This window comes from Cibotium barometz, chromosome 49 (assembly GCF_041138505.1).
Source record: "Cibotium barometz isolate CiBa-2024 chromosome 49, ASM4113850v1, whole genome shotgun sequence".
Classification (NCBI taxonomy): domain Eukaryota; kingdom Viridiplantae; phylum Streptophyta; class Polypodiopsida; order Cyatheales; family Cibotiaceae; genus Cibotium; species Cibotium barometz.
In genome coordinates, this window is record NC_141094.1 from 25,454,280 (window position 1) to 25,526,368 (window position 72,089).

The 72,089-nt window shown below is 44.5% G+C and overlaps 1 protein-coding gene across 1 annotated transcript; it reads right to left on the bottom strand.

Annotated features, from left to right (window-relative positions):
* Window positions 1-1,892: 1,892 nt before the first annotated feature.
* VIP3 (Transducin/WD40 repeat-like superfamily protein) lies at window positions 1,893-42,369 on the bottom strand. The gene is made up of 2 exons (XM_086786488.1): window positions 41,958-42,369; window positions 1,893-2,814 (listed from the first exon to the last, which is right to left on the bottom strand). Exons 1-2 carry the CDS (start codon window positions 42,294-42,296, stop codon window positions 2,188-2,190), a joined length of 966 nt encoding a protein of 321 aa, XP_086642614.1. The 5' UTR covers window positions 42,297-42,369; the 3' UTR covers window positions 1,893-2,187.
* Between the last annotated feature and the right edge of the window lie 29,720 nt (window positions 42,370-72,089).

Genomic DNA, 72,089 nt, shown 5'->3' on the forward strand with positions numbered 1-72,089 from the left:
TTGACTTAAAACACCTTGAAAATGTTGGTTGGCCTATATGACTAAAAAACACCTACATTATTAATACCAATTGGAGAGGCCTTAGAATGATGAGAAGAAATATTGAATCTCTTGTGAATGCTTTTGGCATGTTAAGGGGAAGCATTATATAATTAATCCTTCCACAAATCTCCTCAAGTCTCGACATCAAAGTTGAAACATTCACTCTTTAATATGGCCACAAAATGATAAGAATGTGCAAGCCTCAATACCATGTAAATAGCCCCTTAATACCAAACCTAGCTCCCAAAGTACTATGCTAGGTTTGGTAAACCACTTCGTAATATAGTCAAATTAGTCTCAAGCACTTTTCTTGCAAATTTATGTTCCTTTCTCTCTTACTGATCTTCCATCTAGTGTGAACATCTCCAATAATAACTACTACTCACCAAGCAAAATATCAATGAAACAACCTAGCATTGCCTACAATCAATCGTGCACTTGCTTTCAAATTTTTCTTGGCATAAACTACTCTGCTGCAAATCCCTTAATTAGTTTCACTTACAAGATACTTGTGAGTAAAAAAGAACCCCAAAAGTTAGTTTCTATATGACATGAATCTCGTAAAAAGTGTGGACAACATGAGAAGCCACCTTGATACCAATTGTAAAGTACCTCTTCACTCATAGAAACGTGATTGATTCTACTTAACACAAATTACCAAGAAAACACGATTCATAAACCTACATCTAAACAACATAGAAACAGGTTAACACAACAAATTTCATTTTAAATGTTTGAATAATGTCCGTAAGAAAATTTGAACCTCAAGCACAATGAAATGATAAACAGTTGAATAAATAATGATTGAAAATTTAAAAGTTTGAATTGCCTAACCTCCCAATTTACACTCCAACCATTTCATTTCTATGCTGCTAAAATGTTTTAGGTTACCTTAACCACACAATGTGATGGTGTCCAAGTTCACTTCAAGCAATCTTTGGAACCTTTAAAAGTTCAACAAAGCCTGTAATTTCAATTTCTTGAAAATTTCATCATCCTTATACATCCCAAATAGTGTTTCAACACCACAACTAGACCACTAAATGTGACTGCAAATGCCATGCAAGCAGAGCAACACATTTCAAAACTACCCACATCTTGAAGAAAAGCCATAGCAAAACGTGGCCTAGTTGAATGGCAAAGATCCATGCAAACTTACCCTTTCCTTCCTTAAACACTCAAGAAGGATTAATTTCAATTTTCACCATCTCTTTCACCTCTTGTTGTATGGGTTCCCATGCCAAGTTATGATAGGCCTATGTAGAACCAATCTTGATACCTAGTTTTGGACCACCCTGCATCCATGCAATAGCTAAGATGAGCCGTGTTCCTTCGCTTTGTTGCTCAGATTGATGTGTTTCTCCATCCTTGTAGCTCTTCGGTGGGAGCTAAGGACTTGTGCTTTCTCAAACATGTTCTCTCTAGCACTCTTTCCTTTTGTGTGAGTGCATTAAATTATCAGTGCATGTGAAACAATCATTTGATTACAAGACGATTGGCCCTTCTTTTAAGAGCTTAAACGCATTTGTAATAGTTAGCATCTTCCATATAATATCTTCTTTCCTTTGTCCCTTGTTCCCTAAAAGGCTAAAACATTGGGTTGAAAGGCCTTACTTATGAACCCACAACTTTAACTTGAAGGCTGTGTAAGGAGGATCCACATGATTTAAGATGTGTTGCATGTTAATGGCATTTCAAAGCTCTAAACAGTAGGCCACAACGTACATGCATTAGCAAGTTTTGGGGAAGCAATCAATATACTTTCCCAAACAATCAACTTCACAGCAGGATGCAATAGCCACGCCGGCAGACTACACTGCAATGAAGGGGGACGTGAGTTTGATCCCTGACACCTAATCATATAGTATATAACCAACCCAAAAAGAAAAATACATTCAGCCTCAACCATCATTGAGCATTACCTGTTAGATCTCGAGAATGTGTAACTGCCATCAAAATTCTGCCTATTAAAAACATCCACATTGGCATCCTGGTATGATTATGTTTTTACGTTCCGCTTGTGAGAGAAACATAGAAGGCATTTAAATCCAGCACAGAATTGATGTGTGTGATCAAGGACGGCGAATTCTGATCAGCCAACAAAAAAGTGGCAACTAACACCAAGCCGTCTCCTACCAAACAGCACTATGAATAATCATACAGATTAATGCTTTTGTCATCAGAGACACTGGCAAGCCTACCCGCTCTAACCCCCTCTCCCCCTGGAGGCCTAAATGCAACCCCCCAAACCTGATCCGTATGATCCGTAATAGTCTGGACAGAGGCCCTTGTGGATAACTCCCAAAGGCGGACCGTCCGATCACTCGAACCTGTGGCCAAGGCTAATCCATCCGGACTTACATCCACACTAAGAACCCAGCTGCCGTGTCCCGACATGGCACATATGAGGCTATTGTTCTTGGCATCATACATTCGGACATGCTTATCATCTGAGGCTGTGAAAAGAACCCACGGAGCCACAGGGGAAAAGACCAACGACCTTACCGGCATATTATGGCCCTCAAGAACATGCAGAAGCTTACCTCGAGCAACATCAAAAACTGCTACAGTCCCATCCATTGTACTGCAGGCTATGAGCTTCCCATCCACGCTCCATGCGACAGCAAGAACAAACTTTCCAGCGTTTTTCTCAGATCCTTTGACATTAGCATCACCCTTCAACACTGAGAGGCTGGCATCCATTTTCCATGTTGCAGTGTTCCAAAGCTTGACCGATGCACTTCCTCCACCTGCTACTGCAAGAATTGAACCCTGAAATTCAAAGAGCAGGATAAGAACTTGAGTAGTGGCAACTGAAGACAAATGCATAATCATTTACGTTCTCCTAGACACTCGATAAAATCGGAAGTTGTGGCAAGTAAGCTTGTCAATGCCATGTTCGAAATAAGAGCTGCATGCCCCTCTCCCTCTCCTAACCATGCAAACCTTCTTAGAGGCCTTGCCCATGTGATTGATGTGATCATGATTCATAATAAAAACACTACCCAGATGACCTGTTGCTAGGTCCTCTTGCTTGAAGAGTTCACAATCTTTGGCCTTGTCTGCACCTACCTTGGAGAGTATGAATTTCATTCCCTTGCTTGGAACTCACCCATGTCTGCAAAGTCGTTGCCACACATGACCTCTAACAGCCTCTTGGGCCACACACAGACATCCCAAGGCAGTGATAATTTCCGACCATTCACAAACCTGCTTGCTACCCGTCACAACCTGCCATGTAAGATATCCATTGACCCACTTCTCCTTAAACTCTCATGCAGTGAGCACATTAGCCCCCTAGTACTGGTAGTCCAAACACATGCAGTGAACTCTCGTGGGAAGAGGCTCTCTAGTGCTGGCCATCTGAACAAATGAACTGCTCAGCCCCTACAAGGAGCACAAAGGATGATTCAGCCTATGTTCTGGGCTGCCTGACCTGTTGGGCCGCCCCACAAATTAGACACCCACAGGTTGCATGTCTGTGGCCAGACAACTGTGCACTGTTTTGGCCCTGCATTCCATGGTTATCCAACCCAAGTGCTGCAGCCTTTACCTGGACAAATGACCCACTGTCCAGCCTGTTTGAGGGTTGCTTTTTCACCACCTCTCAAATCCTTGCGCATTCGCAGGAGGGATTTCTCCCTTTCTTGCTTTCCCACAAATCCATGCGGAGAAACCATGGCTTTCTTGCCACAACAGCCCGCATGAGGGTACTATCTTGTACATCATAGAGATCCTCGAACCACTAGTTTATTTTGGCGGGCATTGTTTGATAACAAGGACACGAAGCTGAATTTTATTTTTTTCTGGGGAAAAAGATCCTTCTATTAGTTACTCAAAAAACAGCCACAAAGGAATAGATACAAACTCGCCTCATGTACAGGGCGGGGATCAAGTAATCAAAAGAAGGGAAAGAGACGCTTCTCCTCCGGCTGGTCGCTTCTCCTCCGGCTGGTCGCTCTATGAGGAGACGGCTATCTCATGGGGGGGGGGGGGGGGGGGGGGGGGGGGACCAACCACACAGGTGGTATGTAATGCAAAGTGGGGTCCCCACCTCTATCAGTGAGAAAAGGGCCAGGCCACCACAACCTCAAAGAAAGCTTCCCACCGCTTCACATGCAATCAGATCCACCCTGCAGCTTCCCCCACTGACCGCAGAGGGCATGTATGATATCGAACCAAATGTTCCTAATAGACTCTGCCTAGCAGAGTGTGGGTACCCTCAAAGGCTTCGCTGCATCGAGCTCGCCATATGTACCACGCTGCAATGCTACTGCAAATCTCCCATCTCTGGCATGAGCTTGGTCGCAGTGGTTTGTAGGTGGAATTGTGACTAGTACTACTGAAATAGTTCTCTATCATCAGTAACAATTGGTTTATTCTAGCTCAAGAGATGGGGAAGGAGGCCCCTAATGCAATGGTGAGAGACGTAAAGGGCTAGCCCTCCACCATCTTCCTCGTAAGCTTTGACCACCTCGGCCTTTGTGGCCCAAGCGACAATGCCCCATGTAATGATCAGGGTCAAGGCCCTATCCATAGTAACGATGCGGAGGATCCACTGCCAAACCTGTTGAGCCTTCAAGCAATCTCAAAGACAATGTCGTTGAGACTCCTAAAGGTGGCCGCACCTCGAGCAAGCTACTAGCTGACCTCCAACTGCCAACCAAGTGCCGACCACCAAGCTCCTGTATGCCATTAGCCAAAGAAAGAGGGTGATCTTCCTAGGCCGAAAACTGTTCCCAAAGCCTCTTCCAAAAATCTAAGAGGAAACGGTGTGAGAGGCCCTGTGACTGCCAATGTGCTGCTGCTGCTACCGGGGTGCCATCAATCTATGGCATTTGGATCTTGCGGCCTAGCCGCGTTGAATAGGCAAAGAAGGGAGCATCCAGAGTCTCCTCTTGATCAGCGGGGTCATGCCAAGTCCACTTGCCCGGTTCCCACTGTAGGCGTGTGAGGAGGTCGGCACTCCCAAATCCATAGCTGCCAAAAATCTCTCCCTGGCCACCTTGGCCGGTGGTGGGTCTATGTGCCACTCCCGTGCTTGAAATCCAATCACCCTCATCCTCTGTAAGGTACAGCCATTGAAAATCCTCTAAGGGGAGCTCGGATCTCTCTAATCTGCCATAGGATCCAATAGAAAAAGTAAGCAGACCGCTACCCTCATCCGCTCCGTGGACTACCACAAGAATATCACGCCCGGTAAACACTCCTAGCCACACTGGGGGAGTCGGGTCTGGGATAGGGGTCAGCCACTCTTGAGGAATAGCTAAGTCGATGTCGATGCTGAGCTTGTCTCTACCCCGGATCCCTGTCAAGCCTCTCTCCTACGCCTCTGGGGGTTAACAGCCTGTGTGCAATCCAATCAACAAGGGACCTGGCAAGTCCTATGCTCAACATGCCCCATGATACATGAGGTCGGCCCCCCAACATGTGGCCACTGGGGTAAACAGGTTAGGGGGTTCCAAACCAATGGCTGCTGAAACCACTTCTCTGCATGAGCAATAGACAGCTTGGTCTAAGGATTTATGAATTCACAAAATTTATCTTGGAAGTATGGATTAGCTTTATGTGCACATGTCTAGCACTCTTTCCATATGGATATTGTGGTTTATATTATCAAGCTTACAAGCAAGCTATATGGAGATATATATCAAGATATCTTAAGGATATGGTGAGGAGATATTTCTTTTGGCTTCATGAACAACCTGGCAAAGAAAAGCTAAGTATACTTTGAGTTTGCTAAGTTGGTGCTTTTGCTATTTATTATGAATTGTTTTTGATGCTCACTAATCCTTGAATAGCCATGCAAGGAGAAAGGTGGTGGTGTTTGCCTTGAGATGGTTTCAGGGAAACATTGTTTATGGCTCCCTTTATTTGGGATGCATTGGACTTATGGAACTCATGGTTCACATACCCTGTATAGTGTTCTCTTGTCCTACGTGCTCTCTTGAAGATTGTTTCTACCATGTGTGAGTGAAACAATAGAGAGCAGATGGAAGGGAACATGGACACTTGAGAGGGTAGTGTGAGTTGGTGGCCGAAATGCCTACAAACTATTGAGGCCGAAACGCCTATAAATTATGTGTAGCAGAAATGCTTATGGAACACCAAGCTATCTCTACCTGCGAGTGATTGTTTTTCCTAATGACTTGAGCCCACCTCTCATCCAAGGTGTATGGTCAGAGTACCGACACAGAGTGCAAGTGGTAGAGTGGACATGATACCTGGTTGGCAGGGGACTTTTGTCTATGACTCTACGCCAAGGGTCATGTGGATTGGCACCTGTTTGTGTGCCTTGAGCTTATTTGTTACTGGATTATATGGTGGCATCGATCTTATGGATTATATCTATGGTTTCTCATTTGGCCAAAATGCCTATAAACTAGGAGAACCAAGGTATACCTGTGATATTGGAATCACTATCTCCCCATACGGAAGCCAAGAGGTTCAGTGTTCATCTCACCATACATGTGGATTCGTGTTGCAATTGTGAGAGCAATTCGATGAACACTCCACCATACACGTGGATTCATGTTGGGATTGTGGAGTGAGTGCTTCATTGTTTCCACACCAAGCTCGTTGATAGGAGTTGAGATTGTGTGAGAGAACATGCAGACCGTTGGAATTGGGAGAAAGGATTGCCATAACTATGGAGAATCAACTTTTCTGTCACCATGGTTTGTGCTCTGTAGTGGCACCAGTTTGTGTGCATAGCACATATTTCTGTGCGAGGCACTAGTTTCTTGTGCATGGTGTGAGGTGAAAAAAAGAAAAAAGACCCTGCCTCTATAGCCCTTCACCTCCCAAACTTGGAAAAAACTAACACAACGGAGGCACCACCAGCCACCGGCTAGAACACTTCTCACACTTCACCACCCACCCACGCCATAAAGACAGCTCAAAACCAACACAGACAACTGATCATTCAGCAAACACACAGCACCATCCACATTTCAACAAACTCAGCAAATACACCAAAAACCAGGACTCTGGCCAGGATTTACTGCCAAGGGAATTCACCCTTGCGTCTGACAACCAAGCCTCTGTCTCCCGGTCTCTGTTTCACTTCAGAGGGCGCCCCACCAGCAACCCTCAACTTCCTCTGCAGCCCGTCGATTCTTTTTTTCTTTTTTTCTTTTTTTTTGGAAAAACGATCCTTCTATTAGTTAATGAGAAGACGCCATAAGGCTACAAAACTCACCTCACAAGGAGGGATAATATATACAATGAACACCGGAGCTCCACCCCCGTGGCTGGCCGCTCTCTGGGGGGGGCTACCTAGCAGTACATGCGGGAGGTGAGAAGAGCCAAACTGGAGGCCTGTAGTGCCAAGTGACATCCTCACCCCTCGCGGTGAGGAAAGGGCCAGGCTGCCAAGTGCGGAGGAACGCCTTGCGCGGCGATCTCTCATGCGATCCGAGTCGCCCTGAAGTTTCCCCGAGTGTCCTCTCAAGGTGTGAATGATGTCCACCCAGAGAGCCTGTATGAACTCCGCCGGTGGAATCGCCTGGCGGTCTATGGCCTCCCTGCATCGGGCTCTCCATATGTGCCAAGCCGTCATGCTGCTGATCATCTCCCATCTGTGCCCGTCCCCCTCCTGGGAGACTGCCGAAGAGAAGTCTGGCGTCGGAACCACCGCCATTGCCCTGTCAGAGACCTGGATGGTCACACTGCCAGGGACGTCCTCGTATCCAAGGGGCGGGCCGCTGTCCGTGGCCCAAGCCACCGCACCCCACGTCACCATCATCTCACCTGGCGAGCCTGCAAAAACCATCCTGAGAGCGCGCTGCCAGACCTGCTGTGCCTGTGGGCAATCCCATAAGCAGTGCCGCTGCGACTCCTGTGCATGGCCGCACCGAGAGCAGGACGCTGGGTGTCTGCCAAAAGCTAGCCAAGCCCCCACAGCTAGTCCTCTATGCACTGTAAGCCAAGGAAAAAGCGTCACCTTCCGGGGCCGGAAGCTGTCCCAAAGGCGCTGCCAGAAGTCCCTAAGGAAGGCAGGGGAGAGCCCCTGTCGCCGCCAATGCTCGGCCGCCGCCGGGGTGCCCTCTATCCTGTGCCTCTGGATCCGCCGCCCCAGCCTCGCTGTGTACTGAAAAAAGGGGGTGCCTGGGCTGGTAGGGGCCGAATAGGGATCTCGCCAAAGCCACTCGCCTGGATCCCACTGAAGGCGAATAAGAGGCCTGCTGTCCCAAGCCCATAATCTCCAAGAATAGTCCTCCCCTATCGAGGCCGGTGAGGGGTCTACATGCCGCTGTCTCTGATGAAAGCCGACCACCCGCACCCTCTGAAAGATACAACCCTGGAACTCATCCAAATCTAGTCGGGTCCTCTGAAGCTGGCCTCCCTCTCCCACCTCGAAGGTGAGTGGGGCGACTCTCTCTGCTGAGCCGCAGACCGCTAGAAGGATCTCATGCCGAGTAAAGACGCCCATCCACTGTGGAGGTGGAGGGTCCTGTACTGGAGTCCACCACTCCCGGGGGATGGCCGCCTCAATGTCCTGCCTCATCAACTCTCTGCCCCTCATCCCGCTGAGTCTCCTCTCCTGAACCTCTAGAGGCAGCTGCTGAAAACATATCCAGTCGTCTAAGGACTGGGCTGGGCCGGAGCTCAACGGGCCCCACGACACATGAGATCGCGATCCAACCATATGACCACTAGGAAGTCGGATCAAGGGGTTCCAGATCAATGGCTACTTCAGGCGCTCCTCATCGGTGCCCGGGGGAGTCTCGAAGAGTGACGGCCTCAGATGCTCCCAGGCCCTCAGAAGGCTAGCTGCAAAACGCTCCTCGAAACCAAGGCCCACTCCTCTGGATCGCTGCTCTGTAAAGATCCACCTGATGCTGGGGGTCCAGGGGCCGCTAAGAGAAGGAGTGCGGCTGAGAATCCTGGAAACAAGAAACTCCTTCCACGGCTCAGCGCCTGGTAGGAGGCCACGAACCACCAACTTGCCAAGCAAAGCTCGGCTCAGACAAATAGGATCAACTATGCCCAGGCCGCCTCTCTCCCTCGGCTGAGTGATCACAGCCCATGCCACCTTGGCCCTGGCGGGCCGCCCGTCGCCACCGGACAAAAGAAAGTTCCTGATGAGCCTCTGCACCTGGCCAATGCACGCCCGAGAGAAGGCCCAGCAAGAAGTGATGTACCACATGGTAGCAAGCAGAACCTGGTTGGCCACAACCACTCGGCCAGCCAGAGATAAGCGAGCGGTACTCCAATACAGAAGCTTCTTCCGAATGCTCAGAAGAAGGGGGGCTATCTGCTGCTCCGGAGATATGTCAATGCCCACATAGCATCCCAAATAGCGCACTGTAGTGCCGGGGGCCAGCCACTGAAACCCATCAACTAGCCTCCAAGTCGGGGGGGGCACAGAACTGACCCACAACCCACACGACTTGTGCCAGTTGATCAAAGCGCCCGAAGCTCTGCAAAACCTGTCCATGGCTGAGGCGAAGCAGCGGAGGTTCTCCTCCCCTCCCTGAAGATAGACGGGAGTGTCATCCGCAAACTCCGAGTCTAGGAGCTCCTCCGAGGTGCGGATGGGGAGCTGGAGGCCCCGCAAACCTGTGTCCTGTGCCGTCAAGAAAGTGCTCATGGCCTCTGCCACGAAAAGAAAAAGAAAGGGCGCCAAGGGGCACCCCTGCCGCACCGAGCGCGAGAGCTGGAACCTCTCTCCGCGCACGCCCTGTATCAGCACCTGGCTATGAGCCGATGCGTAGAGTGCAGAGACCCCACGGATCCACTGAGGGGGGGAGCCCATCCTCTCCATAGTGCCTTCCAAGAAGGCCCAGTCCACCCGATCATATGCCTTCTCGAAGTCGAGAAGGAGCACTGCCAGATCCTCCTGCCGAAATCTAGCCAAAGCCGTAGCCTCCCAGAAAGAGAAGATGTTATCCAGGATGCTCCTATCCTCGATGAAGCCTGTCTGCGTGGAGTGGATGATGTCCGGAAGGTGAGGCTGAAGCCGCCTGCTGATCGCCTTAGCTAGGACCTTGTAGGCCGTGCCTAACAAGGTGATCGGTCTCCACTGTCTAATCTCCAGTCTGTCTCCTCCCTCTTTGGGGATCAAGTGAATCAACCCCTCTGCCATGCTGTCCGGCATGTCTCCCGACTCCATGATCTCCTGGAATGCCAATCTGAAACCCCTATGCAAGAGACCCCAGTACCTCTGGAAGAAAGCCACTGAGAGACCATCCTCTCCTGGGCATTTGCCCCGAGGAAGTGCCTAAAGAGCCGCCTCCACTTCCGCATCCGAGAAGGGGGAGAGAAGGGAGTGCTGCAAATGGGCCGGCACAACCGGTCTCGTGAAGCTCCAGACTGCCTCCCGAGCCTCTCACACCCTGTCATCTGCTGGCTCAGCAGAGAGCAGATCCCTGTAAAAATCTGTGGCGATCGCCCGAACCCTGGGGGGATCCACCACTACCTGGCCATCAGCCTGCCGAAGACGCCTGAGGCCCTCTCGTCTGAAGCGAGGCCCTGTCACCTCAAAGAAATCCCGAGTCACTCTGTCTCCAACCATCCCGTCGATTCTTTGTCCAGCTGCTACCTGCCAAGTGTCGTAGGCGAGTCCCACCTGTCTCCAGCCTACACATCAGCACCTCTCTGCAGCCAACACAAACAAAAACCGACCACTGCTTCTTTGCTGTCACGATCAGCACCCTTGCACTGTCTCTCCCGTCACCACGGGCCACTTCTCTCTCTTCCCTACTGTCCAAAGGCGGCCTCCACTGTCTTTTTTCTCTAGTGACGACCAGCCACCACTTACACTCAGCAGCTGCCAGTCGCTGCGCCAACCATACACAAGCAAAAAAAAAAGCAACTCACTTTGGTCGCTACCACCGGCGACCCCCTCTCCTCGCGTCTGTCTCTCGAGCGCCTCCGCAAGGTGGCTACCTTCTTATGCGACTATTTGCAGACTTACCAGAGCACCTTTCACCACGACGAGGCGATCACCCGCGAGCCCTGCTCCAGCGGCCACCTCTTTCACACGTCCCCCTGTCTGCAGAATCACCCTCATCTTCGCCTCTCTCTTCGCCAGCCTCTGCAGTATCACCAGAGAGCGACCCCTCGTACCCTTGGCGGCCACTTCCTTCGCCACCTCTCCTCGCCTCTGGTATCTGCAGCGCTTCTCTGTTGGCTCTCCCCACAAGAGAGGTCTTCCTTCACAAGGCCGCTTCTTTCTTTTTCACCCCCTGACTCCCTTTATCCTGCTAGGCGGCACCCCATTTTTTCCGTTTGCTCCACGCTCGCCAACCTTCTAGAGGTGGCACGCTGGCAGCCCAATAAAACCTCCATGTGGCTATGCCTTTTTTTTGCCACGTTAATATTATATTTCTTTTATCCTTTAAAGCCTCAATAATGGTCACCATCGCTGTACACCACCATGTGCTTCAGATTCACGTGCGGCGTCCACGACCTTCCAAAACACGACAAGAGCTGTCCACAGCCTTCCATCAGCAGCATCATAATTTACCAAAACACGACTATTGCAGTCGGTGCCATGCATTTGGCAACCACCCTCACACCATACTATTGCAATAAAAAAACTTCCAAACTCAAGCACCTGCTCCCAAAAAAAACAACACACATGTACCAGCTCACTGCAAAACCATTCGCTCTGTACATTTGCCAGGGCATTCAGGGCAAAGTTTATTCACACACCATGCATTCCATATGTACACAAGCCCCAAACATCTTTCAGATTTTTGCCTGACATACTTTGCCAACCCCCCAGCCTGCTAGAGCATTCATGCTCAGCAGAAAACAAGAACTTGCATTCATATTCCTGGATCAAACGGCCAAAGTTGTATCATAGCATACCACATCCACCCACCTGGGTCAAAGAGCATCCTTTTAAATTCACCATGCCAGCATAAAGGCTCTTGAAAGAACAAGGACTGATCAATACACTGCCACCATTTGAGAAGAGAAGCACCCTCAACATCTGCATGCAAACCATGTCCAAAACGCATAGACCACCATCCAACTTTAACATCCAAGAGTACCTGTTTTGACCATATATCCATCTTTTTCATTGAAAGCTTCTCCTTTATCATCACACCATTCTCACCCATAGCAGCTAAGAGCCCCTTTGTAACATCCTCATCACCCATCCTGTCCTCTTTGTCCAAAACTTTGGTCGATTCCTGCTTCAAAGCATCGCATAAGTGATAACCCAAGCTTCAACGCAGGAAGCAAACCACTTACAAACAATCCTTTCTTCACAAACATCGGGGGAGCCTCACTCCGCAAAGAAAAACACCATCGATCCCACAACCCTGTGAACACATGCAAAAAATCATCCATGTTTTGTCCTTGTCCCTTTCGCAAATCATTGAGTTCCTGCCATAGCACACTCGAGTCTTCAACTCGCTGGAACCGCTCCAAAAGAGCCTCTGTCAACCTGTCTAATGTCAAAACACTAGGTGGTACAGCCTTAGCTTCCTTTGCTTCAAAACCTTTGAGTCAATCTCTAGCATCACTCTTCAAAAAGATCCTCAAAAGTTTCAACACCTGCTCTTCATTATCAACAAGGTTGCTAATGCACGCAATGTCATGGCCCTGTGAAAATGGAGCAGGACAAGTGTGGGCATGGTGGTTGCAGGGTCAGAATATTTTATGATTCACATGGGGGATGCCCGGACAGTGTTTAAAGATGTGTGGACAACCCTAGGTGTGAAGGGGGAACATTAAAACATTAACTTTTAATGTTTATAAAAGTTGCCCCTAGGCCTTAGTGGCCCTAGGGAACTTATTAAGTTGGGGCCCTAGGGATTAACTTGGGAAGGAGGTTTTCTCTCTCTTCACTCTCTCTCCTCCCTTTTTGGGGAGTCGTGTAGCAAAAGTGGAGCTTCTCTCATGCGCTTGTGATTCCTAGCGTGGAAAAGCTGAAGGAGGAGGAGGCGACTGCTGTACAACAGTTTGGCTGCTGTTTTTCAGAGTGGATCCAGCCGTACAGCACTGTACGGCCAGAGCAGGACACTCTCTCTCTCTCTCTCTCTCTCCTCTGTTGCTGGCGGCGCACAGAGCTGCTGCTGGTGGCTGCGCAGAAGCTCTGTTCAGGCTGTGTATTGTGTTTTCCAGCAAGTACACACTGTACGGCTGCCGTACAGTGTACGGGCAGCCAGGTACAGAAGGTACAGTTGCTGCAGAAGAGTTCACAGGTGCTGGACAGACTTGTGCAGGCTGATTCAGGCTGGTACAGAAGTTGACAGCAGGCTGTTTTTGCAAGTACAACGCCTGGCACGCATCCCGAGGCGGTACAATCAAGTACAGTGCTGATTTTCAGATCTGTACTTCCAAGGACAGCATAGGAGTGAGCATCAGGAGGAAGATACAGGCAAGTGCAAGCACACGTGTGAAGCAGGATTGTGGGTTCAAGTGCCTGCAGGCACAGATTGGTGCTGTTGCTTCCTCCAGAGTTGTTTCACGAGCTGAACTTGGTAAGCCTTGACTCTGTTCATCCATCTCTCTTTCTATTGCTTGATGTCTGCTACAGGTATGTGTTATCTGGCTCCTTGTGAGAGGAGGAGTATAGCAGATTGACAAGGGATTAAGACAGGGATTGAACAGCACATGTATGTTGAGCTGAGAAGATGTATCATGCTTATGAGTTATGCCAGATGTATGCCCATGGCTGGCCTGCTTTGTGAACTTGGCTGATCAGAGGGAGGCACAGTGTGTTGCTTGAGGACACAGATCTGTGTGCATAGATCCTCTGTGCTGAGAAGGATTTGTGGGCAGTCAGATTGGACTACAGGTGTAAACTCTTGGCTGGTTTTTGTGTTGTACTCAGCCATACATATTATTTTAATGGAATAAAGAAATACCGCAAGGGGCGCCAAGCTTTGGGGCCAACAGGTGTCGTTGTGTATTCAGATTTGGGCACTCTAGCTCCAATCTGTGTTTGGTTTTTCATCTAGACTACAAGTGGACGGGTGTTAGCTTTTACCGCACTCTGGTTTTCTATCAGAGGCCGGTTTCAAGGTTCCGTTGCCGGGACCAATCATCAACTTTCTGAAGGGGGTGAGCTCGTGGTTGCTTTGGAGAAAGCCATCGCTGAAAATTCAGCAATCATGTCTGATACAGAGGAAGAGTACTTCTATCAAGAAGAAGAAGAGCAAGAGTCTTCTCCTGAAAGAGATGTATCTGAGGATATTTTTGCAGGAGAACAGGCTGCAGATGTTGAGCCTTATGAGGATGTAACACAGCCAGAAGATGTGCATAGTAAAGAGGATGATGATGCTAAGTTCAAAGATCGCTTGGCTAGTGTTATGGATACTTTTATGCAGCTCACACAGAGCGAGAGATTTGCTGAATTTATGAGATCTCGCACAGAGCCCCGCACAGAGCTCCAGAAAAAGAAGAAGAAGGTTCGTTCGAAGAATCTTTCTCATGGTCATAGTGGTACCACTCCACAGGATCCATCTCCTGCACAGTTTCCGAACATGCAGCATGCTTTTGGTGCTAACCCACAGAGTTCCTTCTATGGACAGCCACCTATTCCTCAGCAGAACATGCATCCAGGGTACTTTGGTGGTGGTTCGGTGTTTCAATCCATGACTGGGGGTTATCCTCAGGGAGGCATGGGTATGTATGGGCCTTTTGGAGCCAATTTTCAGCCTGGCATGCAAGGAAATGTGTTTGGAAGCATGCAACCTGGGATGCAAGGCAATATGTTTGGTGGCATGCAGCCAGGTATGCATAGTGGAATGTATGGAAACATGGCTGGGATGTATGGTATGCCTGGTGTTGGAATGGGAAATGTTGACCCAATGATGGGTATGAATGTTGGGGGCAGCAATCTTACGAAACCACTTCCATATGATAATCTAACGCCTATGGGCAAGGCGAAGGATTACAAGGAAGGGGGAGCTGCAGTGAAGTTTGACACTTTCAGTGGGGCCAAGGATAAATTGAAGGCACTTACCTTTTTACAGCAGTTTGATGCTGCTTTTTCTGGTGGGAATTACACAGAGTCCTCAAAGGTGAGGAAAGCTGCCACTTTTCTCAAGGGCAATGCTTTGCAGTGGTGGTCTACTCTTCTTTTGCAGGGCATAGCACCCACCACATGGGTTCAATTCAAACAGGTTTTCTCTTCCGTATGGCTCACATCTACATTTGAGGTGGATGTTATGACCGCATGGCACAAGCTGGATGCTTCAAAGTGTGATAGTTTGGAGGATTATAACAAGAAGTTTTGGGAAGCACTACTCCCAGTGACTTCTTATCGTGCCGTGCCATTATCTGAGCAGGTAGAGAAGTATTGTTGTGGGCTGCCCAAGGAGGTACGAGATTATTGTATAAAGACAAGAGTAACGAACATGTCACAGATGATTGAAAATGCTATGACAGCTAATGCGTTACTCACAGGTGGTTCATCTGGGTTTAAAGGCAGTAAGAAATTGAGCAAGAAAGCTGAAAAATTTGGGCATGCTTCGCGTGATGCTAAAGGGACTTCAGAGACAAAGTATAAGAAGTTGCCAATGCCCAAAAGGACTTCTGAGGAAAGACAGGCTTTGAGAGATGCTCAAAAGTGTTTTTACTGTACTGAAGAGGGGCATATGTCATTCAATTGTCCCAAGAGAACGTCCAAGAAGGACCCTGACAATAAAGGAGAGCCCAAGCCAAAGAAACAAAAGCCTTCTGCAGGCTTAGTTCCTGATCTTGTGGGGGAGCAGCTAAGTGGTGAAGCTACAGAGTTGTGCAGGGCATGGGGCAAAGTGAGAGATCAGAATGCTTTGATCTTCTTTGACACAGGTGCTAGAGCCAACTTCATTTCACCGGATTTGGCTGGCCGATTGGGGATTCGTGCAGATGAGATGGGGCCGTTACATGAGGCAAATATGGCTTGTCCAGGGTATGCAGAACCCGTTACTCCTATCATTGGGAAGCTTCGGCTTCATTTGCAGGGTTATGTGGACAGCGAGGAGTTCTTCATCATGCCTTTGGATGGCTGTGATGTTTTGTTGGGGATACCATGGTGCCACAGGGTACATGCGGTGGTGGATACTTACAATAGAAAAATTACTCTGACTCATAGAGGGAAAGAGCATGTATTGGATGTAAAACTCAAAGGGGAATCTGTTCCTATTGTATCCGCTTCGGCGATTTCATCAGTAATGAAAAAGCATCTTTCCGCGTACTTGATTTATGTAAAGGATGCACAGGATGATGAGTCTAAGTCTAATTTGTCAATGTTAGATAAGGACAGGGCTGATTTCTTAAGTGGGTTTCAAGACTGTTTTTCCGAGTCATTGCCAGGAGAATTACCTCCTGAGAGGCCAGAAGATCATGCCATAGATCTGATTCCTGGTAGTACTCCACCGAATAGACCGCCGTATCGTGTTAGTGCAGCCCAACAGGAAGAGATTATGAGTCAGGTGCAAGAGCTATTGAATAAGGGGTTGATTCAGCCTAGCTCATCACCCTTTTGCTCACCTGTGCTCTTAGTGCAGAAGAAGGATGGTTCTTGGCGCATGTGTATTGACTACAGGGCGCTTAACAAGAATACCATCAAGAATCGATTCCCCATACCGAGGATCGATGACATTTTGGACCGCTTACAGGGCTCCACAGTTTTTAGTCGTATTGACTTGAAAAGCGGGTATCATCAGATACGCATTAGACCCGAGGATGTCCATAAGACAGCATTCCGAACCACGTTTGGGTTGTATGAGTTCTTGGTTATGCCCTTTGGTTTGACAAATGCGCCTGCCACATTTAACAGAATGATGGACAGGATTTTCAGACCTCATAGAGAGTTTGTGGGCACATTCTTTGATGATATGATTGTGCATTCACGAACTGAGGAAGAGCATAGAAGGCATTTGGCCATTGTGTTTGCAGAACTCAGAAACCATAGGTTGGTGGTTAATGGCAAGAAGAGTGAGTTTTTCTTGCAGGACATACATTTCTTGGGGCATATTGTGTCTGGTCATGGAGTCCGTATGGATCCAGCCAAGGTGGAAGCAATACTTAATTGGCCAGCTCTGAGGACCGTGCATGATGTACGCAGCTTTCTAGGATTGTGTTCCTATTACAGGCGTTACATACGGCACTTTGCTGAAATTGCTTCACCTCTTCATGCTTTGACGAAGAAAGCAACTCCGTTTAGATGGGCTGATCGGGAAATTACAGCATTCAAAAAGCTCAAAGAAAAGCTTACTTCGGACCCAGTATTGGTGTTACCGGACCTCCGAAAGGCTTTTGTTGTCCAGTGTGATGCATGTGGAAGTAGTATTGGTGCAGTTCTCATGCAAGAGGGACATGTGATAGCCTATGAGAGTAGAGTTTTGCAAGATGCCGAGAAGCATTTACAGGTGTATGAGAAAGAGATGTTGGCTGTAATTCACGCTCTTTCTACATGGAAACACTACTTGCTTGGGGCTGATTTCACTGTACAGACAGATCATCAGACCTTGCGTTACTTCCTTACGCAGACTAAGCTTTCAGAGAAGCATATGCGTTGGGCAAACTTTTTGTCAATGTTTCACTTTCAGATTGTGCATGTGGAAGGCAAAAAGAATGTAGTGGCAGATGCTTTGTCACGCAAGCCACAGGTCTCTGCAGTTTCACTTGCTTATCACCATGAGCTTGATGAAATGAAAGAGCAGTATGCCCATGACGAGGATTTTGAAAGGTTGTATGATCAGATGTCTGAGGGTCAGCGGCATGAGCATTACACTCTTAGAGATGGGTTTTTATTGATGCATGGCAGACTGTGTGTTACCAGGCCATTGCGACTCAAGGTTATGATTGAAAGTCATGCTCCACCGTATGCAGGTCATAGAGGTATTGACGCCACGGTCAAAGCAGTGGAGACTTTCTTTTATTGGCCAACCTTGAGAAGAGATGTTGATGCCTTTGTGAGGCAATGCATCGTATGTCAGAAGGTAAAGTTTGACCGTCAGAAGACACCAGGGTTATTACAGCCTTTACCTATTCCGGATAGACCTTGGGAGAGCATTGCCATGGATTTTGTATTTGATCTTCCACGGACACAAACGGGAAATGATGGCATCTGGACTATCATATGCAGGTTCAGTAAGCAGGCTCATTTCATTCCCGTGAGGAAGACAATTAAAGTGGATCATATGGTGAAGTTGTTCATGGCGAACATCTTCAAGTATCATGGCTTGCCTACGTCTATCATTAGTGACCGTGATCCACGGATGACGAGTTTGTTTTGGAGAGGGTTGTTTGACAACATGGGTACAACTCTCAAGTTTTCATCGTCATTTCATCCACAGACAGATGGTCAGTCAGAAGAGGCTAACTCTACAGTGTTGGATCTTCTCAAGTGTTATGTGTCAGAACACAAGCAACAATGGGAAAAGTATCTTCCTTTGGTGGAGTTTGCATATAACAACACTGTACATAGCTCGACAGGCAAGGCGCCTTTTGAGATTGTAGAAGGAGGGAAGAAGGTTCCACCCATTTTGCATACAAAGGATAAGATCTTTGAGGCTGATCCGTATGTGGAGAGCTTGGATGAAGCTTATCGGAGAGTTAAGTTGGCCCTCCAGAAAACTCAGCAGAAGCAAAAGAAAGCCGCAGACCGTCACAGACGTGATTTACAGTTTGCATTGGGTGATTGGGTTCTTTTGCGCTTTGAAAAGGCTAGACTCAAGAAGATGAAGGGTAAAGAGCGCTTATTCCCTAAGTTGAGTATGCGATATTATGGGCCTTTTCAGGTATTGGAAAAGATTGGTGAGGTAACCTATCGTTTGAAGTTACCAGATCACTGGCGGATTCACAATGCTTTTCACGTGAGTCTTCTTAGACCTTTCCGTGGGGATGTGCCTGAGGATGTATCAGATGAGGCTCAGCCGGAAGTTGAGGAACTTGATGAGGTTCTGATTCCAGAGCAGATACTGGCACATAAAGAAAGGAAGGTACGAGGTAAAGTTTCCCGTCGCTATCTTGTGAAGTTCAAGAACTATTCACCGATGGATGCGAAGTGGATGGAGGAAGGTGACTTAACAGATTCACCTCAGGTTTTGCAGCTTTATCTCGATGCCTTTGAGTTAGAGCCGACTCTTATTGTGGCTCATTCAGGTTCAGCAGAGCATGGGTCTGGAGCATTACCTGATGCTCAAGAGGGGGGTAGCACCTCCACTCCCTTGATACAGACAGGCTCAGATGACATCTAGAGGTCGCTTGGTGCAGATTTTATCTCATCCGAAGGTACTGAGGCTGACAGTACATCTGTTTATGGGACTTCTATGATATATGTGTACTAGTCACATGGACATTTTTGTGGATATGTATGGTTCACAGTGGTATACAACTTGGACTATTACTATGCCATTGGTTTGCAGTGAATGATGATACATGTGTATGGCTCAGAGAGATTGGGACGCTGATCTTGCCATATTGTATATTTCACTTTGGATATTTTGATGCATCACCAGAATGCAATCGAGGACGCTTGCCATCTTTCAAGAGGGGGGTATGTCATGGCCCTGTGAAAATGGAGCAGGACAAGTGTGGGCATGGTGGTTGCAGGGTCAGAATATTTTATGATTCACATGGGGGATGCCCGGACAGTGTTTAAAGATGTGTGGACAACCCTAGGTGTGAAGGGGGAACATTAAAACATTAACTTTTAATGTTTATAAAAGTTGCCCCTAGGCCTTAGTGGCCCTAGGGAACTTATTAAGTTGGGGCCCTAGGGATTAACTTGGGAAGGAGGTTTTCTCTCTCTTCACTCTCTCTCCTCCCTTTTTGGGGAGTCGTGTAGCAAAAGTGGAGCTTCTCTCATGCGCTTGTGATTCCTAGCGTGGAAAAGCTGAAGGAGGAGGAGGCGACTGCTGTACAACAGTTTGGCTGCTGTTTTTCAGAGTGGATCCAGCCGTACAGCACTGTACGGCCAGAGCAGGACACTCTCTCTCTCTCTCTCTCTCTCCTCTGTTGCTGGCGGCGCACAGAGCTGCTGCTGGTGGCTGCGCAGAAGCTCTGTTCAGGCTGTGTATTGTGTTTTCCAGCAAGTACACACTGTACGGCTGCCGTACAGTGTACGGGCAGCCAGGTACAGAAGGTACAGTTGCTGCAGAAGAGTTCACAGGTGCTGGACAGACTTGTGCAGGCTGATTCAGGCTGGTACAGAAGTTGACAGCAGGCTGTTTTTGCAAGTACAACGCCTGGCACGCATCCCGAGGCGGTACAATCAAGTACAGTGCTGATTTTCAGATCTGTACTTCCAAGGACAGCATAGGAGTGAGCATCAGGAGGAAGATACAGGCAAGTGCAAGCACACGTGTGAAGCAGGATTGTGGGTTCAAGTGCCTGCAGGCACAGATTGGTGCTGTTGCTTCCTCCAGAGTTGTTTCACGAGCTGAACTTGGTAAGCCTTGACTCTGTTCATCCATCTCTCTTTCTATTGCTTGATGTCTGCTACAGGTATGTGTTATCTGGCTCCTTGTGAGAGGAGGAGTATAGCAGATTGACAAGGGATTAAGACAGGGATTGAACAGCACATGTATGTTGAGCTGAGAAGATGTATCATGCTTATGAGTTATGCCAGATGTATGCCCATGGCTGGCCTGCTTTGTGAACTTGGCTGATCAGAGGGAGGCACAGTGTGTTGCTTGAGGACACAGATCTGTGTGCATAGATCCTCTGTGCTGAGAAGGATTTGTGGGCAGTCAGATTGGACTACAGGTGTAAACTCTTGGCTGGTTTTTGTGTTGTACTCAGCCATACATATTATTTTAATGGAATAAAGAAATACCGCAAGGGGCGCCAAGCTTTGGGGCCAACAGGTGTCGTTGTGTATTCAGATTTGGGCACTCTAGCTCCAATCTGTGTTTGGTTTTTCATCTAGACTACAAGTGGACGGGTGTTAGCTTTTACCGCACTCTGGTTTTCTATCAGAGGCCGGTTTCACGCAACCTCGAACCTCTCAAGAAAATCTACTACATCTTCATTAGAACCACCAAAAAACTCCGGATACATCAACATTCTGAAAACCAACACAACACTGCAAGAAAAAGTAGCTAGCGAGTCGTGCTCCTATGGGGCATACACCCTCTGGAGGTGGCTTCAAGCAGAACTACTCCTTGCTAATCAACACCCTCAAAAAACTAAGCTCTCCTCAGTCGAACAATCCCAGAGCTATCCTCTGTGGGGGCACCAGAAGAATGTGAGGTGAAAAAAAGAAAAAAGACCCTGCCTCTATAGCCCTTCACCTCCCAAACTTGGAAAAAACTAACACAACGGAGGCACCACCAACCACCGGCTGGAACACTTCTCACACTTCACCACCCACCCACGCCATAAAGACAGCTCAAAACCAACACAGACAACTGATCATTCAGCAAACACACGGCACCATCCACATTTCAACAAACTCAGCAAATACACCAAAAACCAGGACTCTGGCCAGGATTTACTGCCAAGGGAATTCACCCTTGCGTCTGACAACCAAGCCTTTGTCTCCCGGTCTCTGTTTCACTTCAGAGGGTGCCCCACCAGCAACCCTCAACTTCCTCTGCAACCCGTCGATTCTTTGTCCAGCTGCTACCTGCCAAGTGTCGTAGGCGAGTCCCACCTATCTCCAGCCTACACATCAGCACCTCTCTGCAGCCAACACAAACAAAAACCGACCACTGCTTCTCTGCTGTCACGATCAGCACCCTTGCACTGTCTCTCCCGTCACCACGGGCCACTTCTCTCTCTTCCCTACTGTCCAAAGGCAACCTCCACTGTCTTTTTTCTCTAGTGACGACCAGCCACCACTTACACTCAGCAGCTGCCAGTCGCTGCGCCAACCATACACAAGCAAAAAAAAAAAAAGCAACTCACTTTGGTCGCTACACCGGCGACCCCCTCTCCTCGCGTCTGTCTCTCGAGCGCCTCCGCAAGGCGGCTACCTTCTTATGCGACTGTCTGCGGACTTACCAGAGCACCTTTCACCACGACGAGGCGATCACCCGTGAGCCCTGCTCCAGGGCCACCTCTTTCACACGTCCCCCTGTCTGCAGAATCACCCTCATCTTCGCCTCTCTCTTCGCCAGCCTCTACAGTATCACCAGAGAGCGACCCCTCGTACCCTTGGCGGCCACTTCCTTCGCCACCTCTCCTCGCCTCTGGTATCTGCAGCGCTTCTCTGTTGGCTCTCCCCACAAGAGAGGTCTTCTTTCACAAGGCCGCTTCTTTCTTTTTCACCCCCTGACTCCCTTTATCCTGCTAGGCGGCACCCCATTTTTTCCGTTTGCTCCACGCTCGCCAACCTTCTAGAGGTGGCACGCTGGCAGCCCAATAAAACCTCCATGTGGCTATGCCTTTTTTTTTTGCCACGTTAATATTATATTTCTTTTATCCTTTAAAGCCTCAATAATGGTCACCATCATTGTACACCACCATGTGCTTCAGATTCACGTGCGCCGTCCACGACCTTCCAAAACATGACAAGAGCTGTCCACACATAATTTACCAAAACACGACCATTGCAGTCGGTGCCATGCATTTAGCAACCACCCTCACACCATACTATAGCAATAAAAAAACTTCCAAACTCAAGCACCTGCTCCCAAAAAAAACAACACACATGTACCAGCTCACTGCAAAACCATTCGCTCTGTACATTTGCCAGGGCATTCAAGGCAAAGTTTATTCACACACCATGCATTCCATATGTACACAAGCCCCAAACATCTTTCAGATTTTTGCCTGACACATGGCACTTGTTTGAGTGTCTTAGTACCTAGTTCGTTATTTTCATTGGCATATGATTATCTCATTGATATTGGTTATTGAGACACAGTTGGCTCTTGTGCATGTATCTAGCATATCTTCCACGGAATTCTTGCCCATTTATTTTGGGACATGATTATGATATCTGGCATGAAATTGTTGTCTCGCCCATTTATTTGGGACATGATTTTCATATTGGTATTATGGAGACTCGTTTAGTCTTGCCCATTTATTTGGGACATGGATTCTTTCAGTCATATTGGATTTTTGAGACTGTCTCGTCTCGCTCACTTGATTGGACATGATTATATCTTGGATATATGGCTTGGAACTTAAAGTTGCGGACAACTTTTAAGAAGTTGGGGAGGATGTCACCATCCTAAACATTTCCCAGTATGAAAGGGCCTGGTGGACCAAGGGGAAAAGGTACGTAAGGTACGGTACGAATCAGGTACGTAAGGTACACATTCAAGTACGGGTTAAGATTTTGAGGTACGTAAAAACACAAAAAATATACAATATCGTGTACATATATATGCAAAACAATGAATGAAAAAACAATTCATTTCTGAACATTCAACAACAACACAATTACCAAAATGAGAGATATCAGTAAACAAAAGCATGAATAGGTTTCACAAAATGGAATCACTCAAACGTTCAGTACCCATGACTCAAATGCCACGGGTTACATACTATAAGCATTGAGCAATCAATCAAAATTTAAAAGTTAAAAGACAGTTTACTATCTAGAGAAGCCAAAAAATAATAGTTCTAGTCACTAGTGTCACTATCACTGCACATTGCAACGCGCTCAATGATCGATCCACTTCATCACCATCAGATGATGAAGAAGATGAAGATCCAAGATCTCCATCTCTCAACATGTTTCCTTCGCTATCATACTCTGGCTCTGCAATGGCGGTGACAAAAGCAACTGGCACCGCATCATCATCATCTCTCGCTACAATGTCTGTATAATGAGAGGAATGGCTACGTTCGCACGACTGCGAGGACTGCGAACTGGTAGCTTTCCTCTTCTGATGCTCTCTCTACGTGTAGCCTCTAGATCTGGGCCCGGCTCCTGTAATTGTTTGTCGCAAGCTCGGGCACGTGCTCTCGTCACTCGCCAATCCACGCTCTCTAGTTCCCTATGCAATTGATGAAGCAACTCTTCTTGCTCATCTTTCACTAGCTGCACAGCCTCATCTGCAGTACCAAGCGTAGGATTTGGACTCATCTTGATGCTATCTGTTGAATGCTAAGTTGTTAGTACCAAAAGTATGTGTGTATCATGCAACAAAACACACACATAAGTTAAACGAGAAAGTGTATATGTATAGACAGAGATGACTTCTAACACCCCCTCTCAGGGGATGGTTTCACAGCCAAGAGCTGAGAGGGGGTGTTAGAAGTCATCTCTGTCTATACATATACACCAGGGGCCTCTGTTGTGGGTGTGCCGCCCTTATTAGGTGTTTTCTCATTTTTCCCCATTCTCCATATTTTTTCTCATTTTTCCCTATTTTTTCCTTGGCTTGGGTGGTTGCCCTGTGATGGCAGGAGGAACCATATGCTGGCCGACTGCTCCTTCAGGTCCCCGACCTCTCATGGATGCTAGCCGACTGGTGGATTTGGCTGGTCGTGGAGATGCAGGTCCAGTCGGTTGCCTTGATGCAGGCCGACTGCATGTTTGGGGCCATATAAAATGGCCCCATTGCCCCCATGCCATTGTATCATGTTTTCGGGATTTTCCTTGTGTATATAGAGCAAAGTTACACGCCTCTCTCTCTCTCTCTCTCTCTCTCTCTCTCTCTCTCTCTCTCTCTCTCTCTCTCTCTCTCTCTCTCCATTGCTGCATTTTTTCTGCACTTGCTCTTGTATTCTCAGATTTTGTCATCATCTCCGGTGCATATTCTGACATCAGTATCACTATGTTCGTGAACAAGTTCTTGCTGGAGATTTGCGTTTGGAGTATTGTCCTTCAGCAGAGAATGCAACAGATTTGTTCACCAGGCCACTGTCTCACGCTTCCTTGGCTCCTCATTTTGACTTCTTGGAGTTTGTTCAGCATCTGGTGCTGAGAGGAGGTGTTAGCATATTCATCCCCATATGTTGCTGCCCATATTTGATCCCTTTTATGGCCCTTGGTTGTAGGTTGCCCACCCGTATTTTTCCCACATTTTCCTGGTATTTTTCCCAAGTCGGGTGAGCATGTCCCAAATTCCCAATCAGCCAGCTCCTATGTTCCAGTCGGCCAACCCCTTCTTACCTATAAATAGGTGGGCTAGCCTCTCCCCTTTTCATTCATTGATCATTCTGACATGTGTTGACACAATCGCTCTCTTGTGTCCTTCACTTATGAGACACTTTGGTCTCTTGCTCAGGATTTCTTTCACTACAATATATTCAGCTTATTAGCTTCATCTCTCTCTCTCTCTCTCTTGCACTCTCAGTTCAGCACACTCTAGAGCTCATCTTGCTTCTGCTCTATGCACACTCTTTCAGGAGTTGTGGAGGGTCAAAATTGCAGCCTGAGAAAAGACGTGATGAGCTGTGAAAAGAGGCTACATATTTTCGAAAACAATAGATTGCTTCTATGAGAGCAATCTCTTGTTCTCATACAAACAACGGTGTGAGTGTCATGACCCTGTGAAAATGGAACAGCACAAGTGTGGGCATGGTGGTTGGTGAGCAAGATAAATATTAAATGATTCATATTTGGGGTGCCCGGACAAATGGTATGATGTGTGGACATCCTCAAGTGTGAAGGGGGACCAAGGACATTAATATTTTTAATGTTTTAACCTTGGGGTGGTCCCTAGGCATAAGTGACCTTTAATAAGTTGATAAACCTTAGAGAGGGCCACTAGGATATATTTGGAGAAAGGGGCAACTCCACTTTTGGAGTTACACGCCTCTCTCATCTCTCTCTCTCTTGCTTTTTGGAAAACGTGCAAGCTACGTGCGTGGAGGAGAGGAGAATCCCTGTCAACTAGCTGCGTTGAGGAGTGTGGGCTGCTGGATTTGCTGTGAAGAGTGCAGGCTGTACTGAATACAGGCCGTACAGACCACGTGGCTGCAGGCCGTACAGTCACGCGGCTGCAGTTCTATTGGTGACTGGTTCAGGCGGCGTTGGCAGGTACAGACAGCAGGCTGAAATCAGTACAGACAGTACTGTACAGACAGAGCAGGTGATTGCAGTTCCGTACAGCAAGTACAAAGCTGGTGGCTGCTGTACGACAGCAGGTACAGGCAGCTGCGCACAGTCTGGTTCAGGCAACGCAGGCGACCAGGGTACGGACAGCACAAGGCTGCAGGTTCAGGTGACTGCAAGTACAGTCCTGTACGGACTGGTACAGCCGGGTATTATAGACCTGTACGACAGCAGGTACAGACTGCTACAGTATTGTTCAGTCTTGAACAGTTTGCAGGCGGCGTTTTATCAGAGTCCAGGTGGTGCACCAGTCAGGCGGCTAAGGGAAGAACGTACAGACAGCTTGTTGCAAGTACAAACTGGTACAGTCAGTCCCTTTGGTGTAGATCCACGCATTGAAATTGGTAAGCTCTGAACTTGTCAATCTTTCTTTCTTTCCACTGGCTTATGTCTACTGCAGAGTTGTGTCATCTGGCCCCTTGTGAGAGGAGGGGTATGGCAGTTTGAAGGGTGGAAACAGAGACTGGACAGTGGATGTATATTTGAACTGAGTTGTGGAACCATGTTCATGGAATATGCCAGATGTGTGCTCAAGGCTGCCCTGCTGAATTGTCTTGGTTGATCAGAGGGAAGCACAGTGTGTTGCTTTTGTGGGACACAGATCTGTGTGTGAATCCTCTGTGCTAAGAGGTCTTGAGGGCTGCCAGATTGGACATACAGGTTTATTCTCCTGGCTGGCTTTGTTGTACTCAGTTTTACATTTCATTGAATTTGAATAAAGAAATACTGAAAGCGGCGCCAAGCTTTGGGGCCAACAGGTGTCGATTTCATTTCAGTTTTGGGGCATTCTAGCTCCAGTTAATTTTATTATTTATTGGACTACAATTGGAAGGGTGACTGCTAGTCTACCGCACTTTGGTTTCTACCAGAGGCCGGTTTCAAGGTTCCGTTGCCGGGACCCATCATCAACTTTCTTAAGGGGGTGAGCTCGTGGTTGACTCGAGGAAAGTCATTGCTGGAAAAAAAAAAATCAGCAACATGTCAGACACAAAAGATGAATATTTTTATAATGAAGAGGAAGAGCAAGAGACCTCTCTTGAGAGAAATGAATCTGAGGATATTCTTGCAGGAGAACAGGCTGCAGATGATGATCAATATGAGGATGTAACACAACCAGAAGATATGCCTATTAAAGAGGAAGATGATGCTCAGTTTAAAAATCGTTTGGCAGGAGTAATGGATGTGTTTATGCAGCTCACACAAAGTGAGAAGTTTGCTGAATTTATGAGATCCCGTTCTGAGCCTGAAAAGAAGAATAAAGTGCGTTCTAAGAACCCACCTCAGGGCAGGATCCATCTTTTGGACAGTTTCCGAACATGCAACATACTTTTGGTGCCAACTCACAGAGTTCCTTTTTCGGACAGCCATCTATTCCACAGCAGTCTATGCATCCAGGTTATTTTGGTGGTGGCTTTGTGTTCCAATCCATGACTGGGGGTTATCCTCAGGGAGGCATGGGTATTCCAGGGAATTTTGGAGCTAGTTTTCAGCCTGGTATGCAAGGGAATATGTATGGTGGTATGCAGTCCGGAATGCAAGGAAACATGTTTGGGGGCATGCAACCTGGAATGCAAGGAAATATGTATGGGGGCATGCAGCCCGGTATGCATAATGGTATGTTTGGAAACATGGCTGGAATGTATGGCATGCCAGGTGTGGGAATTGGTAATGTTGACCCTATGATGGGCATGAATGCTGGGGGTAGCAATCTTGTGAAGCCACTTCCTTACGATAATCTAACGCCTATGGGTAAGGCAAAGGATTATAAGGAAGGGGGAGCTGCTGTGAAATTTGACACATTCAGTGGAGCCAAAGATAAGCTAAAGGCACTTACCTTTTTACAGCAGTTTGATGCTGCTTTTTCTGGTGGTAATTACACGGAATCCTCTAAGGTGAGAAAAGCTGCGACTTTTCTCAAAGGCAATGCATTGCAGTGGTGGTCTACTCTCCTTTTGCAGGGCATAGCACCATCTACTTGGGTACAGTTTAAGCAGGTGTTCTCTTCCATATGGCTCACATCTACTTTTGAGGTGGATGTAATGACAGCATGGCACAAGTTGGATACATCAAAGTGTGAAAATCTTGAAGATTATAATAAGAAGTTTTGGGAAGCTTTACTCCCAGTTACTTCTTATCGTGCAGTGCCTTTGTCTGAGCAGGTGGAGAAGTATTGTTGTGGGCTGCCCAAGGAAGTGCGTGACTATTGCATAAAGACTCAAGTAACAAATATGTCACAAATGATAGAGAATGCTATGACAGCTAATGCGTTACTCACTGGGGTCTCATCTGGATTTAAAGGAAGTAAAAGTTCAAGCAAGAAATCTGAAAAGTCAAGGCATGCTTCGCGTGATGCAAAAGGGTCTACAGAGAAGCAGTATAAGAAGTTACCAATGCCCAAGAGAACTCCTGAGGAGAGACAGGCTTTGATGGATGCTCGGAAATGTTTTTACTGTACAGAGGAGGGACATATGTCTTTCAAGTCAAAGAAACCAAAACCTTCTGCAGGGTTAGTTCCTGATCTTGTTGGGGAACAGCCAGGTGGTGAAGAGACTGAGTTGTGCAGGGCATGGGGCAAAGTGAGAGATCAAAATGCCTTGATTTTCTTTGACACAGGTGCTAGAGCCAACTTTATTTCACTGGATTTGGCTGGCAGATTAGGGATCCGTGCAGAGGAGATGGGGCCTTTATATGAGGCTAACATGGCTTGTCCTGGGTATGCAGAACCCGTCACTCCTATTATTGGGAAGCTCAGGCTTCATTTGCAGGGTTATGTGGACAGCGAGGAGTTTTTCATCATGCCACTTGATGGATGTGATGTTTTGTTGGGAATGCCATGGTGCCACAGAGTACATGCAGTGGTGGATACATACAATAGGAAGATTACTTTGACTCATAGAGGGAAAGAACATGTTTTGGATGTAAAGCTTAAAGGGGAATCTATTCCTATTGTATCAGCTTCGGCAATTTCATCAGTAATGAAAAAGCATCTTTCCGCGTACTTGATTTATGTAAAGGATGCAAAAGATGATGAGTCTAAATCTAATTTGTCTATGTTAGATAAGGACAGGACTGATTTCTTATGTGAGTTCCAAGATTGTTTTTCCGAGTCATTGCCAGGAGAACTTCCTCCGAAAACGCCAGAAGATCATGCCATTGATCTAATTCCGGGTAGTACTCCACCGAATAGACCGCCGTACCTGTCAGAATATGCAGCGGAAATGATAACCAAACTTGGGTAGACAAGAGTAAGTAGACTGCAGAAAATAATCAGCACAAGAAACACAGAGAGATAGGTGTGTAAACTCTTCTCTATACACAAGATCCCGGAAATACTGAATGAGAAAGTGGTGGGGGCTGAGGGGCAATATATACAACTCCTAGAGGGCAATCGGCCAGCAGCAGAGAGTGCCCACGACTGGAGAAAAATCCCACGACTGCATAAATGCAGTCGGCCAGCATCCTGATGCCCACGACTGATGAAAAAGCAGTCGGCTAGCAGCCCTGATGCCCACGCCTGAAGAAGATCCAGTCGGCCAGCATTGGGGTGCTCCTGGCATCATCTGGCAGCCCTCCCACCACTAGGAAAAAATGGGAAAAATAGGGAAAAAAATACGGGGAGTGTGGAAAAATGATATACGGGCGGGCACACCCACAACAGAGGCCCTGGTGTATACAAATAGACAGGAGATGACTTCTAACACCCCCTCTCAGCTCCTGGCTGTGAAACCAATCCAAGGGAGCTGGAGTGCCACCTGAGCGTAGCCTGAGGTAGAGACTTCGTGAAGAGGTCCGCCGCATTGTCCTCCGTCAAACAATAAAGTAGCAAGATGTCACCCGCCAAGATCTTCTCACGTACAAAGTGATACTGTATCTCTATATGCTTGGTCCGGGCATGGAAAACCGGGTTCCGAGCAATAGCTATACAACTCTGCTTATCACACTGGATGACTGTGGGCTCCCTCTGTGGAAACCCAATCTCGCCTAGCAGCCTCCGCAGCCATACAACCTCACAAGCAGCACCACAAGCAGCCCGATACTCTCCCTCTGTCGAAGAAAGGGCAATAGTTGGCTGCTTCTTGCTGCTCCAAGAAACTACTCCTGAGCCGAGGGTAAAAGTGTATCCTGAAGTAGATCTCCTCGTGTCTGGATCTCCTCCCCAATCTGAGTCACTCCAACCTTGGAGCTTGACTCCATTCCCTCCTGTGTAAAAGAGTCCCAGATCCTTCGTACTCTGCAGATACCGCAAGATCCGCAATCCTGCGTCCCAATGAGTCTTCAATGGCGTCTGCATAAAAGAGCTCAACAGCCCCACGGAGAAGCTCAAGTCCAATCTGGTGTTCAGCAACCAGATCAATGAACCAACCAACTTCCGGTACTGCGAGGCATCAACTGGCTCACAAGGATCTGTAACGGTTAACTTTGTGTTCGGGTCCATCGGCGAAGTAATAGGCTTGCAGTTCTCCATCCCAAAGGCCTCAAGCAACTCATGAACATACCGCTGCTGAGAGACGAAAAACCCCCTCTGGGTCTGTCAGATATCCAATCCCAAGAAGAAGTGGAGTAAGCCTAAGTCGGTCATCTCAAACTCCTTTTACAAGGCAGCCTTCGTCACTCCAATGTGCTCCACATGACCGCCGGTGAGAATGAGATCATCCACATAAAGGATGATAAGTGTGACCATGCCGCGTTCCCGAAAGAGATACAGGTTCGGATCTGCAACCGATCTCTGAAATCCAGTCCGAATAAAGAAGGAATCAATCTTCTGATTCCAAGCCCTGGGAGCCTGCTTAAGACCATACAAGGCCTTACGTAACCTATAAACCATCCCTTCCGATCCTGGAACAATAAAGCCTAGAGGCTGCTCAACGTACACCTCCTCCTGTAGGTCACCATTAAGGAACGCAGATTTTACATCCATCTGGTACACGGGCCACCTCTGAGAAGAAGCAAGGGCAAGAATGGTCCGAATCGTGGTCATCCGCGCTGTCGGTGCAAAGGTATCCTCGTAGTCGATGCCTGGCCGCTGAGCATAACCTTTAGCCACAAGCCTGGCTTTGTGTTTGTCCACCGACCCATCAGACGCGTACTTGGTCTTAAAGACCCATTTGACACCAATGACTGACCGCTTCGACGGCCTCGGTACCAACTCCCAAGTGTTGTTCTTCTCGATGGCATCAAGTTCCACCTGCATGGCTTTCCTCCAAGTATCCTGTGAAAGGGCTTCCTTTACGGAAGTGGGCTCTTTGTCCCGCATGATACGAGACATCAAAGCATAGTTCACCTGAAGAAGCTCCGCCGTGTTGCTTTTATCTCGGACTCGATGTGATCTTCGAGGGCCGTCCTCTGTGGTCCATTCGGAGGGTAGCTCCGTGACACCTAACTCCCGAAGGGTGTCTAACAACCACCTAGGTACTCGAACAGATCGTGGAGCCTCCTGTGGTCGCGGGGGCTCAACTCCAGCTGCGGGCTCAACAACCTCCTGTGATGACTGAGGTGGATCAACTGGAGTAGTAGACTGGGAATCATCATCAGACTCCTCTGGATCTCCAAGAAGTGGCGGCTCCTCGACAGTGGATGCTGGAACATGCTCGTCAAAGACCACATCCCGGCTGACAACAATCTCGTTCCTCTCTGGATCATACAACCTGTATCCCTTGGAAAGAGAGTTATACCCCACAAATACCAGCTTGCGGGACTTGGAGTCAAGCTTCCCCCTTTGCTTCTTCGGAATATGTACATACGCGTCACTCCCAAAGACACGGAAGTGCGAGACATCGGGTTTCCTGCCAAAATATGCCTCAAATGGAGTCGTATGGGGTACAGAAGTCGTCGGAGAGCGGTTAATGGTATGGACAGCCGTTGCCACAGCCTCACCCCAAAGTGGACGAGGAAGATAACGATGCTCCAGCATGGTCCTCGCCATCTCCACCACAGTCCTGTTCTTACGTTCAACAACTCCATTCTCCGAAGGCGATCCGGTATTGGCCAATTCCCTCTTGATGCCATGATCTACACAAAACCGAAAAAATACAGTCGAGGAGAATTCACCTCCTTTGTCAGCCCTGAGAGTCTTGACCTGAAATCCAAACTCTTTCTCCACCATCACGTGCCAATCCTTGAACCAAGCAAAAGCCTGGTCCTTCTGGGAAAGAAAGTAGACCCACGTGAATCTGGTACAATCATCAACAAGCAGCATGAAGTAGAGAGATCCTCCCAAGGATGGTATCTGCTGTGGTCCACACAAGTCAGTGTGAATCAACTCCAATGGTTTCGAAGCCCGCCTGGAAGCCTGCTTCGGAAAGGATTCCCTGTGCTGCTTACCACGTATGCAAGAACTGCAGCGTCCTTGCCTACTACCAACATCTGGCAAGCCAACCACCATCTGGTCCCGGAAGGCGCGCCGCAAAGCATCCACATTTAAGTGGCCAAAACGAAAGTGCCACAAATCTCCGACCTGAGAGCCTGTCAGTGAGGAGAGTGCAGAGAGTTTGTAGATGCCATTCTCCACACCGCCTTCCCAAACAACTTTGCCTGTCTCACGGTCCCTTAGAGCAACTGAATGCTCCTCAAATTCCACCCGAAAGCCAGTCTTGCATACCTCATGCACTGACAGAAGATGAAAACCCAGAGCAGGGACATAAAGAACACAGGAAGCATGCTTGTCCCCCTTGTCGTCGGGAATAATCTCCATCCGGCCCTCACTATGTATCGGAATAGTGGAGTTATCGCCAATAAAGATACGACCTGACTGCCGTTTCAGATCCAGAAAGAAGTCACGGGATGGAGTCATGTGCCTGGAAGCACCACTGTCGAGAATCCATTCCCGGGTATCCTTCGCGGTGAAGCCAACTGCCTCCTCGCTCGAAGATGATGAAGCATCGGAGTCCACCATCTCTAAGTGCACAAATGCCGGAGTCTTCGCAGCTGAGGCTGAGGAATCAGCACTCTTCCCTGTCCGCTTAGGGCACTTCCTCCAGTAGTGGCCTTTCTCGCCACAATCATTACAAGATCTTTCGGCCTTCAGCTTCTCTCGTTCTGGATCAGGCTTCTTCTCAGAAGACTTCTCCGGTGAAGCCTTCCCTTTGCCCTTGTTGGTATTACGGCCTTTCGACCGTTGGCCAGTTAAGGCCTCCGAACCTCCGCCGTGAGGAGGGTTCGTGAAACGTTCCTCCTGGTCCAAGACCATTGGCACAAGCTCCTCCCAAGTAATGGTGCTGAGCCTGCCACTCGTGATCAACGAGGAATAGAAAGCAGAATACTGACCAGGCAAGTGGGAAAGTAACGTGATGGCCATATCTTCGGATGATATCTCTTTCCCAGCTTGAAGGACTTCCTGCTGAAGGGCCTGCAGCTTGTTAATGTGTTCCCACATCGTCGAAGACTTTGCAGGGTTCATAACCCGCATCTGCACTTCCAAGGATATCCGCTTCATGGGTGACACCCTGTTATACAAAGAAGCCAAGTGCTCCCATATGCCTCTCGCCAGCGTCATGTGCTTCACATGGTTGATCACATGTGGTGTGCAATTGAGGAAAATAAACGACCGGACCCTGGCGTTGACACGGTCCCACATGTGTGCCTGTGCCTCTCAGTCCTTCCTCGTCGATAATAACTCCCCTTCCTCAGCTTTCGGCCGTGGCACCCCTATGATAATAAAATCAGCAAGGTCATATGACTCCAGAACTGACTCCATCATGACCTTCCAGATGCCGTAATTGGACCCGTCCAACTGACGATCCACTGGGAACGTGGGGAGAGTCGGAATCTTCACGTGCTTCTCAGCCATCTCTAGTAAATCTGCCATCGCGGAGAGTAACCTGAAAGGGTGGGTGGGTGGGAAAAAAAATCTGAAAATCTGCAAGTGGCTGTCCAGCACCTTTGCCCGCCTTCCTCTTGCACCTGCTCTTCCCGTTCAGCCCGAAACAGTCCACCAATCAGCAACCTGTTGCTCCCCCTCTTGCTCAGAAAAACGCCCAAGATCTCCTAGAGCCTACGGCTCTGTGGCTGCTGTACGGCAGCAGGTACAGGCAGCTGCGCACGCATAAACTCTTCATTAATGCCAAGAAAAGTGAGTTCTTTCTTACAGAGATACACTATTTGGGCCACATTGTATCCAAGGATGGTGTAAGAATGGATCCTACCAAGATTGAAACCATTCAGAATTGGCCAGAGTTGCAAAATGTACATGAGGTACGTAGCTTTCTGGGGTTATGTTCATATTACAAATGCTTTATAAGGCATTTTGCTACGATTGCCACACCTACATGATCTCACGAAGAAGAAAGCCACTTTTAAATGGACCTCAAAGGAGCAAGGTGCCTTTTTGCAACTCAAGAATGCTATCATATGTGGACCCGTATTGATTGTTCTTGACTTGAAAAAGCCATTCACGGTGGAATGTGATGCATGTGGAAATTGTGTAGGGGCTGTCCTTGTCACGTGCATCCCGCACTTGGATGCCACGTAGACATTTCTGTACAGAAGGTGCAGGACCTAGGATGGTGAACTCATCCCATGTGAGCCCAGTCCGGGACGAGTCAGCCAGGGATCCATCTCAGTTGTCCGTGGTCAGGTGTGCATTGTCCAGCACAGGAGTCCAAGGTCAGGTGTGCACTGTCCTGCACATGAAACAGTGCCACTCCGCGCTATGAGTCTCCCTCTAGAATGATGTCAGTGATTCTGTGTAAGGTAGACATTTCTGTACAGAAGGTGCAGGACCTGGGATGGTGAACTGGTCCCATGTGAGGATCCCTGGCTGACTCGTCCCGGACTGGGAGTTGTCCGTGGTCAGGTGTGCATTGTCCTGCACAGGAGTCCAAGGTCAAGTGTGCACTGTCCTGCACATGAAACAGTGCCAGTCCGCGCTGTGAGTCTCCCTCTAGAATGATGTCAGTGACCTCAAAGGAGCAAGGTGCCTTTTTGCAACTCAAGAATGCTATCATATGTGGACCCGTATTGATTGTTCCCGACTTGAAAAAGCCATTCACAGTGGAATGTGATGCAAGTGGGAATTGTGTAGGGGCCGTCCTTGTCACGTGCATCCGCAACTTGGATGCCACGTAGACATTTCTGTACAGAAGGTGCAGGACCTGGGATGGTGAACTGGTCCCATGTGAGCCCAGTCCGGGACGAGTCGGCAAGAATAAGGCAAATTCCAAGAGTTTATAGCCTTTACATGGCTGTAGAGAAGGTATGGGGCAGCCCATACAGGCTGCCCAGCCCTTGGAATGTGGGCAAAGCCTGTGCCCATCCCTCTGGAAGCAAGCTCATGATGCCCAGTCATCTAGGGAATAATGCGCAGCATTTTAGGTGATTTTTTCAGCATTTAATGCTGTTATCTCAGTCGTGGAAGACATTTAGAACTGGCCGCTTGTTTATCTACTGGCCGACTGCTATTGGGAAGTAGTATAAATAGTGAAGGCCACAATCCCATTCAATCACCTCATTATTCACCAAGAGCTCAAGCAAATCAAGGGCTAGACAAGCCAAGGGAGTTGCCAAGCAAAGGGGTGGAGAACTGAAGGTCAAGGGCAGGGATTTTCCAGCCAAGAAAGGTCAAGAATTCTGTATTTTCTTTTCAAATTCACATCATTCTAATAAAGCAAATACACCATCCGTGGTGGGGGGCCTACAGAGGGTAATTGGGACCCAATACTGTGTCCTCTCCATCTCTCCCTCTCTCTCTATTTTCTGCACTTCTCCTTTCAGTTTGTGCGTTAATTTCCGTCGCGAAAAGAGTGCTGAATTCTGAGTATTGAAGTTACCGATTCTTCTCCGAAGCTTCCGCATATTACAGTCCTAAATCAAGGTGGTCATGCAGTTGCATATGAGAGCCGTCGATTGCATGATGCCGAGCTTCATATAGACATCTATGAAAAAGAGCTCTTGGCTGTAATTCATGCCTTAAAGATATGGAAGCATTATCTTCTTGGGGCTGAATTTGTAGCCAAGACAGATCATCAAAGCTTGAGATATTTTCTGTCTCAAACAAAGCTTTCGGAGAAGCAGATGAGAATGGCAAACTTTCTTTCCATGTTTCATTTTCAGATTGTACACACTCCGGGAAAGAAGAATGTAGTGGCAGATGCATTGTCCAGGAGGCCTTATGTGGCTGCAGTTTCAGTGGCCTCTCATGGGGACTTATCTGCCATGCGAGATTTGTATCATTTGGATGCTGATTTTTGCCATATATGGACTGATTTGATCGCTGGTCACTCACATGCCTCTTATGTAATCAAAGAGGGTTATCTTATGAAGGATAATTGCTTATGTGTGGTGAAAGATATGCATCCAAAGGTTATGGAGGAATGTCACACTCCACCTTATGCTGGTCATAGAGCTATCATGCTTACTACACACATGATTGAGAGGGATTTCTTTTGGCCAAGCATGCGTAAAGACATTGAGGCATATGTACGTGCATGTATTACTTGCCAAAAGGTGAAATTTGATAGGCAAAAGCCTCCAGGTTTGCTTCAGCCATTGCCTATTCCCTCGCAGCCATGGGAAAGTATTACTATGGATTTCATTATGGATTTGCTTAGATCCCAGCATAGGAATGATGCTATTTGGACCATTGTGGACAAGTTTAGCAAGCAAGCTCACTTCTTGCCTGTCAAGAAAACCATTAAAGTTGATCATATGGTGAAGCTTTTTCTTGCTCACATATTCAAGCATCATGGTATGCCAAAGTCCATCATTGGGGATAGAGATCCCAGGACTACGAGTCTCTTTTGGAGGACTTTATTTGATAACATGGACACTAAGCTTGAGTTTTCATCAGCTTATCACCCCCAAACGGATGGCCAAAGTGCAGCTGCAAATTCAGCCGTGTTGGATTTGTTGACGTGTTATGTGGCAGATCAAAAGACTGCGTGGGAGAAGTATCTTCCACTTGTAGAGTTTGCCTACGACAACACAGTTCATGCCTCCACGGGAAAGACCCCATTTGAGATTATTTATGGCAGAGTAGTCTTGCCACCCATCCTTCGTACAAAGGATGAGATTTTTGCAGCTGATGAGTATGTGCGTGAGTTGGATGTAGCCTTTGCTCAGGTGCGGACAGCCATTGCAAGGTCACAAGACAAGCATAAGAGGGCTGCTGACAAGCATAGAAAGGACATGCAAGTCAAGGAAGGTGATTAGGTATTGTTGAAATTTGAGAAAGCTAGACTTCAGAAGTGGGCAGGAGAAGAGGGATCATATCCAAAGCTTTCTACTCGATATTATGGACCCTTCAAAGTGATTGACAAGATCAATGATGTAACACGCGAAAGCTCTGGGGGTCTTCTTTCAGCCCTAAACACTACTGGAAACATGTTGATGCAAAACGCAGACATGAAGAGAGAGTAGAGAGAGAGAGATATGGCTGGAAATTCAGTATATTCATATAGTACAAAAAGGTACTCCTAATCTACAGCCCTTGGCTGCCTTCATAAAAAGGTGGGAAACACCCAAAATCTGGTCCTAATGCTAGATCCTAAGGACCCATTCCCTTGAGGAATGAATACCTAAAACAATGAGCACCTTATGCCTTATATAGGCTCTTGACCCAAGGAAGAGCTGGCCGACTGCTGTCGGACCCCAATAAATCCCTGGTCGGGCTGTGCCTTCTGGATATCTTGCTCTGTAATGATGCGCTTGCAGCCGACACTATTCTGGTACAACCAACAGACTCTCTTGGAGCCGACAGTACCCCCTTCAAGTCCTCCAAGTCCAACCTACTACTTTCATCTGCACCTTGTGCTCCACGTTCTAGTTCTTATACTCTTTTTCTGGCTGCCTCTTCTAGACCACCATCTGAGAATGTCCATGGCATGCTATGCACATGACATCCCCCTCTGCTAAACTTGATGACGGGATTCCAACCTGTTCTTGGACGACTGTCATCATCCCAATCTTTTCCCGAAGTCCCTTTGTCATCCATCCATCCCTGGCAACCCTTTTCTCTGAAAGCCCGGCCCGGTCTCCAAAACCACTCTGTCACATAATAAGATCTATGCAACTGTTCCATCTAGTCCACAATCCATTCATGCCCTGACTCTGAACACTATCTTGGTCTTCATTCCTGAGAACTGAGTCTGGCACTCTCACATCACCCCCTGGAGGATAATCCTCCCTTGGGACCGTTGCCCGAGAACGAGAACCTATCTGGCTCACAAGACTGTCATCCCCTCTGGCTTTGTGGAACACCACCAACAAACCTCCTAGGAGCTCTTCCCGATTCTGTGTTCCTTGCCTTGGGCTTCGTATCCGTGTACTTTCTTGTACCTTGGACCTTGGACCTATACCTTGGACCTTGGACCTGTACACCATCATATGGGACTGAATCAGTGTTTAGCTTTGCTGAGCCTGATGCTCTGATACCAATGTAACACGCGGAAGCTCTGGGGGTCTTCTTTCAGCCCTAAACACTACTGGAAACATGCTGATGCAAAACGCAGACATGAAGAGAGAGTAGAGAGAGAGAGAGATATGGCTGGAAATTCAGTATATTCATATATAGTACAAAAAGGTACTCCTAATCTACAGCCCTTGGCTGCCTTCATTAAAAAGGTGGGAAACAGCCAAAATCTGGTCCTAATGCTGGACCCTAAGAACCCATTCCCTAGAGAAATGAATAACTAAAACAATGAGCACCTTATGCCTTATATAGGCTCTTGACCCAAGGAAGAGATGGCCGACTGCTGTCGGACAAGCCGACTGGCTTTGGACCCCAATAAATCCCTGGTCGGGCTGCGCCTTCTGGATATCTTGCTCTATAATGATGCGCTTGCAGCCGACACTGTTCTGGTACAGCCAACAGACTCTCTTGCAGCCGACAGTATCCCCTTCAAGTCCTCCAAGTCCTCCAAGTCCAACCTACTGCTTTCATATGCACCTTGTGCTCCAGGTTCTAGTTCTTTTACTCTTTTTCTGGCTGCCTCTTCTGGACCAGCATCATCTGAGAATGTCCATGGCATGCTATGCACATGACAAATGAAGTGTCCTTCAGGCTTGCTTTACCCAACCATTGGAAGATTCATAATGCTGTTCATGTGAGTCTTTTGCGGAAGTATGTGGGGCCAGATCCAGAGGAGCCTGTCACAAAAGATCCGCCAGAAGTTGATGAGCTTGAGGAGATCCTTCAACCAGAGCAGAGCATATTGTATTTCACAAGGAGAGAAAGTTACCATATGGGAAGCTTTCGAGGAGATACCTTGTGAAATTTAAAAATTATTTGCCGATTGATGCAAAGTGGGTAGACGAGGATTATTTTGCTGACTACCCTCAGTTTTTGCAGGCATATCTTGAGGCTTTTCAGGTGAGGACAACTGTATAGAAGCTCGGGGGGATGTCACCATTTGGTCCATCTCCATTTCTAGAGCCACTTCTATGGGACTGTCACTCCATAGAGCGGCCACATTTGTGCCATGTTCACATGGGGTCAGGCCAGTGTCCCATGTGAAAGGGCCAGTCTTGTGGTGTCACATGGACGGGAGCCAAATTAGTGCCACCCGTGTGACCAGTGCTGCGTGACATGGGCAGGAACCAATTTCGTGCCACCCGTGTGACTTGCTTTGTGCTGTATGGACGGGAGTCTGTTGGTGCCACCCGTGTATGGTCAGGATGGCGTCTTATCTATGGGACTGTCACTCCATAGGAAGACCAGGACATATTTTTATATTTCTGTCACGCCAGTTTTGTGCCCGACAGGAACTTCTTGTACAAGTTTCATGAAAGAGAGATTTCATCCATTACATGTGCACCATTTATGCCTGCATGCATAAATTTGTTTTTGCATGACTTGTTTGCGTGTGTCTGCCTATTATGCCGTGCCAATACACTGGTCGAGGACGCCCCCAGTGTACCGTGGAGTGTTGTTTGCTGACTCGATGGTGTGGCGTGTGAACAGGTGGTAAGTATTACCATTTTTTCCTTTTTAAAATATAAAATTAATAAATTATGGCCAACTTTAATATTTCTAAGCCCATGTGTTCACACAGATTTAAATTAGGGGTTGGACATGAGGGTGCCCATGAGCATGTAAAATACCTTTTAATATTGTGTACCCTTTTGTAAACCTTTGGATAAAACTATTGCATGAGTTAATATGGTAATTAATTACACGTGGGAAGCTGGCTGTAATTTTCTCTTCATCACCTACTATTCTCCCCCTGTTTCTCCATCGCCTACCTCTTCAAGGCCTGATTTTGCTGCATTTTCTCATCTCCTGCTGCCCACATGGATTGTACTTGCTGAAACCCACACGTGTGCTGAAAAAACTGGACTGTACCTGCTAAATTCACATGTGGGAACCTGTTGGACTGTACTTGCTGAATTCACACGTGGGAAAACTACTGGACTGTACCTAATTGTACCTATTGCCTTATTGGATTGTACTTGATTGTACCTGCTGTTGAAAAAACCACACGTGTACTGAATTTGAACTGAATTTACTGAAATCTGATGGTACCTGCTGTTGAATTTCACATGTGTGTTGAATTTGGATTATATCGGCTGAATCTAGACTATAATTGCTGAATAGTACATGCTGCACCGGATTGTACTTGTGGTACCAGGTGTCCTCATGTTTTCTCATTTGTGTAAATCTGAAATTTGTTAATTTAAATTCAGATAATTTTTTAAGTTTTGTGCAGAGCAAGAACAAAGCATGTATTTACTAACCATGCTCAGGAAGTTCTTCTTGGTGTGGTTAGTATTTTTTCCTATGTGGTGATCTTGGTGTGGTTAGTATTTTTTCCTATGTGGTGATGCTAACCGTACCCTTAGAGCCTCTGAGAGCCAGTGAAGGTTAGACTCACCAAGGAATTTGGGAGCAAAGCTTATTGGGGAGAACCAAGTCATGTTCCCTCCACGGTGTACCCCTTGGCCTGCGTTAGTACGAGCGTGCCTGTTTGTGCACGGTCCCGAAAGACCAGTGAAAGGCAAGTGTGTACCCAGTGAAGGTGGGAATGAGCCTGTGATTTGAGGCTACTCCGACCAACACATCTTCATCGACTTGAACCAGTTTGTTTAAGTTGTTTTCACTCCTTGGTGGAGAAATCTCGCCTATCAGGCCCATGACACTTGTACTTATATATACTCCAAGAAATACAAAATGTATTGAGCGAGGGCGGCCCTTTCCGGCCCCAGTGCTGGTGCCATGTGTATTTTGGTATTTCCAGTATTTATGTTGTTGTTGTTGTTTCCATTGTTAACTTCAGTTAAGTTAAGTGTTCTAAATGTGTGTATATTGTCTTCCGATTTTTAGGCCTCCTATAGGGAGCGGTCACACAAGTAGTTCTTAGCGTCCCCGGCACCACTAGGTGAAATTTACACAAAACAAGCCGGCAAATGAAACAAGTCATGCCATAAACTTTACACACATGCTTTCAGCATGCAATGCAAACCAAGTATTGGAAAATCTCACATTCTCATTACTTGTATTTACAACTCTGATCTAGGCAATGATTACTTAGAGATCCCACAAGCCTTCCTGTGAACAACCAGCCTCCACCTATGTGCTAGCAAAAGCATAGGGGTTCCCTGGGGATCAGGTAAATCTAACCATGGTGGTGACAAACAAAACCCTGATCATAGATACATTACAATAACTGCAACAAAGACATATTAGGGTTTGGCTAGCATCTCGCCATACAATCGTGGGCTACACCGAAATTCATGGTAAGCAACCCTTGACTCGGAAACCAGGCAACCCAACCCACAGCATCACCAGGTAAGACATATGTGTCCCATACCATGTATTCCCGATCCCTACAAAACTATCTTCCAATTGGACTACACCAAGCTAGGCTACTTGGGAGGGCCCAATCCCAAGACCTAATTCACACACAATGGCTTGTGTCCAAATGAGCCATGCCCTAGCTTTTATAGCTACAGCGTAAGGCATACTTGTCCCATACCACATACCCCCCGTTCGATGAACACTGCCATGCCAAAATATGACATCAAAAGTTTTAAAAAAACAAAAAAAACAAAAAAGTGGAGGTTAGCTTACCTTGGGGTCGAACTGCATGAGCCAGGCCTCAGAGGGCGAGGTCTCGAGGATGGACACTGTGGCGTTCGAGTCCACATCGAAGACGCGGACAAAGCTGTCAAGCGAGGTAGATGCGGCCAAGGTGCCCGAGGGGTGGGCGGCCACGGCGATGACGCCCAAAGCGTGGCCGGTGTGGGTGCTCTCCAAGTCCAGGTCGTCCCCCTTCCACAGCTTCACGCTCTCGTCCAGAGAGCCCGTCACCAGCAAGGCTGGGCGGGACTCTGTGGCGGGCGCCCACGTCACTGCCCAGATGGAGTCATGGTGGGCATTGTTCACTGTCTTCAAGCTAGCCAGCTTCATAGCTGTTGCACGCAAAAACGCTCTCTCCCTCTCTCGTGTGTCTGTGTGGTAACGTAAGAGGTGTAATAACTACTTAAATAAATACCATAATAATTATGGAACCTAAATTCATTGATCCTTGGTGTAATAATAACTACTAAAATAAATACCTTAATAATTATGGACCCTAAATTCATTGATCCTCAAGAGATGCTCTAATTTTTATCAAATCAGTCACTCCCAACATCAAGAGAAAAATCCAAAGAAAAGTCCTATAGTTAAGGAGGACGAGGAGGAGTCCTGAACGAAGAGCAAGAAAACGCGCAAAACACACTTTGTGCATATATACATGGGCTGTTGCTAGGAGTTGTGTTCATATTATGTGTGAATAACATGTTTGGTACAAGGAGTTGCACTTCTTATAGGACCCTTGTCAATTAATGCAAAGGGCAAAGTGCTCTCAATGCGAATTCTACACCAGAGGGCTGCTACATTTGGGCTAGAAGAGAAGAGAGCAAGAGAGAGGGTGGCCCGGGGATGCTTGCCCCACGTCACCTTTCTCTTTGCAAACAAAGTGGTTTTGCAAGGACAAAAGAAAGAGATGTTGTGAAGATATAGGCTCTAGGTTTTCGCTATTTTTCTTATGCTTCTTAAAAAGCTAGATAGTAAATGTTAAAGTTTTTTAAGTGTTTGTCTTAATGCTCATTTATCAATTCCAAAACTCTTTAGATTCATTTAAACCCAAGATTTAAACCAAAGGAATCAAGGTTGGGGATGCAAACCTCTATGAATTTGGACTCAAGGACTCCAAGTTAGGGATGACTTATATACATCTTTTATCTACTTCCTCTATAGATAAATAGGGCTTAACTCCAAGTTTTTGGGGACTCAAGTCTACATCCTCTATGGATATGCATGGGATGACTAGGACTTGACCTCAAGATTCAAATTGAATTCCAAAACTCCTTAAGTCCAAATCCTATAAGGATGACTAGGGCTTAATCTAAATATGAGCTCAAGTCCCAATCTAGTTAGATTCAAAAAGACTTAAAATTTGGACCCAAGTATTCTAGGTTAAGGTTGAGAGTGGTCATGTCAATGGTTCAAGATTTGAGCTTTTTTAAGCAAGAGATATCAATGTGTATCAATTTTGGTGGTGGATATCCAACATAGAAAGATTAACCTATTAAACAAACACTTTACAAACAAACAGCAACATACAGATATCCATCATAGAAAGATTAATCTATTAAATAAACAATTTACAAATAAATTGATAAATAATCAATGATTATCATATAATGAACAAGACAAAAAGATTATACAGGCTATTGAACATCCATATTTATGTGTATTCATCAGTATTCATCATATTGTGTTAGCTCTTCGTGTTTTACAAGATATATCCCAAGTGATATAGAACGTCATGATAGAATCAAAATGACTATTGGTATCTAAAATTAATAAGAAAACTACGAGTAAGGTATAAACTAAAAAGTATAAATGACTATTATGGGTTATATTCCAAGCTACACACCCGCCGCTAGGATATTCGAACCATGGGCAAAGATCGGACCCACATAATTGTGTGGATTTCCCTCAAGGTAATCGATATCATAACCAGAATGACCCAACCTTGATGTATCCTAGGATGTCTAGGTATAACATCTATTACAGTAGCATTTGGATAATTCTTTATAGATAGCTAGCTTTCAAGATTATATGAAAATGGCTTGGTAAAGCAAGTCCATCGAGATCGGAATCTACATGATTGTTCGGATCTGGCTGATTGCCTTTAATACTCATGCCATATAGTCAAGTAGCCACATTATGCCCCTGTGTGCAAGTGCACGGCCCACTAGTTGACTGAGTAGTTGGTGGAATAGAAGTTGGTTTTTAGTGAGATTCAATAAATGAACCTTCAGCATAGCCGAAACAAGAGGTTATTGGGTGTAATAGAACAAAAGTTGGGTTTCAAATAGGATCCAAATGAACCTCCAACAACTAAAACATGAAGTTATTTAGCAATAGGCTCCACATCCTTTGCTAAAATGGCAAACTATCGTTTCTATGGTATTCCAGTTACGTGGAAACTCCAAATTATGGGCTATTATTTATTCAACACAATGTTGAATAAATGTGAAGCATCTGCTTATTTCCCGCTCTAAAACTTTGAATGATTTAGAAAGTAAATATGCTCGTTCTTGTAACAACTTTCTAGATTTTTTGACCAATTTCAGTTTTTCTTCATGTTCTTCTTTCACCCAATTCATGTAAAGTTCATATTCATTTATTCTAGTGATAACATCACAAAGTTGTGCACTTGATCGGGCTTTCTTAGTAAACTATCTATTTCATCTTTATCTATCATTTGCTACTCCACCATTTCACCTTGACTTTACTCGAGCTACTAATTTGCCAATTTTAAAGCTAAATTTTCATCATGTAGGTCTTTAGCTCTCTCTGGGCATAAACATGGGTTTGCTCATGGGGATGATGCTCGTAATTTCTTAGGCATGCCTGATATACATTCCCTCGGCAACATGTTGTTCATTTACTTGTTATTTTTCATTATTTACAATGGTCTAAGTGGCCATTGATGTGACCTTGGGTCCTTGGGGGTTATCACTAGAATTTCCTCTAAATCCACCTATGGATAGTATAAGTGGCCATTGATGTGACCTTGGGTCCTTGGGGGTTATCACTAGAATTTCCTCTAAATCGACCTATGGATCCACCTTTGGATCCCCTAGATCCATCATCTGGTTGGTAGGCCTAATTCATGGTCAGTTTAAAGTGCTCAAAGATTGTCTATATCTAATGAAATAAGATAGCATCCCATGAAATAGGGTTTCCCCGTCTGTATATAAGAATAATCCAAAAGCCTTCTTGCAAATATGTGTGGCCTTATGAGCAAGCATAATCATATGTGTTAGAAACCAAAAATGTAAGCGGTTTGTTGATAGGATTTGAATGTGTTAGCTACTCCTTTGGATCCAAAGAACCACTCGATGTCTTCCCTTAAAGTAGAAACAATGTCAGTCACACCTTCTCGATGAGGAAGATGAGGGGAAGGAAGACATAAGACCTCCAAAAAATACTTCGATGGGAGGATACAGATACCTTTGTTAGTTCGCATTGCTCCTTCCTTTGTGGTGGGCTGCTATAAGCTAAGCAGTTTAGCTACTCCTTTGGATCCAAAGAACCACTCGATGTCTTCCCTTAAAGTAGAAACAATGTCAGTCACACCTTCTCGATGAGGAAGATGAGGGGAAGGAAGACGAAAGACCTCCAAAAAGTACTTTGATGAGAGGATACAGATGCCTTTGTTAGTTCGCATTTCTCGTTCGTTTGTGGTGGGTTGCTACTATAAGCTAAGCAGTTTTCATGTGGGTTGGTCTTTGTTTTTTCCCAAGGGGCAAAGAGGAAAAATTCATTATCCACCACTAACTTTCAGATCATTTGTGTTTGACGCCAAGCACAATAATTGATCAGTGTCATGTTTAACTTCATATCCTTTATATCATCCTAGAGAGGATCATTCAAAATTAGCTTTAATGAAGCATGCATGCAGAAAGAATCTAATTAGAATGTTAGACCTATGTAGAAATCAACACAAACCTCTATACACTGGATGGACACATGGCCCACACATCATCTATTGTTGCTAATAGAACATTCCTTGTGGAATCCACATAACTGTTCTATTGAAAATAGAACATCCGTAGTAACATCCCCACACATTATCTATTGAAAATAGAACATCCCCAATGGCACCCACATCCCCATGCATCATTTATTGAAAATAGAACATCCCTAGTAACATCTCAATGCATCATCTATCGAAAATAGAACATCCCCAATGGCATCCACATCCCCAATGGGATGTTCTATTGAAAGTAGAACATCCATACTACCGGCATCCCCATAACACACTAGAGGTGCAATAATTGGAAATATAGCATCCGCATAGCTCTATTATTGCATTGGAGGTAATTGGAGATAGAACATCCCCAATGGCATCCACATAGCTCTATTATTTCATTGGATTGGAGCACCCCCCATGGCATCCACATAGCTTTATTATTGCATTGGAGGTGAAATAATAGATCATAACATGTTAGTAGTAGCAAATAAAATCACCATTACCCCCATAGCTCTCTCCAAATGTATGTCTCAAGATTTGGAATCTACATACAAGCCAAAAAGCCAACATCTTCACTCAAAGGGTATGTAATTTGACCATTTTATAGCTTCTTCAACCCCTATCTTTGTCACACGTTAGTAGCAAATAAAATCACCATTACCCCCATAGCTCTCTCTAAATGTATGTCTCAAGATTTGGAATCTACATACATGCCAAAAAGCCAACATCTTCACTCAAAGGGTATGTAATTTGATCATTTTATAGCTTCTTCAACCCCTATCTTTATCACACGTTAGCTTTTCCCCCCACCAAATCATCCCAATTAGTATTTTAGCAAATGTATCGTTATCATCTTTGTGGAACAATATCTTTGATGTAACCCTACACTCATAGATATGGCTGAATTCCCAACAGTTTGTTTGATGGGCATCTTTGCTTCCACCAATGTTGTAACTCTCATGTCACCGGAGAATTTAGACCCTAGATTCCAACAAGGTTCCATCATCGTAAACCTAATTCATACATACATATCACCTTGGTGGATACACACCCCAAGGTTGTTGGATGACCATGGATTGGCATTCTTGTTTTAATAGTTATATAGCTTTGAAGTCCACCTCAACTAGCATCATCAAAACCCCAATCTTCATACCCATGTTACTAATTTAACATTGTTGGCACTATAAATACCCCATGCTTTCCAACACCACAATCTTTGTAAAAGGATCCTCCCTTATCAACCCCTGGACTACTCATGATGACCTCACACTGACATGAGAGTCTTTGATGATGCTCTTCTCAAGTCCTCAGCCTTGCAACAAATATTCTCAAGAAAGGACCAAGAAAATACATCTATTTGCACCCTAGACATCCTCATCAGGTTGCATTACAATGACCTTCAGAGCTTTACATATTTGCTACTTCAAATAGTGTGGACACATCCTCAAATTTTAGGATGGGAGGTATGATGTAGCCTCACCCTACTTTAGTTTATTGTTGATACATAGCATTAAACATCAATTTCAACTTTCTAATATAGTTCATTAACATCATCATAACATTAGCTCATCACCATCATCATTGAGTTCATTGTTGCTCTCTAGGAATGCTCATTTATCAATTCCAAAACTCTTTAGATTCATTTAAACCCAAGATTTAAACCAAATGAATCAAGGCTAGGAATGAAAACCTTTCTGAATTTGAATTCAAGGTTGGGGATGACTTATCTACGTCCTCTATGGATAAATAAGGCTTAACTCCAAGTTTTTGGGACTCAAGACGGATCAATACAGCTTCACGGACTCAAGTAAAAAATTTCTTAGATTGATTTGTCCCTAGAATTATAGGATAGGGTTGTAAGTGTAGAATAAATATTGGTGCTTATGTCCAGAGCCAAGATTAGAACTCCTTAGATTCAATTAGCCCCAAAATTTATACCCAAGTATTTTAGGCTAGGGAAGCCAAGTCTCAATATTGGACATATGGGTTGACTAGGGACCTCAAGATTCATATTGAATTCCAAAACTCCTTAAGTCCAATTGACTTTGGGAGTTAAACCTAAGAAATCTAGGCTGGGGATGCAAATTAAGTCCCAAGATTTGGACACAAAGTCCAAATCCTATAAGGATGACTTGATCTGAATATATGGGCTCAAGTCCAAATATAGCTAGATTTAATAAGACTTAATATTTGGACCCAAGGACGCTAGGTTGAGGTTGAGGGGGGTCATCTTCTGAATGGTTCAAGCTTTGAGATTTTTTGAGCAGGAGGTGTCAATGTGAATCAATATTGTTGGTGGATATCCAACACCAAAAGATTAACATATTAATTAGACACAATTTACAGATAAACAGATAGATAGGTTGTTGAACATCCATACCTCTCTGTATTCATCATCTTGTTTGTGCTTTGCACTTTACAAGAGATATCCCCAGTGATATAGAATGTCATGATAGAATCTATTAAACTATTGATAACTAATGTTGGAATTAGGGTTGCAGGAAAGCACACAAAGCTTGGAGAAGAAGAAACAAGAATGCACACAACACAAAGTGTATTAGATTGTGTCAATGTACAAAAGATAAGTTAGCCCTAGAGTGATGGGCGTATATACAAGCCGGGGGAAAAAACCTCCTAAAGAGGGAAAAAGTACCCCGGCGGTCCTAAGTGTGTTCACACACATCACTGCCTATATATATATGGCAACAAATCCCCCTTGGGAGTGATGGTGTGAACGAGAGCTAGCACTCATGTATAGGGGAGTGCCATGCCCGAAGTAGATCAATCCACAAAGGGGAGCAAGCCCAAAGCTTTGCGAAATGCTTCGAACTTCTCACGAGGAAGCGCCTTTGTGAAAAGATCAGTGAGGTTATCCTGTGTTGGCACATAGGCCAAGTTGATCTCTCCTGCTGAGAGTCTCTCCTTGACATAGTGATAATGCACCTCAATGTGCTTTGTGCGAGCATGAAAAACTGGGTTTCTCGCAACTGCCAATGCGCTCTGACTGTCAGTGAAGATAGAGGTGGCAGACTCCTGTCCAACACCCAAGTCAGGCCATAAGCCGTATGAGCCACACACACTCAACCGTAGCTGTTGTGAAAGCTGCCCTGTACTCAGCTTCACAACTAGAAGTGGCCACAGTAGGTTGCTTCTTGCTCAACCAAGATATGCATGAGCTACCGAGCATAAAACAAAAACCACTTGTGGACACTCTTGTGTCATAGCAACCAGCCCAATCTGAGTCCGAAAAAGCATGTAAATCTGGCGGCAATGATCCCCCTTTGGGATAAAACAACCCAAGATGTATGGTGCCACTCAAGTAGCGAAAGATACGTTTAACTGCCTTCCAATGCTGAGACCCTGGGCTATGCATAAACCTGCTCACCTGTGAGACTGCAAACTGAATGTTCGGCCTAGTAATGCATACATAAATGAGGCAACCAACTGCTGTCTGATAGAGTGTGACATCAAAGTGACCTCCAGCATCATGAAGACTCAACTTCAAACCTGTCTCCATTGGATTAGCAATAGGCTTGCAGTCTTCAAGGCCAAATCTCCGCAACAATGTCTCAATATACTTTGTCTGACACAAAGCAATACCTCCATCACACTGCTTAAATTCAATACCTCCATCACACTGCTTAAATTGTATCCCCAAATAATGATGCAAATGCCCCAAATCTGACATCTCAAAAGAGGCATTCAAATCAGCCTTAAAATCAGCAATATGACTCTCATTTGGTCCTGTGAGCAGCATGTCATCGACATAGACAGCAATGATTAGATGTACACCATCCACACAAGCTCGTGGAGCTTGCTTTAAACCATATAAAGCCTTTTTCAACCTACACACTTTGTTTTCCTGCCCTCTTTGAACAAAACCACGAGGCTGCGATACATACACCTCCTCATACAAATCTCCATTCAAGAATGCAGTCTTTATGTCCAGCTGATGTACATTCCAACCATTATGAGCTGCTAATGCACAAATGCTACAAATGGTAGTCATACGACAAGTGGGAGCAAAGGTCTCATCAAAATCAATGCCCTTTTCTTGAGCATAATCCTTTGCAACAAGTCTAGCCTTATAGCGATCAACACTGCCATCTGGCTTTCGTTTCAACTTAAAAACCCACTTACATCCAATGGCCTTTTTACCAATAGGCAAATTGCACAAAGACCATGTACCATTCTTCATTATAGCATCATATTCACTTTGCATTGCAACCAACCAATTTTTTGATTTTTGTGCCTCATTAGATGAAAGAGGTTCTTCCTCTTCACACATACTAGACATAGCCAAAGCATAACAATGTGATACATAAGAGGCATGCTGAAAACCTAAACGAGTACAACTAGATATAGGTGCATCAATTTTACTATCACACAAGGTTTGCACCATCCATTTAGGCATACCTCTAGCCTGCTCATTTTCAGCCCTATCCTCAGAAATTACATCATGTAAATCTGCATCAGAAATAGGTTGATCTATGATATCGTTTGAAATCTGCATAGGTTGAATATTTGCCTCATTAGGACTTACATTTGAATTCCCACCTGTAAACAGAGGCAACAATGTATCAAATACATCCCGTGAGCTCACACCTGTCTCTTTGGTACATGATAACAAAGGCTACACAGCATCTTCCACAAAAATATCTCCTCGACTAATCAAGATACGCTTTGACTGCGGATGATACAATCTGTAACCCTTGCTCTCAGCATTGCAGCCAACAAAAATGCATTTGATAGCCTTATCATCTTTTTTCTGCGTTGTTGCACAGGCACTAAAGCATAGGCCAAGCAACCAAAGACACGCAAGTGACCAATAGAAGGCTTCCTGCCATGCCAAGCTTTGTATGGAGTAATAGACTGCAAGGCCTCAGTGGGACACCTGTTGAGTACATATGCAACACACATGATAGCCTCAAGCCAAAATGCATGTGGCAAAGCTTGGCTCTTGACCATACATCGTGCCATCTCCATAAGTGACCTATTTTTCCTCTCAGCAACACCATTTTGCTGAGGGGTATACGGCACTGTACATTGGTGTTTTATCCCACGACTAGCCAAAAATGCATTAAACTCTTTAGACATGTACTCCCCCCCTCGATCAGAACAGAGAGTGCCCACAGTACAATTGGATACATTTTCAACCATAAGAAAAAACTGTTTGAAGCACAAAAACACTTCGGACTTTGCCTTCAGTGGATATACCCATGCATGCCTTGAGTAATCATCAATGAAAGTCACGAAGTACAAGTGTTTACCAAATGACGGAGTTTGCATAGGCCCACATACATCACTATGTACAAGTTGCAATTTGCGAGTGGCCCGCACAGAACCATCCTTTGGAAATGCAGAACGCTGCATTTTGCCCAAAATACAGCCTTCACAAACATGTTTCAATGGTGCCTCAAGAGGGGGCAATGAAGCAACCATATCAAATTTCTACAAACGCAGCAAACTAGCAAAGTTCAAATGACCAAAACGAGAATGCCATAGTTTTGCATCTGAAACTGCCTTTTCATCAGAAACTGCATTTGCTGAATCTTCCACACACTTGTCATAAGAATTGAGCCTATACAGCCCATGAAACAAGGTGCCAAATGCAATAATCGTATCACCAGAAGTCAAATCATGAACAGTACATCTGTCATCCACAAATTTGACTACAAGTCTAAGTCTAGCAAGCGCAGAGATAGACAATAGATTCTTCTTTATCCCTGGCACATACAAAGCATCTGAAAGTGTGAAAGCGCTGCCATTTGCAGCAGTAAGCATAATTTTACCAATGCCCTTCACTGGGTAAGAAGCATTATTGGCACATGTGATAGTATTCCCATTAGAGACAAGCGCAGAGATAGACAATAGATTCTTCTTTATCCCTGGCACATACAAAGCATCTGAAAGTGTGAAAGCGCTGCCATTTGCAGCAATAAGCATAATTTTACCAATGCCCTTCACTGGGTAAGAAGCATTATTGGCACATGTGATAGTATTCCCATTAGAGACAGCCTCAAGAAAGTGAACATATCACGATGCGAGGTAATGTGCTTTGTAGTACCACTGTCAAAATACCATATATTAGAGTCAACAGAAACTGCCAAACATGCATCATGTACAGATGGGTCATACTGGCAATACACGCTAAACGCCCATATGTACATGCATCATGTACAGATGGGTCATACAGATGGGTCATACTGGCAATACACGCTAAACGCCCATTCTGTATCCTGCACAACATTTGCAGAATCTGCATTTGTAGAAGCATCCGCTATTGTGGCTGCATTTGACTCTTTCTTCTTTGCCTCTTTAGCCTTTAGCTTAGGGCAATTCTTAATGACATGATCATTTGCCTTATAATAGTTGCACCTAGTCTTCTTCTTGCCTTTATTAAGAGCCTTCTCAGACTTATTGTTGCTACCTGTGGAAGGAGAAGAAGTTGCAGACCTACTAATAGCAGAAGAAACAGTGGAAGGGACTGCCTTACCACTTCTTCTCTGTTGTGCTGGGCAGCAATAAATGCTTGATCAATTGCACGCTGCCTAGCCCTGTTTTGCCTAGACTGCGCTTCTTGTTGCAAGAGCTTGTTGACTAAAGTATCATACTTGACAGCATCAGGTCTGTCCTCAGTAAGAAGTCTCCACGTGGAAGCAAAAGTCTGATATGTCTCAGGTAAAGCATTAAGAACAGTCAACACAAGAGAATGATCAGGAATAATCTCACCTGCAGAAATCAACTGTTCTTTGAGATCTTTAATCTTAGCAAGAAAAACATTCATGTCTTCATCTTCCTGCATAATCTTCAATTCTAGCTCTTTACGCAGGTAAGAGATTTTTGCCTCGTTTACGACCTGCATACAAAAACCAGCTAGAATATCCCAAGCCTGTTTTGCTGTTTTAGTTGAACGAATATGTGGGGTGATGTTACGTTTGACAGAAAGTGCAATCAAGGCATGAGCCTGCACATCTTTACCATCCCAACGAGCTTGTTCAGCAGTGGGTAAAACAGCAGCAACAGTAGAGCTGCTAGAACTTGCAACATCCTCAATAGATCCTACATCCAAAGAACCTGGATGTACATCCACCATACCCTGCACAATGTTCCACACTCCTTTTGCAACCAAAACATGCTGCATCATATATGCCCAAAGTGGGTAGTTGCTGTCTCCATCCAGTTTGTCTTCAGCAGACAACATGCGAAATACATCATTGTTGTTATCAGCCATGGCCACTGACTAAAACTGATGCAAAAGCTACCTGTAATGAAGCAAAGACTGAACAGAGAACAACTCGTGCTATGTAGCACGATCCACAATAGAATACGTATGCCTGTTTTGCAGAAAACTACACTGTCGAAATTTCTGCACAAAATGACGAAAACACCTGTGCAGAACTTGAAATGCAAAAACGGAGCCTGAAACAACCTCAGATGCGATTTCTGAGAACACAAAGCCCTACGAGCATATTTGCAGAGTATAGGGACCTGCAAGCGCTCGTGAAAGCTCACCTCAATCGGAGAACGTGAGTCGGAGGGTGCTGGCGGTGTAGCCCTAGGAGTCAATGCCTGCTCTGATACCAATTGTTGGAATTAGGGTTGCAGGAAAGCACACAAAGCTTGGAAAAGAAGAAGCAAGAATGCACACAACACAAAGTGTATTAGATTGTGTCAATGTACAAAAGATAAGTTAGCCCTAGAGTGATGGGCGTATATACAAGCTGGGGGAAAAAACCTCCTAAAGAGGGAAAAAGTGCCCTGGCGGTCCTAAGTGTGTTCACACACATCACTGCCTATATATATATGGCAACAACTAAAACTATAATAAGGAAGCTACGATCAAGGCATGAACCAAAAACTATAAATTACTATCATGGGTTATATTCTTAGCTAATACCTAGTGCACCCGGTGTGTTGTCCGAACCATGAACATAGATTAGACACACTTAATTGTGCAAGTCATCATTAATATAATTAATAACATAGCTAGAATGACACAACCTTGATTAATCGTGTGGATGCCTAGGTATGACGTCTATTACAATAGCATTTGGATGATCGGGCCATATAGTCCAAGATAATTGGTGGTGGTACTGATAAGGATTAGTTTTGGTAGCCTTTGTCCAAGATAACCAGTGGTGGCGGTGCTGCATGAAGTTTAGAAGTCCACCCAAATATTTGGTGCACCAAGTAATCAATCAGGATCACAATAAGGAGGACTACAAGCTCACCAAGTTTTGTGCTATCTATGGCACAACTACACATTCTACAAATGCTTGTTATTATAATGCCAAGGTTAGGTAGTAGTAGTAGTAGTAGCACAATCAAAGCAATCTTAGAGGCATCATCATAGCTGTCCATCCCGGTGCACCAAGTGGGAGTGAAAAACTAGGGGAACTATATTTTTCATATCCATAAGGACAAGGAAGACCAATAGGATTCCAATGCTACTATTGTAAGGGAATATATCACTAGAAGATGGATTGTGCACTCTCTAGCAGCATCACAAGTAGGAGTTACAAAATGTGCTAGGGATGGAGCCAAAACTTCCTAGTAATTGGCCATTAATATGGTGATCATTGAGCCTATTCTGATGAACAAGGAGAGCATCAGTACAAGGTCAAAGGGTCTACTTTCAAATTTGGGGGAGTTTCTTGAGAAAAAAACAAGTTGGTTGGATGGGAAGAGTGAACAAGTCACCAATATGGTTCACAAAACCCAAGGTGTAAAGAAAGGGAACACATTAATTGGGCAATTAGCCATGGGCACCTGAACATGTAAATAAATAATAGACAATAAGGCCATGTGAACACACCATGGGCCTATATAAGTGATTGCAAGATGGAAAATTACCTTTTTATTACAAACTTAATACAAATCTTGAGCCCAAGCTCTTGGCTATGGTGGTACTCCCATTGAGTGCATATGCGTGGTACTCCCATTGAGTGCATATGTGTGGTACTCCACTTTGAGTGCATCTCCTTTCCTTACCATAATCTCTTTCTTGCATTGGTATCAGAGCCAAGCCTTTGATCCGTCTTCTTCTTCTTTCTTTTTTCTTTCACTTCTTGCAAAAATTTCAAAGAAGAAGAAGAAGAGGTATGGTTCTTGATTTTCTTGATCTTTTTGAAAATCTTGATTTAAGCATGGTTTGAGAAGAAGAAGAAGAGGTATGGTTCTTGATTTTCTTAAAAATCTTGATTTAAGCATAGTTTGAGGATTTCTTGTCATGCTTATGTTTTTTGTGTGTCATTCTAATTAATGCCACGTAGATGGAGAGGAGCACGCATTGCTTCAGATTTATGAGACCATCTTAGATGATAATGGCTCTATTATTGTCATCAGTACTGTGTATCAAGTGGCAACCATTATAGCTCACGTCGAGCATTCTGGATTCTCCTTGGACACCTTGGTGAATGTGATGTGCAACGCAGATTAAAAGGGTCTTTGGACAAGAGGTAAGCAACACTAACCATATAGGTTGCTATTGAGCACCACTTTTTACTACAAAAAATCATCTCATACTCTTGTGTAGATACATACTCTCATCTACTACCTTCATGAGCATAGTTGGAAAAAACCATACATAACCTTTCTCACCTGATTATATCATTGATCCTTGCAACGTGATGCACTAGGCCAGAGGCCTAGACGAGACAAGATGGCGAGGTATGGAGTTAACTCTTCATGTGCTCCTAAATAAGGGCCTTACATTTTTGGGTGGGATTAAGAGAGATGTTTTCTTTGCAGGTGGATCTCAGCGTGAATATAACTTTTGGGATAGCTTGTTGAGCCGTCATGTAAAGCAAGGACAAGTGTTAGTAGAGCTTTATGCTGGATGTGGAGATTATGTTATGGTAGCACAAAAATTAGGTATGAATATGACTTTTGGGATAGCTTGTTGAGCCATCATGTAAAGCAAGGGCAAGTGTTAGTAAAGCTTTATGCTGGATGTGGAGATTGTGCTATGGTAGCACAAAAATTAGGCTTGACCATTGTTTGTATTGATCCCAAAGAGGATGTAGTGGAGGGTGTCTTGATGAAGATTTCATTGTAGTGCAGTAAATGTATTTATTTGTGAATATTCAAGTGATTGGGTCATGATCTTATTTGTAGCAATTGTTTATGATTGTGTCATGATCTTATTTTTCATATTAAAAAAGAGAGAAAGAGGGCGAGAGCAATGCATGTTGGGGTTTTGCAATAAGACATCATTCCCCTCTGCAACAATGTTTATATATATACAAACCAATAAAGAATCGACATTTTCTGTATTGTGTGGATGAATAAGGTAGTGAAGCATTTGTAGACTTGAGGATTTGTATGCAAAACATGAGTTAAGTAAGCTTTGTTGAGAAATGAGAAAGAAATATAGAGAGAGTGATCAAAGACAAGGACAGAAAGAGTGAGTAAGAGAGAAAGAGAGGGAGGGAGGGAGAGCAAAGAGAAGGGAAGAGAGACAGGGAGAATAAAGAGAGTGAGCAAAGAAAGGGACTGAAAGATTGAGAGAGAAGGGTAGAGAGGAAAGATAGAGAGAGTGAGCAAAAAAAAGGATTGAGAGAGAGTGTAAGGTTCCCCCATTCCAAAATAGGGGAAACACTTAAGATAGTCCACTAAGTCTTATCTTGGGAAAAATTTCCTACTCACATCGACACCTTGACCATGCAGAGATTCAAGGATACGATTCATAGGTAAGACCTAGTTCTATCCTACAGGGGGAGCGTGGTCTTCTAGAAATCAAATTACCCATAGGGTAATTGATCATAATTTGGGCAACTACTAGTCTTGATTCCTAGAGACAACGCTTTTTTCCTCATCCATGCAAGGCACAGTCGATCGCTAGCCTAGTCTTCTAGAATAGAATTGCCTGAGAACCTATTTATCTAGCGTAGGGCTTTCACTTAATATGTTGGAAAGCTACCCGACTAATCGGGTCCACCCGTCTGTAGGATGGTGCCATCGGGGCATTCCATCCTCCCACTTTCCACCCTACTCACGCGTCAATTTGTTTTCTAATTAATCCTACCACACTGTTTGACATAAATAAACATGTTCCTTAATTAAGGCCCTTTTCACAAAGTTAATAGCCTTTTTTCACAGTACAATAATGCCAAAGACAAGATTTATAAAAAAGGTTTATACATGAATCAATTCCATACAAGTCCAAATCGGCTCTCTTATTCTTTTCCTTTATACTGCCGATGATCTAGAATTCGGCCTTCTAGCCTCTACATGCTGGGAAAAACCCTACGAGACCATACACCTCATCGTCGGCCACTAGCAAGAACTCAAGCCGACTTGTCGCCCTCTCAGGCTCCATCACTCGATCCTCCCGCCCCTCAGAGGGATGTCTATTCATCACTAGGGTGTGGGCTAATTCACCGCACTAGCCTGGGCCCTCAGAACTAGGCAGCATCACAATCACTCGCCTCAATCGGCGAACCTTATTCTCCCAATGGTATGAGGGATACCATGGGCCAACTTCGGGCCTTACTAACGTCTCCGCCGTCCGGCTATACAAGCACAAGAACGGGGCAACTCAAGGCAAGGAGAGTTATACCTGTACCTTAATTTAACCAAGATAACAATCCATTTACTCAACTAAACCATAGGACTAGAATCCATGTTACCTTCTGAAGAAAACAATCCTTTTCACAAAGATTTTAGCATTTCAACTTGAGATTGTGATAAGACATTCTTTATTAAGGCATATGCTGTTGTTTAAAAGAATACAAACTTTAACTAGTAAATCAATCAAATAGATCACTATTAACTAGTAAATCAATCAAATAGATCACTATTAACAATTAATAGAGAATCCAGGGCCATACCTCAACCCCTAAGAATGATATATAATTGAAAAACAAAATATATATATACCTATCGTTGCCTTTGCTCGTTAACAAGAGCTTTAGAACTTGACATATGGGAATAGAGAGTCTTCTAATACCTTCTCTTATGATTAAAATCATCCAATCATCCCCAAGCTTTATCTCCTCTTACGCGTACTGTGACTTTTCTCTCTTTCGAAGATCTATGGCAAAATAGCCTTCTCTTGCAGGGCTACGACATACTATTCTTTCTTTAAAAGAAAAGCTATGGAGTTGTGGTCTCTTCCTTCGAAAGACCATAGCAATCTAACCTTCTTTTCTAAGATATTAAATAAGAATGAAGGGATATATACATCTCAAGCTCTAGGATTACCTTGAGGCTACTTGCTACCTTCTTACAGTTTTCCATGTGTAGAGACCCTGACAGAATCAGCAAATTGTTTTGGCCATAACTCTCTGATAAAAACTCAGAATAAGGTTGTATAACTAGTCAAAAGAACCGAAAAGTATCTAGTCTACAAACTAGCGCAAGTAGAATAGGCAAAAACATCTGTATATAGCCGCAAACGCGCCATCTTTAGAAACGCATTACTTTTTCACATTTTTAGTATGCATGGACTCTAAATATATAAAAGTACTCTAAATACGACCTCCTATCACCTAAATTCAAATTTCTATTTTTGGAGATACTTATCTCTTAATAAAACTATTCTTGTCTTCTTATTTCTTGTAGGATTTTTGGAGCTAATATTTTTATTCTAGCACTTTCCTAATGTTTCTAGCCTTATTCTCTAAGTACACTCTCTTTCCTTCTTGAAATCTATATTAAAAGAGACATATACATGGCTTGGGAGGGACCTTACACACACACACACACACACACACACACACACACACACAGAGCAAAGAGAAGGGTATAGAGAGAGAGAGAGAGAGAGAGAGAGAGAGAGAGAGAGAGAGAGAGAGAGAGCAAAGAGAAGGGGATAGAGAGAGAGGGATAGAGAGAGAGAAGGATAGGATATAAGAGAGAGAGAGAGAGAGAGAGAGAGAGAGAGAGAGAGAGAGACAAAAGAGAGAAGGGTAGAGAGAATTAGCAAAGAGAAGGAGAGAGAGAGAGAGAGAGAGAGAGAGAGAGAGAGAGAGAGAGCAAAGAGAAGGGTAGAGAGAGAGAGAGAGGGAGGTGAGATTGAGCAAAGAGAAGGGGATAGAGATAGAGGGATAGAGAGAGAGAAGGAGAGAGAGAGAGAGAGAGAGAGAGAGACAAGAGAAGGATAGAGAGAGAGGAGAGAGAGAGAGAGAGAGAGAGAGAGAGAAGGATAGAGAGAGTGAGCAAAGAGATGGATAGAGAGAGAGAGCGAGAGGAGGATATAGAGAGCGAGAGAGGGAAAAGGGGCATAAGAGGTAAGAGAAGGATAGAGAGGGAGAGGATATAGAGAGCAAGAGAGGGAAGGGTCATAAGAGGTAAGAGAAGGATAGAGAGGGAGACGAGGATATAGAGATCGAGAGAAGGAAGGAAGATAGGAGGTAAGAGAAGGATATAGAGGGAGAGTGGGAGAATGAAAGGGAGGGACGCAGGGTGGTAGAATGAAAGGGAGGGAGAGAAATGGACGATGTTAATAGAAAAGAGAGAGAGTGTTAGCAAAGAGAGACAAGGGTAGAGAGAGTAAGAGAGGGAGGGAGGGAGAGGGAAAGGGAAAGGGAAAGGGAGGGAAGAGAGAGGGGGAGGGAAGAGGGTGGGAGAAGGAGAGAGAGGGTGATGTGGGCTGGGCGGTGGTGGGACAAGGAGAGAGAGAGAGAGAGAGAGAGAGAGAGAGAGAGAGAGGCAAGAGGGTGGAGAGGAGAGAGAGGGAGGGTGGGAGAAGGAGAGAGATGGAGGGTGGGAGAGTGAAAGAGAGAGGGAGAGGGAGGGTGGGAGAAGGAGATAGGAGGATATGCAGATGGATATAGCCCACCCCACACTCTCTCTCCTAGAGAGAATGAGAGAGGTAAAGGTAGTACAACTCCCTAATGTCGGTGCGGTAACTTTCATCCCGTCCTCATTCAAAATGGAATTATCCTTTGCTAAGGGGGTAAAGAAGGACCTTTCTTTACCTATATGGAGGCAAATGGGGATTGGCCTTTGTTGCACAATGGTTCTCTCTCACAAAAGGCGAGGGAAGAAGAAGCTAATAAAAGGAAGTACCCTCTAAGCAAACCTATTTCAAGAAAGCACCATCTAGCATTCAAGAATCCAATAGCATACATGCAAGCAAGAATAGAGAAGAAGGATAGTGCTCAAAAGTATTCTATTGTAAGGGAATGTATTTCTTAGTATTAAAATTGACTTAATATAGAAGTGACTAGTGTTCACACTAGCCAACCAAAGTTAAAATTGGTCTGTACTAATAGTATTCTATTGTAAGGGAATGTATTTCTTAGTATTAAAATTGACTTAATATAGAAGTGACTAGTTTTCACACTAGCCAACCAAAGTTAAAATTGGTCTGCACTAATAGTAGTCTTAAGAAAGTATGTACACAAAGTCAGACTTTTCCTATTTGATATTATGCTCAAGGTAAGGCTGCTCTATATGTTCCAGCCCCGTCTTGCACAACAAAAGATAACTTCTCGTTCAAGCGAGTAAGATGGTAAAGCACCTTATGGTAGGTCGAGTGGGTACAACCATGTTAATGTACACAGTGATTAACGTAGCACCCTTCCTAATGGTGACCATGTCCTCACATCATCCACGTGAGTGGGTGAAGCCAATGCGAGGTCAAAGAGATGTGGATGATCCATGATATGCCATAAAGTTGCATGCAAGGTTAAGTGGTATGGTTCAAGAGATGTGGATTATCCATGATATGCCATGAAGTTGCAGGGTTAATTGGTATGGTTCAAGAGATGTGGATTATCCATGATATGCCATGAAGTTGCATGCAGGGTTAAGTGGTATGGTTCAAGACCAATGTGGAGCCAGATGCATGGCATATTAGTGATTGGCTTTGGGTAACTCTAGTGGTAGCCAGCTTGTTGAGGCTATATGAAATGCATATACAATGTCAAAGTTCTTCATATGAGACCTTGTTATATTATGGAAGTGGCTTAGGCCCTTCAAATTCATGTGGTTGGCTTGGACCTTGTTACATGATAGGATATTATGCCCAGAGTCCATTTTTTTGGAGGCTTCAACTCTTAAGGTTGGTTGAGAGAAATTTAGAGGGGATAAGCATTCTTGCCCCCCATAGAGTGCTTTTAATGGTGACATTCCTATACTCTTGTGACATTGCTGTGTGACATACATGGATAAGTTCCTTAATTAATGGCCTCACACATTGTTTGTTTAAATAGCCTTTAACAATGATACACCACCACTAACAAACAAGGGATTTTTAAAAAAATAGATACAACGTTCAAAATTATTTGTAGCAAAATCCAAGCTCTCTTATTCCTTTACTTTATTCTGTCGATGATCTAGAATTTGGCCTTCCAATCTCTATAGACTGGGCAATCCCTACGGGACTATACACCTCATCAGCCGCGGCGCCGGTGCCTGGAAAGGACTCAAGCCAACCTGTCGCCCTCTCAGGCTCCATTACTTGATCCTCCCGCTCCTCAGAGGGATGCCTACATGTTAGGGTGGACTTATTCACCACACTAGTCTGGGCCTGCAGAACTAGGTAGCATTATAATACTTGCTTAAATTGATGAATCTCATCTTCACAATGGTAGGAGCGATACCTTAGGCCAACTCCGAGCCTCGTTAATGTCATCACCCGACTACACAACACGGAAACGGGGTCAGCATTAAGTTAGGGAGAAGATGTACTGGTACTTTTTAACTTAATCAAGATAACAATTGCTAAACCAAACCATAGAATATGATAAACAACATCACCTTCTTGAGAAAACAACAATATCACAAGGATGTTAGTATTTTTCAAAGCAAGGATAGTGGTATCTTCTTTCTTAATTAATTAATGCTAATATTAAAATTTCAATCAAAAACCTCTTTTTTAAATGATAACCAAGCTAACCTGGCCATTAATTCCTTGTAGGACTCCCAAAGGGAGAGATGGGGTCGCATCCGGAGCATTCCCTCTGGGGTCGCTGTTATGCACGCTTCTTGAGGTGGTATTTTGGCGTCTTTGTGGAGGAGCCATTCTCTTCACCTTCTTACAGCGCACATCACTACACAAATGCAACACCTCAGTCAGATCACAAATTAGAGTTCATTTGCTCTCTTTATGAGTATAAAACTCTTAGAGGTGGGAACCACATCTAAGAGCCAAAGAGTCCTTACTAAAGTCACCGGAAAATGGCGGGAGGACAGGTGTCCTTAAACTGGAATTTGGTGCAAAAGGTTGCACCTACAAGAAGATAGGGGGAGTTCTCCTAAGTCTTTTCACACGGGGGGGAGGAGGGGGTAGGAGAGTAGCTAAGGACACCCTCTACTTAATACAAGGGTGAGATGATGAAATTTTTGCATAGCTTACTTGGAGATGGGCTAAAAAGGCTTGCTAGGAGAAGGGCTACAAAGGGATGTCGGGTACATTCCCGCACAGAGTGTCGGGTAGGGATTGTCAGGTACAGTCTCTGCACAGAGTGTGGAGTACGGACAGCATAGGGTGTCGGGGTGTCGACCATGGTGGTGTTGGGGGGTTTATATAGAGGCTGGTACGAGGTACGAGTGCAAAGAAAGGGAGAGAAAAGTGGGGTACAAAGGATGGTGTGCAGTGAAAGCACGATGGTTTGTGGCTGCATGAGTTTGGGGAAAGGGATGGTGCCTGTACGTGGGCAAAAGATGAGGTACGCATGTACCTTCCGGGTCAGTGGCTGCATAGGTGTCCACGTGTCACACAGTGTGAATCGTACATTGGGACGGTCAGCCCTTTGGTCCTTACGTGACTGTTGTATGGGCACCCGGGTATGTGAACACCATCTTTTTGGGGTCGGGATCCCTAATTTGGGGCACCGACCTTGATATGCATGCCAATCCGCATTATGCTAATAGCATCTTGGTTTGGTACCTCTTTACTATGGTCTCTTTACTACGGTATCGGAATGTGAAGTTTGTGCTTATAGATTCTTGGAGTCATGTGTAACCTAGAGGAATAATAGCATCAGTCGGTTGGTCCATCATGTAGCCGGGTGATACCACAAAAGTAGGATCCACTGTGCTCTCACAAGAGGTGTTACCATTTGCTCATTATGGGCATTCTTGCTTTGGACGTTCCGAATTACACCATAGGTCTTTGGATTCTTTTATGTTCAAAGACCTATGTAGGTGGTCTTTGGATTCTTTTATGTTCAAAGACCTATGTATGTAATCACAAATGCCCTGCAATTGTTCCTTCTCTGTTGCGGCCCCAGATATTGATTGGACAATCCCTTCCCAACTAATACCATAAGCTTGGGCTGTAGTAAAATCCACAAGAGTCTCTGTTGATGCATCATACTCGCTCATCTGTGAGAAGATGTTGATCCAAGATTTGCAAACGTAGCTCTTTTCTTGAGGTAGACGCAATGCAGTCCTAGCTTGGGACTTGTTTTGGGCTACTAAAGTTGGTGTGCCAATTACAAAGTCTCTTCTTCCTTTGCTCTAACAATGTGGATTAGTGTCTTTAGTGCCTACACTTCTTATAATGTTCTACCATCAAGGATAAGCACTTATGCAGGGGTGATTCGTTGGTCATAAATTGCAGTAGGTGCAATAGGAGTTGTATGGATAGGGATATCAACGTGAATGCTCCTTGCTTGTAATGATGAGATTACACTAGGTGTCTCTCTGGAGTTTACCTCAACTCTTTCATCGTGTGGTCGATATGTAGTAAGATTTAGTTCAGAGGTAGTGGTGAGGCCAAACCTTTGAGGTAGCTAGCTATGTGGTCAAAAAGACTGGTAGCTGTCCAGCTGGTGAGACCTGGTGAGCATTCTCACTTCTTGGGATTGGGGATCCTTCCATTGACTTGAAGTCAAACGAAGTATCACTGGCCTCTATCGTAGGTCCTTGTACAATGCTAAATTGGATTATGAGATTGAAGGTCCTGAGCATAGTGTAAGTTGGTATGCACCTAGCTCTATAAACCCACTTTCCTTTAAATTGGCCCCTAAAATGTGCCTAGATCATAAGGTGCATGTGAGGATGGGGTATTTGAAGGTCCTACAGATGCCTCGGACAAGTTTGAGAATTTTTGAAAAATTTTGGTATTTTTTTGGAAACTTTTTGGATTGTCCAAACACGTCTTTGGTGTTTCTTATCCCGTCACATAAAAAATGATGTACTTTTTTCAGGTCAATCAAGCGCTACAGGCGCTGGCTCCGAGAAGCTCCTTAACTATGAAAAATGCAACTTTTGGGGTGTTACATAAGTTGCATCAAAATGATCGCAATGGCCTAAAATATATATTAGGCAAACTTATGCATACACTTTTCCAAAAAAAACATTGATCGCCATGAACCTTTTACCTTTTCTCCTTTTTTGATTTTTGATTTTTTCCATTGTTTGTTTTTTACTTTCACAGTTTTGATTTGTTATTTTATCGAAAGGGGTATTTTCAGAATCTTTGAGTTGTGGGCCTGCCTAAAAGCCTACGTGCATTGAATGCGGATAGCCCATCCCGAATTATCCAAAATTGGTTAATGTCAGGATTCAGATTTTTGTGACTAGTGGCCTAAAAGGCTGTACACATTAAATGGGGCCAGCTAGTCAAGATGTCCTAAATTAAAAAGATGATTAAGGATAATTAATCTATATAATTACACTAATGCAAAAACATATAAAATTTTGTGTGTTGCAAATCCTTCTCTATGAAGCCAATTCTATAAAAACTATGCTATGAAGCCAATTCTAAGGTTAATTTAACAATATTTTTTTCCATTATATGCTCATTTGATTGTTTTTCATTTCAAAAATGTAAAAATGCAAAAAAAATGCAAAAATACAAAAAACCAAAAAACCAAAATTTTTAAAAATAATAGAAATTATAATGATAAACACAAATTTACAATGGAAATCGCACTCGGGAGCACAATAGCTCAACCGAGAAGCCAATCTACAATGGCTTAATGCACAAAATGCAAGCAGGGGTGTGTCACTTACCTCGTTGAATGCTGGTTGTTGTTGGGATTGTCGTGTGGCTGCTACATCGCTGGAGCACCCGAGAGCTCCACTCCATCGTTGTTGCCGCCATACTCTAATGGAAGCTCGATCCTCCTCTCACTTAATCTCTCTCTCACACATACACAATGAGCATATAACAACTCTAATTAGATTAGGCAAGGAGCAAGAGAATGGAGAAGAAGAGCACTCTATTAGTTAAATAATAAAATGAGTGGTGAGAGTTACATTTTAGGTTTTGTAGGTGACCTCTAGGGTTCACAATTTTGGGTGGCAAAGTTAAAAGTCTTGTCCTCGAGCTCATTTGGCCACTCTAGCTAGTGTAAACACCTCTTCTAAAGCTAGCACTCTCAACCTAGGATCCCGTGGTGTGCCTTTGATAGATAAGTGGCGAGCATACATGTAAAATATATAATACATGGTTTTCTAGTGAATTTTGGCCCTTTCGACGCTTGTGGCCCAAAAGAAGTAAAAATAATACGGTGGTTGACATCGACACCATAGAGGTATCTAGCAAGGGTTAACAACCCACTCATCAATGCTAGTAAATGTTCAATAGTGGTACCTATAATTGCATCATCAAACATCATTAAGGCACAACTTTGAATAAAATCACTTATCTTCTGAAAATAATAGGTTAATGGTCAAATCAACAAAGATTCATCAACCACCAAATCTGGGTAAAATCTGGTCCTAGTATGTATGGTCATGATGATGTGCCTGGGATGCTAAGAGCAGCACATGGACAAAGTTTGGGCAATATTCAAAAGGTGATTTAAGCTTATGGACACTATCACATTAAGGGTTGAGTGCCAAAGAACTTTACACTGTAAAATTGACACAATTAACATAGGTTGGGCACTTACATTGACCAAAAGCACATTCTCACAATAATGACAAATAAGAAAAATTGAATTGCATGATGCGAAGCCGATTTATTACATCACGCGAAGCCAATTTGGCCTTATCCATCAACTAGTCTAATATGTGTAGTATTAGGAGTATGTGAGGGCACTAAGTATAATATGTGTAGTATTAGGAGTATGTGAGGGCACTAAGTATAATAATTTCCCTAGGCTAAAAGATAAAGAGGTAGAGATTTAGACTTAGGTATGAGTGGGTTTTTTGGCCCAAGCACACAACTTATCTCATCCTTTGTATATAATCCATTTTTTGAAGGACCACACATGCATTATCTTAAACTATGAACTAATTTATTGTTTCCCACTCATTGATGATTCATGCTATGATCCATTGTGAAACTATTTCAATTGTTTACTTCTCCCATTATTATTGGATGTTCCTCTTAAGCTCTCATTCGCATGAATTGAGTGAGCTAGTATGGTATTAGCTCAAATTTAATGGTTGTGTGTAAGAATGTGCACAGTAGTTTCTCGAGTGAAAGATCTGTTAAGATATCAAACTCAACTAGTGTAGATATGGATGGCTTACTAGGGTGATAACTCCACACTTATGCCAATGGCATAGTTGGCAAGATTATGGGTAATATACCATTAGTGGTTTATATCCTGTGAGACAGCCACTTTGATTTGCTAGAGTTATGGCATAACTATAACACCAGCTCATATTGTCAGGTTTACACTATGGACCAAACTTGTATGTTTTAGTAATAGATTACTTTCCCTTATAGTATGAACTCTTATCTTTATGTTATCGTTATAGAGAAGAGAAGAGAATATAGGAAAATTCATTAAGTCATCGCTCTTGTGCTTGTCTACTCTTGTGTGTGTGTGTTTGCTTACAAGGAGCTCAAGCTCACCTTCCCCCTGCGTTCTTCTCATGGTATCAAAGTGCTGGTTCATAAAGAGAGCTCAAGTGGAAAGCTAGAGGCAAGCAAAGGAAAAAATAAATGAGGAAGGTAACTCCATCTCTTTCCTTTTTAATTTGGAAGTGAATCTCTACGGGTAGCTACTAGTTAAGAGATCAAGAAGAACAATAGTAAGGTGCACTATCACATCTTGCTTTGTCCTTTACCAGTGAAGTAAAGAGGCATTATATTGTGCAAGAAAGATCTTTACGATCTTATTGTTCTCAGAGTTTAGATTTGAGTCTATTTTGGGCCTCATTTTGGCTCCACAAGTTTTCTATAAGCACTCTGTAGAAGTGTCAATTTTGATTGCATATACCCAATTTCTCATTTGGTATGTAGTTGTCGCATAACTTTCATTGCAAGACATTTTACATAGAGAATAGGAGATTTGTAAATTATTAGCGGATGTATGTTTAGTAACTAGTTTACATATAATGATAGTATGACATAATAGGTCTACAATATCACAAGAGGTGCGATTGTGTTAGAGATTGTAGATTTGTTATAAGTGTAGAAGTTTCTATAAGTATTGCTTAGTAAGTTACTATAGGTAATCATGTATAGAGTCTATCCTAGTTTGTGAGTGAGAAGCTAGATAAGAACAACTTCCAAGTATGAAAGTTCATGCATCAAAGACATTTGAATGTGGTGCATTTTTATGTTTGGGAACCAACAAGACATCATCAATCAAAGAATGCCACTATTATGTATTTTTCATTAATGATCACACTAGAAAGGTGTGGGTATACTTCATGAATGAGAAAAGTAAAGTATTTATATACTTTCAAAACTTCAAGAATATGGTTAAGAAAGACAAAGGCTTATGGCAGCATCACCTTGGTTGTAGAAGCTACTTGCAGATATGGGTGAGCCTATGGATAGGGCAGCTGTCATTTATTGTGACAACATGAGTAGCATGATACAGTTGGCTAGTAACCTAGTATATCATGCTAGGATGAAGTGCATTATCATTTTGTGAGGGAGAAGGTTCTAGTAGCAAGTGATGTGGATTTGGTTCGTCATAGAATCATGTAACGATATCTTCACAAAGGCATAGAGCTCCTCATGAGCTTACTTGGAGTGCATGGTATGGACTTGAGATTGAGAGGGGGGGTTAAGATATCAAGCTCAACTAGTGCGGATATGAATGACATGCTAGGATGACAGCTCCACACTTATGCCATTGGCATGGTTGGTGAGATTATGGGTGACATACCACCAATGGTTTATAGGCTGTGAGATAATCACTTTGATTCACTAGAGTTATGTAAAATATATAGAACCAAATCATATAGTCAGGTTCACAGACCTTATATGTTTTAGTAGTAGAGTACTTTCCTTTATAGTATATACTCTTAGCTTTATGTTATGGTTATAGAGAAGAGAAGAGAATAGAAAAAAATTCAATCATCCATCTCTCGTGTTCTTATCTAATCTTGTGTGTGTGTGTGTGTGTTTGTGCTTATAAGAATCTCAAGCTCACCCTCTCCCCTGCATTCTTGTGTGTGTGTGTGTGTGTGTGTGTGTGTGTGTGTGCGTGCATGCTTATATGGATCTCAAGCTCACCCTCTCCCTTGCATTCTTCTCAATAATAATGTGTGTGTGTGTGTGTGTGTGTGTGTGCTTGCAAGAATCTCTTAACTTCATGTTATGGTTATAGAGAAGATAAGAGAATAGAAGAAAATTCAGCCATCCATCTCTCGTGTGCTTGACTAATCTTGTGTGTGTGTGTGTGTGTGTGTGTGTGTGTGTGCACGCACGCGCGTGCGTGTGCTTATAAGAATCTAAAACTCACCCTCTCCCCTACATTCTTCTCAAGAACAATGTGTGTGTGTGCTTACAATAATCTTAAGCTCACCCTCTCTCTTACATTCTCCTCAAGAACAATGTGTGTGAGAAGGTATACGTAGTAGTTTCTTGAGTGAAAGAACAATCCTTCTTGCTTGAGCTACATTTTAGAGTGGAGAGGAGTGGAGTCATCAAAGGAAGTGAAGTAGGTATTCTCTATGAGAGATGAGCTTGTAAGTAGGTTTTGAAACTACAAAGATGAAGTATAAGAGAAAAGTGAAACTAGGAGAAGTTGTGTTTTACCCAATGAGAGAGATATAGGTAAACTAAGAAAGGAAGGAACTATAAACACATAATTTCCATGACAGAGCCTCTACTACATGATGGATCCTCCCCTACAAGGTGATCACTTGGAGCCTTAGCCTCATGTTCACCTTGAGCCTTTAGTAATTATTGTGAACTATAAGTCAATGTCTTTCACACTTGGCCACCTAGAAGTGAACATGAAAACAACCTATGTAATTACATAGGAAAAGAGGGTGCGAACTACTAAGACTACCATCCTGATGTTGTTACCATTTATAGTAACATGGCACTAGCTCTTCTCAGTGTGACAGCTAGAAGAGAGAAGAGCGGGTCACCCAAACCCAGTGGGATACCCTAGGCCTTGTCCACCACAAGTACACTACAATGGAAGAGTACCATTGGTGCCATAGATAGGTTGCAAGGGGGAAGCGTACATGCATTTTTGCACATGCATTTCATAAGCAAATGCAAAGTGGCCATGAAATGAGGGAGTTTATGCATTGGGCACCCATCCTTGTTTTTTGTTGAGATGTCAAGCTCAACATGAGCTGACACTCATGAGGTGCCTGCATGATCGATCGACATTTACATCGGTGGGTTTAGTAGATGGCACCTGACAAATCGTCGCCAGAGATTCTACAACTGGACTACACTGACTAGTCCACACCTACCCACTCCACTTAGCATGTTGACATTATGGACTGCTTGTATATACTCTATTATGTGTGTTAGTCACTTTATCTTCTTTGTAGACCTCTTTTGTTGTGTGAAGAAGAAGAAGAAGAATTTTCAGCCTCTCACCTTGTGTGTTTTTTTATATGGTTTGTGTGAGTGTGTGTGTGCTTGCAAGAGCTCAAGCTCTCTTCTCCCCTGCATCTTTTCATGCTATTAGAGCTTGGTTCATGCTAAGGGCTGAGTGGCAAGCAAGAGAAGCACAGGAAGTAGTATGAGGGTAAGAACTTCATCTACTCTTTCCCCTTTGTGTTGGCTACTACACACTTGTTGGAAGCTCTTTAGGAGGCATCGGCAAACAAACTCTGATTGAGGAGTTTCCTTTGCAAGAGTAGAGATATAGGGCAACTATACTATCCGTTGGACAATAAAATTTTCAGGCCAAAATCGCATTTCGGGTGCGTCTGAACCTCCATTTTTCAGTTCGCAGGCATTCACAACAACGGGCACTGCGGCGGGTAAGTTTCGATTCTCTGTAGAACTCTGTTTTTTGAATTACAGGAAGGGCTATTGGTTGTGCAGATATTGTGTGCATTGCAAAAAGGTCTTAAAGTTGCCATTGGGTGTATGTATGCAAATTGAGGTCACTGGTTGTGATAGTTTGGGTGCAGTATAGTACCATTGTATACAACATGTAGTTAAAGCTATGTCTAGAAATGATGTAGTAGCATGTAGTTAATGCTGTGTCTGGAAATGATGTAGCAGCATGTAAGGATGATGTATGGTATGTTAATTCAGGTGCTTCGAACCACATGACAAGTCATGGTGGCGAGTGGTTTAAGGAAATAAAAAATCTTGAAAGACCAGGTTTTGTTGAAACAGGGGATGACACTGCTCATCCGATTACCCATGTTGGAGATGTGCCATTGTCTATGCAGGATGGTAAGGTGAAGTACCTTGCAGATGTACTTCATGTTTCAAACATTACAAAGAATCTAGTTTCAATTGGCCAGATGATTGAGCAGGGTTTGCAGGTCTGGTTTAACCTTGATGGCTATTATGTAGAAGACTTTAAAGATAAGTGCAGGTTGGTTGCAAAAGGCAACAGAGTGGGCAAAATGTTTACATTGAATGTAAATATCCCTGAAGTGAGTGTTGCAATGTTTGCAAATGGTCCAGGAGTTGTTGCAAATATAAATATTTGGCATAATAGAATTGGGCATGTAAATGTGCAAAGAATAAAGTCTATGCAGACTAAAGAAATTGTGGCATGGCTGCCTAAGTTTAAGATTGAAGGTATGTAGAAAGTATGTGAAGCATGTCAATTTGGAAAGCAAACAAAGCATGTATTTCCACATGACAAAAATTTGAGCAGGAATGTACTAGATGTTGTGCATTCAGATGTATGGGGTCCTGTGAAGACTATGTCTATGGGTGGTTGTAGGTACTACGTAACATTCATTAATGACCACATGAGGAAAGTGTGGGTGTATTTCATGAAGGAGAAGAGTGAAGTTTTCACTCATTTTCAGAATTTCAAAGTGATGATGGCTGAAAAACATATAGGAAAGCATGTGAAGTGCCTAAGGTCAAATGGAGGGGAAGAATACTTCTCCAATGAGTTCTTTGAATTCTTACGAAAGAATGGCATTTAGAGACAATTTACATGTAGATACACTTCGCAGCAAAATAGAGTTGCTGAGTGGAAAAATAGGCACATTGCAGAGATAGCACGAGCATTGATGGAAGAGAAGAATATGCCACATGGCTATTGGGATGAGGCTGTATCTACAGAAGTTTATATTATGAATAGGACTCCTATTACAGCCATACATGATGTGACGCCAGAGGAGAAGTTTATTGGCAAGAAACCTTATTTGTCTCACTTGAAATTTTTTGGTTGTATTGCATATGTGCATGTGCCAGGTGAGTTGTGTACTAAGCTGGATCCAAAGGCAGAAAAATGTGTGTTTATTGGGTATTCCCTTGAGTAAAAGGGATATAGATGCTATAATCCTACTACTACACGTGAATTGAGGGTAAGCAGGGATATTGTATTTCATGAGATGAGTAGCTGGTATGCTATTGAAAAAGATATTGTTGGGGCTGATGTAAGTGGAAACATGGTTACACAGAATGCAAGTCAACAATCATAGTCATTAAGTGGACCAGGAGAGTTCTCATCCAATGGTTCTATTGATAGATCATGGAGTAACAGGCTGTGTCATAATACCAGTCCTGGAAATGTAGTTGTTGCATCACATAAAGGCAAAGAGAAAGTGGCTGAGCCCCTTGGTATGCCGGATATTTCTATAGGGCATTCTCTTGTTGATGGAGAGTCTAGTGGCTCGGAGATGAGCCTTGATGAGGAGCTTGGGATTCCAGCACTGAGGACACCTGGTGTGAAGAAGGCTATGGAGGCCATGAATGCAAAGTTACGAAGATCTGAAAGAGTCAAAAACCATGTGCAGAGGTTGACTTATGATGGTTATGTGGTGCATCACTATGCTTATATGGCAAAAGTTGTGCAGGCTATAGAACCCACATGTTTTGATGAGACTATTGGAAATGTGTGTTGGGAGAAAGCTATGGATGAGGAGATGGATGCATTGTATGGAAATGAGACTTGGAATTTGCT

Coding starts and splice junctions, on each gene's coding strand:
- VIP3 (XM_086786488.1), bottom strand. CDS start 42,296: ATGAAGCTGGCTAGCTTGAAGACAGTGAACAATGCCCACCATGACTCC. Junction 2,815..41,957: donor TCATGCAGTTCGACCCCAAG/GTAAGCTAACCT, acceptor TTTGAATTTCAG/GGTTCAATTCTTGCAGTAGC.